General features: G+C 45.9%; 2 protein-coding genes across 3 annotated transcripts in view; both read right to left on the reverse strand.

The window, feature by feature from the left end:
• Positions 1–26,945: 26,945 nt before the first annotated feature.
• LOC130541009 (C-type lectin domain family 4 member G-like) lies at positions 26,946–38,278 on the reverse strand. Of its 2 annotated transcripts, none has more exons than XR_008955055.2 (3): positions 36,213–38,278; positions 29,662–29,765; positions 26,946–27,202 (listed from the first exon to the last, which is right to left on the reverse strand). XR_008955055.2 is itself a non-coding variant. In XM_057300642.1 (3 exons), the coding sequence occupies exons 1-3, from the start codon at positions 38,187–38,189 to the stop codon at positions 27,064–27,066; spliced, it is 330 nt and encodes a 109-aa protein (XP_057156625.1). In that variant the 5' UTR covers positions 38,190–38,278; the 3' UTR covers positions 26,946–27,063. The 2 variants fall into 2 exon arrangements, 1 of the variants encoding a protein (XP_057156625.1); XM_057300642.1 differs by having other exon boundaries at positions 38,103–38,278.
• A 16,080-nt stretch (positions 38,279–54,358) lies between these two features.
• The window catches only part of CYP4F2 (cytochrome P450 family 4 subfamily F member 2), a 20,336-nt gene continuing 2,605 nt past the window's right edge, over positions 54,359–72,089 (reverse strand). The window contains exons 3-12 of the mRNA XM_003813570.5: positions 69,632–69,685; positions 69,412–69,539; positions 67,416–67,537; positions 66,527–66,797; positions 62,499–62,565; positions 62,181–62,310; positions 56,136–56,269; positions 55,976–56,040; positions 55,718–55,800; positions 54,359–55,308 (exon numbers count right to left, since the gene is read on the reverse strand). Coding sequence (XP_003813618.1) covers positions 55,143–55,308; positions 55,718–55,800; positions 55,976–56,040; positions 56,136–56,269; positions 62,181–62,310; positions 62,499–62,565; positions 66,527–66,797; positions 67,416–67,537; positions 69,412–69,539; positions 69,632–69,685 — 1,220 coding nt within the window. The 3' untranslated portion in view covers positions 54,359–55,142. The remainder of the gene's footprint in view (positions 55,309–55,717; positions 55,801–55,975; positions 56,041–56,135; positions 56,270–62,180; positions 62,311–62,498; positions 62,566–66,526; positions 66,798–67,415; positions 67,538–69,411; positions 69,540–69,631; positions 69,686–72,089) is intronic.

Genomic DNA, 72,089 nt, shown 5'->3' on the forward strand with positions numbered 1-72,089 from the left:
AATTGGGCCAGGCGCGGTGGCTCATGCCTGTAATCCCAGCACTTCGGGAGGCTGAGGCAGGCGGATCACGAGGTCAAGACATCGAGACTATCCTGGCTAACACGGTGAAACCCCGTCTCTACTAAAAATACAAAAAAATTACCTGGGCGGGTGTCGGGCACCTGTAGTCCCAGCTACTCGGGAGGCTGAGGCAGGAGAATGGCATGAACCCTGGAGGCGGAGCTTGCAGTGAGCCAAGATCGCACCACCGCACTCCAGCCTGGGAGACAGAGCGAGACTCCGTCTCAAAAAAAAGAAAGAAAAAATTGGAGCAGATCTACAACTAATAAGGAGATTGATGGAGTAATCAAAACCCCTCAACTCACAAAAGCCCAGCACCATATAGTTTCAGCGATGAAACAGACCAAACACTTCAGGAAGATTAACAGCAATCCTCCTCAAACTCTTCCAAAAACTTTAGGAGGTAGGAACATATCCTAGTTTATTCCTTGAGGCCCCGAAATTGTGCTGACAATAAAGACAATGATACAATATTTGATTTGCAAATATCCCTTATGATTATTGACGCAACAATCCTCAAATAAATACTCCAAGGTACAGGAATCAAAACAGTGTGGTACTAGCCTAAAGACAGAGATATACATCACTGGAATAGATACAGAGGCCAAGAAAGATACCCATATATATATGGTAAAGTGATTTTTGACAAGAATGCTTAGATAATGCAATGGAAAAAGGCTTCTCTGTTTTAAAAAATGGTGCTGGGAAAACTGGATAGCCACATGTGAAAAAATAAAGTTGGACCCATAATTTATATAACATAGAAAAATGAAATAAAAATGGATTAAAGACTTAAAGGGACCAGCTCAAACCAAACAACTCTTAGAAGAAAGTGTTAAACAAAACTTATGAGAGGCCACTGTTTTGGACTGAGCTCCTGCACTAGGCCCCAGCAGACCAGAACAAACCAAAATGGAGTCACTCAGGCTAAGTACCACATAATCAAACTGAACCTTTAAGGAAGGAGGCAAATCCTCAAATGCACCAGTTTTTCCTGAGAGCAGGAGAGTCACAGCAACCAATAAAAAAAACAAAAATAAAACCCAGCCAACCTGAGCTGGCATGATATATAATAAGGACGCTTACAATAAAAGTAACCTAATGATTTTTTAAATTGTTCTGTTTTGTTGTTCCTCTTACAAGAATCACCTATTCCATTATACAAAGCAGGAGTTCTTATTCTATTTTATAGAATGGGATGCTTCTTCGGTTCAGGAATTGCGAATAAAAGCTAAGTAGATCTTTAAATTTGTTTTAATTTTTTTTAAACCTAAGGCAAATGTTTAACCCACCCTTAGCCAAAATACAAGGCCTTCTTTATTTCCCTCTGAAGAAGAGGCAGACCTTAGGATAAAGCTTTCTTCTGGCCTCTGTCAACTCCCTGCCAACCACCACCACCACCATCACCTTCTCTCTAATCTTGTTTGCTCCTCCCTGTGAAAGAATCATTCCTAACCTTTGAGGTGTTTCTTCTTTTTCTTTCTTTTTTTTTTTTTTTTTTGAGACTGAGTCTTGCTCTATCGCCCAGGCTGGAGGCAGTGACGTGATCTCAGCTCACTCCAACCTCTGCCCCCTCTGGGATTCAAGCAATTCTCCTGCCTCAGCCTCCTGAGTAGCTGGGATTACAGGTTTCTGCCACCACGCCCAGCTAATTTTTGTATTTTTAGTAGAGACAGAGTTTTGCCATGTTACTCAGGCTGGTCTTGAACTCCTGACTTCAAGTGATCTACCCGCCTTGGCCTCCCAAAGAGCCGGGATTACAGGCGTGAGCCATCACGCCCAGCTGAGATGCTTTTTCAAGAGTCGCCTTAACATGAAGTCACTGTGTGAGGGTTTCGGCTCTCGAGTCAAGATTATTCACTTACTTTTAAAAGAAAATACTCAGCGTTTGAAGAAACCAACAAAATCCCTCAAACTCAGTGTTCATATAGATAGGCAGGGAAGACAAATTGTAAGGCGCTTGTATTTTATATAGCTCAACAAGAGAAGCACAAGTATCTATCCCTTTCAAACAACAAAGATGTGTCATTTAATTATTATTTCCATGACAATACACAGTTGAATAAATCATTATATTTGAATGCTTCTTGGTGTTGCCAAGTCCTGACCCACAGGATTTTGTATTAATCTCTGAAGTCCAGGTACCAGGAAAGAGAAGAGTTATTCACCGTCACAAGTTCTCACTCTGGAAAGGAGAAGAATGGATGTTTTAATGAATCTTTGTAATTTACCAATTTAACTATGACACTTTATTGTGGAAATGTATTCATTTCGCTGCAGCCATAATGGAAGAGTGATTTTCCTTACTTTGCTGAGATTCTCAGCCCCAGTAGCCTTCTCAAGGCTAAGCCCTGGAATTCCATTTGAAATCACCCAAAAGAAAAGAACAAATATGAGAAATGTATCACACGCCATCTGGGTAAGACAAAATGTAAATTAAAAGCTCTATCGGATGATGGGTGGCTCATGCCTGTAATCCGAGCACTTTGGGAGGCCAGCCGGTGGATCATTTGAGGTCAGAAGTTCGAGACCAGCCTGGCAAACATGGTGAAACACCATCTCTACTAAAAATACAAAAATTAGCCAGGTGTGGTGGCAGGTGCCTGTAATCCCAGCTACTCCGGAGGCTGAGGCAGGAGAATCACTTGAACCTGGGAGGCGGAGGTTGCAGTGAGCCGAGATGGCACCACTGTACTCCAGGCTGGGCAACAGATCAAGACTCTGTCTCAAAAAAAAAAAAAAATTAATGGATGAAATATAAGGCTAGACATTTCTTTTCTTTTCTTTTCTTTTTTCTTTTTTTCTGAAATACACCTCTTTCTTGCCTCCTTGGATATATTCTATCTTGTCTATCAAACTCTACTAATAAAATCCATTTGATATTTAATTTTTTAAAAACTGAGGTTCAGGCCAGGTGCAGTGGCTGACACCTGTAATCCCAGCACTTTGGGAGTTTGAGGCAGGAAGATTGCTTGAGCCCGGGAGTTTGAGGTCAGCCTGGGCAATGTAGCGAGACCCTGACTCTATTATAAGTAAGTAAGTGAAAAAAAAAATTTTCAAGGTGACAAACCCAGGGAGGGGTAGGGCAAACTGGAATACCGGCAAGTCTGACTCAAGTGTCAGATCAGGTCATCCTATATAACCTCAGACATGCCCCAAACCCTATGCTGCTCACATATATACTCAGTGACCACCCTCCCAGAAGACACTGCATTGTGTGCGTTTCAGCTTTTTGCGTCACCTCAGTGAAGGTGGTTTTCCTGTCCTTAGCCATAGTTTTCTCCCTTCACTAGGCTAAGAGGATTCAAAGGACAGGGATCATTCCAGTCTTTTCCCTTCAATAGCAGCATCTGAGTGGCTGACCAGAGAGGTATTTCCAAGAAGTGAAAACTGGGCTTGGGGTGAGAAAAGCTAAATGTCCTAAAGGGTTTCCTTTTAGATGACGGAGGGAGATACCAGGAGACTCCTCCCTCCCAGGAGGTAGGGGGAGGGGGTGCACCCAGCGGCTCCCCTGAGAGGCCCCACAAGCACATCTCGGGCTGTCCTCTGGGAAGAAATGACCCAGGAGCTGATATTCATGACCCTCCAAGAGACCCGGCAGCTTGTGGGCATCTCAGATGAGCCCCAGGCAGTTCTGAAACCCAGGACCAGGAAAAGATAAGAGGGTGGGCTGAGGTCACATCACCCTGTAACGTTTCCAAAAGGGAACCGTCAGGCCTCTGAGCCGAAGCTCAGCCATTGTAACCCCTGTGACCTGCACATATATGTCCAGGTGGCCTACAGGAGCCAAGAAGTCTGGAGCAGCTGAAAAACAACAAGGAAGTGAAACAGCCAATTCCTGCCTTAACTAATTAACCCACCTTACGACATTCCACCATTATGACGTGTTCCTGCCCTGCCCCAACTGATCAATGGACCCTGTGACATTCTTCTGGACAATGAGTCCCATCATCTCTCCACCATGCACCTTGTGACTCCCTCCTCTGCTGACAACAGATAACCACCTTTAACTGTAACTTTCCACGGCCTACCCCAGCCCTATAAAGCTGCCCCTCTCCTATCTCCCTTCGCTGACTCTCTTTTCAGACTCAGCCCACTTGCACCCAAGTGAATTAACAGCCTTGTTGCTCACACAAAGTCTGTTTAGGTGGTCTTCTATATGGACATGCGTGACACTTGGTGCCAAAACCTGGGACAGGGGGACTCCTTCGTGAGACCGGCCCCCTGTCCTGGCCCTCACTCCGTGAAGAGATCCACCTGCGACCTCGGGTCCTCAGACCAGCCCAAGGAACATCTCACCAATTTCAAATCGGGTAAGTGGTCTCTTCACTCTTTTCTCCAGCCTCTCTCGCTACCCTCCAATCTCCCTCGCTACCCTCCAATCTCCCTGTCCAGTCTTTTTCTTCTCTAGTAGAGACAAAGGAGACACATTTTATCCATGGACCCAAAACTCCGGCGCTGGTCACAGACTCAGGAAGACAGTCTTCCCTTGGTGTCTAATCACTGCAGGGACGCCTGCCTAATTATTCACCCACATTCCACTGGTGTCTGATCACCGTGGGGATGCCTGCCTTGGTCATTCACCCACATTCCCATGGTGGCAAGTCATTTGCGGGGACGCCTGCTTTGGCTGCTCACCCCCACCCTTCTCCGTGTCTCTACTTTTCTCTTTAAACTTACCTCCTTCACTTTGGGCAATCTTCCACCCTCCATTCCTCCCTCTTCCCCCTTAGCCTGTGTACTTAAAAACTTCTCTTAAACTAACACCTGATATAAAACTCAAACGTCTTATTTTCTTCTGCAATACTGCTTGGCCGCAATATAAACTTGACAATGGTTCCAAATGGCCAGAAAACGGCACTTTTGATTTCTCCATCCTACAAGACCTAGATCATTTTTTGTCAGAAAATGGGCAAATGGTCTGAGGTGCCTTGCGTCCAGGCATTTTTTACACTTCGCTCCCTCCCAAGCCTCTGCTCCCAATGTGACTCATCCCAAATTTTTCTTCTTTCTCTCCCGTCCGTTCCTTCAGTCTCTACCCCAACCTCAGAGTCCCCTGAATCCCCCTTTTCTGCAGACCCCTCTGACCTCTCTCCCCCTCCCCAGGCCACTCCTTGGCAGGTTGAATCAAGTCCCAATTTTTCCTCAGCCTCCGCTCCCCCATCTTATAATTCTTCTATCACCTCCCCTCCTCAAACTTGGTCCGGCTTAGTTTCATTCCATGACTAGCTCTCCCCCACCTGCCCAACAATTTCCTCCTAGAGAGGTGGCTGGAGCTGAGGGCATAGTAAAGGTTCATATACCTTTTTCTCTATCAGACCTTTCCCAACCAGTCAGCGTCTGGGCTCTTTATCATCAGACCCCACTAAATATACACAGGAATTCCAATATTTGACTCAGTCCTACACTTTAACCTGCAGTGACCTAAATGTCATCCTGACCTCTACCCTCTCCCCAGATGAGCAGGAAAGAGTTTATACCCTAGCCCAATTTCACGCTAACACCTGCCGGCATCATGAGCCAGACCTCCAAGAAGGCATCAGGGCAGTTCCCTGAGAGGATCCCTGATGGGAATACCAGACAGGCTCCCCAGGTATAGCTAGGCGAGATTACATGGTCTCTTGCCTAGCTGAAGGGCTGAAAAAGGCAGCATACAAAGCTGTTAATTATGACAAGCTTTAAGAAGCCACCCAAGGTAAAGATGAAAATCCAGCCCAGTTCATGGCCTGTTTGGTGGCTACCCTTAGAAACTTTACAGCCCTAGACCTTGAAGGGCCAGAAGGCCATCTTATTCTCAATATGCATTTTATCACTCAGTCAGCTCCTGACATTACAAAAAAAGCTTCAAAAATTGGAATCTGGCCCTCAAACCCCACAACAGGAATTAATCAATCTCGCCTTCAAGGTGTTCAACAATAGAGAAGAGGCAGCCAAGCAGCAACGTATTTCAGAGCTGCAAGTGCTTGCCTCCGCTGTAAGACAAACCCCAGCCATGCCTTCGGCACACAAAAACTTCAGAGCAACCAAACCACAGCCTCTAGGCACTCCTTTAAAACCATCTCATGGACCTTACTTCAAGTGCCGCAAAACTGGCCACTGGGCCAAGGAATGCCTGCAGCCCGGGATTCCTCCTAAGCCTGTCCCACCTGTGCGGGACCCCACTGGAAATCGGACTGTCCAACTAATATCGCAGCCACTTCTAGGGTCCCTGGAGCTCTGGCTCAAAGCTCTCTGGCTGACTCCTTCCCAGATCTCCTCGGCTTAGTGGCTGAAGACTGATGCTGCCCGATCGCCTCAGAAGCCCCCTGGACCATCACAGATGCCGAGCTTCGGGTAACTCTTACGGTGGAGGGTAAGTCCATCCCCTTTTTAATCAATACGGGGGCTACCCACCCCACATTACCTTCTTTTCAAGGGCCTGTTTCCTTTGCCCCCATAACTGCTGTGGGTATTGACGGCCAAGCTTCTAAACCCCTTAAAGCTCCCCAACTCTGGTGCCAACTTGGACAACATTCTTTTATGCACTCCTTTTTAGTTATCCCCACCTGCCCAGTTCCCTTATTAGGCTGAGATATTTTAACCAAATTATCTGCTTCCCTGACTATTGCTGGGCTACAGCCACACCCCATTGCTGTCCTTTTCCCCAATTCAAGGCCTCTTTCGCATCCTCCCCTTGTATCTCCCCACCTTAATCCTCAAGTATAGGATACTTCTACTCTTTCTTTGGCAACTGACCATGCACTCCTTACCATTCCATTAAAACCTAATCACCCTTACCCTGCTCAATACCAGTATCCCAGCCTGCAGCAGGCTTTAAAGGGAACTGAAGCCTGTTATCACTTGCCTGTTACAACGTGGCCTTTTGAAGCCTACAAATTCTCCTTACAACTCCCCTATCCTACCCATCCAGAAACCAGACAAGTCCTAGAGGCTAGTTCAAGACCTTCACCTCATAAATCAGATTGTCCTTCCCATCCATCCTGTTGTGCCAAACCCTATACTCTCCTCTCCTCGATACCCCCTTCCACAACTCATTATTCTGTTATCACCTCAAAGATGCCTTCTTTACCATCCCCTTGCATCCCTCCTCCCAACCTCTTTTCACCTTTACTTGGACTGACCCTGACACCCACCAGTCCCAGCAATTCACCTGGATTGTCCTACCCCAAGGTTTCAGGGACAGCCCACACTACTTTGGTCAGGCCCTCTCTCATGACTTACTTTCTTCCTGCCCATCTGCCTCCCACCTTATTCAATATGTTGAAGACCTTCTTCTTTGCAGCCCTTCTTACCAATCTTCCCAGCAGGACACTATCCTATCCTACTTCTTCAATATCTCTACTCAAAGGGGTACTGAGTATCCCCCTCTAAAGCTCATATTTCCTCCCCTAGTGTTACATATCTCGACATAGTCCTCCATCAACATACACGCACTCTTCCTGCAGACTGTGTTCAGTTAATCTCCCAGACCCCATTCCCCACCACCAAACAACAACTCCTTTCCTTCTTAGGCATTGTTGGATACTTCCGACTCTGGGTACCAGGTTTTGCCATTCTAACCAAACTGCTTTACAAACTCACTAAAGGTAATTTAGCTGATCCCATAGACCGTAAGTCCTTTCCCCATGCTTCCTTTCATTCTCTCAAAAAGGCCCTAGAAACAGCTCCCACACTAGCACTCCCTGACTTGTCCCAACCTTTTTCCTTACACACAGCTGAAACACAAGGCTGTGCTGCTGGAGTTCTCACACAGGAGCCAGGCCCACGACCTATAGCCTTTCTATCCAAACAACTTGACCTCACAATTCTAGGCTGGCCCTCATGTCTACATGTGGTGGCAGCCGCCGCTTTAACACTTCCAGAGTCCCTCAAAATCACAGGCTATGCTCCACTTACCCTCTACAGTTCTCACAACCTTCAAGCATTAATATCCTCCTCACTCCTTTCACACTTATTGTCTGCCCCTCGACATCTCCAGCTCTATTCACTCTTTATTGAAACCCCAACAGTAACTACTGCCCACGGGCCCGATTTCAACCCAGCTTCTCACTTAGCACCCAACACAAGCCCTGGCCAACATGACTATATCTCCCTAATACACATAGCATCTTCCCCCTTTCCTCATATTTCTATTTTTCCAATCCCAAATCCAGACCACACTTGGTTTATTCATGGCAGTTCCTCTAAACCCAGTCAAATCTCGCCAGCTAAAGCTGGTTATGCTGTCGTGTCCCATACCTCTATTATTGAGGCTGCTGCACTTCCTCCCTCCACTACTTCCCAACAAGCCAAACTGATTGCTTTAACTTGTGCACTCTCTGTCGCCAAAGGAATGCACATTAAAATTTATATTGACTCCTAATACGCTTCCCACATCCTCCACAACCATGCTACCCTTTGGACTGAAAGAGGTTTTCTCACCACACAAGGCTCTTCCATTATCAATACCTCTCTAATAAAGGCCCTCCTTAATGCTGCTCTCTTGCTGGCCAAAGCTGGGGTCATTCATTGTAAAGGACACCAGAAACCAACTGATCTTATTGCTAAAGGAAATGCCTACGCCAACAGGACAGCAAAAGAAACAGCAAATGCCTCCACGCCTGCAAATATTCTAGCCCTCACCCCAAAAGGCCAGTACTTTTCTTTCTTCTCTATCACCCCCACCTACTCCTCTTCTAAAAAACCTGCTCTACCAGTCTTTTCCAACTCAGGGCAAGTGGTTCTTAGATCATGGAAAATTCGTTCTTCCTGCCTCACAAGCCCAGCCTACTCTCTCTTCCCTTCATGACCATTTCCATATAGGATATAAGCCTCTGGCTGGCCTCCTACAGCCCCTCATTTCCTTCCCATCATGGCAATCCATCCTTAAAACCATCACCTCTCAATACTCTGTCTGCCATGCCACGAACCCCCAAGGTTTTCTCCGGCCTCCTCCTTTTCCTACGCATCAGGCTCATGGATTTCCTCTGACACAAGATTGGCAAATTGACTTTATTCATATGCTGCGTGTCTGTAAATTTAAGTACCTCCTGGTTTGGGCCAATACCTTCACCGGATGGGTCGAGGCCTTTCCCACTAGCTCTGAAAAGGCTACTACAGTCATTTCTTCCCTTCTGACAGATATAATCCCCCAGTTTGGCCTCCCTACTTCCACAGTTTCTCAGGCTCTTGGTATTCAGTGGAAACTTCATACCCCCTACCGTCCTCAATCTTCAGGAAAGGTAGAACGGATGAATGGTCTTTTAAAAACACACCACATCAAGCTCAGCCTCCAACTTAAAAAGGACTGGACAGTACTTTTCCCACTTGCCCTCCTCAGAATTAGGGTCTGTCCTTGAGAAGCCACAGGGTACAACCCATTTGAATTTTATATGGATGCACCTTCTTACTCAGCCACAATCTTGTTCCAGACACCAGCCCCCTGGGCAACTATCTTCCAGTCCTCTAGCAGGCTAGACAGGAAATTTGCCAAGCTGCTAATCTTCTCTTGCCTACTCCAGATTCCCAGCCATATGAAGACACCCTAGCTGGACGATCAGTCCTTGTCAAAAGTCTGACCCCTCAAACTCTACAGCCTCAATGGACCAGACCCTACCCGGTCATTTATAGCACACCAACTGCCGTCCATCTGCAGGACCCTCTCCATTGGGTTCACCATTCCAGAATAAAGCCATGCCCATCAGCCAGCCAGCTTGATCTCTCCTCTTCCTCCTGGAAGCCACAAGATTAGGCCGAGAGCCGATCAGACAAACAACCTACAACCCTTAAGCTCCTGGCAGCGCCCAGTCAAGGCCATGCTTCCATGCAACACTCCTTCCAAACGGCCATCCCAGCATGCTTCCAAGCAGGCTTTATCCGTTCCTCTGGACCCTCATCTCTTAAGACTTGCCTCCTATAAAAAGGATTATATCTTGAGACCCTATCCTCTAAAATTTTTTCCACACCCAAAACAAAAAATCTCTGGGTCAAAAGTCTAAAACGCTTAAGCTGGCAACCATCAGATCCTTGCCCATGGTGTTCTCAAGCCTACTCTTATGAAATGGACAACAGTACACGCATACAGGGCCAGTTCCACATATTTGGCAACCAGACCAGCATCCAGGACAACACAAAGTATGTCGTTTGTTGTTAGAGGGCTTGGGACATTTCACTCTTTGCCAGCCTCAGCTTAATCCAGGAGACAAAGATTATTTTCCTTATTATCTCTCCTGCATAGGATCTGCAATCAGAACTATTGAACCTCTCCATTCAGACCGCCACTCACACCTATGGGAAAAGGGTAATATATCATCGGCTTAGCAACAGGGAATACTATTCGTATGACGGAAAATGGGGACAAAAGGCTTTGGTACATAAAACATTATTCCTTCCTTGGCCTAAAAACTCATCGCCACCTACATTAAAGCTAATATGCCTGATTACTGTTTTTAGAGAACTTATTTTATTAGGGCAGTTCCAAGCTCAAAAATACGCTAACTGGCACCTTGTTAGCTACATAAAAATGCACCCTAGACCCGAAACTTACTAGACTCATTATAAAATTTTCTTTAAGGTGTCCACGCAGTCCCTGGTCACACTTGAAGCAGTCCGGAGAAATATCAGCTCTACCCCAGTAATCCCCAGAAGGAACTTACACTTTTTTTTTATCTTTTCCTACAACTTCATATTTTATAAATAAAAAGACAAAAATGTCAGGCCTGTGAGCCGAAGCTTAGCCATTGTAACCCCTGTGACCTGCACATATCCGTCCAGGTGGCCTGCAGGAGCCAAGAAGTCTGGAGCAGCCAAAAAACCACAAAGAAGTGAAACAGCCAGTTCCCGCCTTAGCTAATTAACCCACCTTCCGACATTCCACCATTATGACTTGTCCACCATTATGACTTGTTCCTGCCCTGCCCCAACTGATCAATCAACCCTGTGACATTCTTCTCCTGGACGATGAGTCACATCATCTCTCCACCATGCACCTTGTGACCCCCTCCTCTGCTGAGGATAACCACCTTTAACTGTAACTTTCCACGCCTACCCAAGCCCTATAAAGCTGCCCCTCTCCTATCTCCCTTCGCTGACTCTCTTTTCGGACTCAGCCCACTTGCACCCAAGTGAATTAACAGCCTTGTTGCTCACACAAAGCCTGATTGGGTGTCTTCTATACGGACACGCGTGACAGGAACCTCAACCCAAAGGCAGTCTGATGAGGTGTCTAAGATAAAAGTAGCGGCACAAAGGCTTTTGTAAACAGAGGCGTTTCATGTGGTTTTCCTTTCCTTTCCTTATATGTGAAAAGGTGACAGAAAAGAAATCTTCCTAAAAGAGTCAGCCACTGCTCTGTGGAACGATGATCATTTAAATGCCACGTCGATTTGAAACGTACAACAAAGGGACTAACAGTTGAGAACTATGTGGATTGCAGTGGAGACGCTGGCGTTAGAGAATGCGGGGAGGGAAACGTTCATTACAGGATCTACGGCCAGCCCAAGGGCGAGCGAGGCTGGGGGACCGGGTCGCGGAGACCCGGCTTCGCACACCTTTTGGAAGACTCAGGGAGAAGCGGGGGCCGCCTTCGGGGGGAAAGGCGGGACTGGGGAGCCCACAGGCCATGGCTCCTCCCACAGGATCCCCAGGCCGGAGGCGGGATCCCCCCATGATCCTCCCGTGGCCCCCGCACAATCTGGGGAGATGCGGAGCTGCCCAGAGAGGGCTCTGGGGCGACAGTCACTGCGCAGGGACAGGACAGGACTCCCGGAGTCCCAGCTGCCGGCCCAGCCCCACCCTGCGGCCGAGAGGACCGAGGGCCGAGCCGCTCCAGGGGAACTCGGGTCCTAGACCCCGGAGTCGCAGCGGACAGGCCCGGGTCCCGCCACAGCCAGATCCGGCTGGTTCCACCAGCTCCTCCTCCGGTCTCGGGACGTCCGGCCCCGCACACTCAGCATTTCCGGCTTCCGGGTGTCCCGGCGTCCTCCCCTGGGCCTGCTCACGTCGCAGAGGGGCGGCGACGGGGATTAGCGGGGAGGAGGGCCTGCGCGAGCAGCAAAGACCCCAAACCCCAAAAAACAAAGAAACCGCCAGAAACTGAAGCTTCCACAGCCCGCCACGTCCGCCGGCTACGGCTACGCTCCTGATTGGATAGTTAGTACGGCCCCTAGTGCCCCTGATTGGATACCGCTTCAGGTCCCGCCCCCTGGGGTTAGAATGACAGGAGACCCGAGAAGACACTTGGCTGCGTGGAGCCCAAATGGGCGGTTCCTGGCAACTGGGCTTGTTGTCTTCCTCGTGTCAGGATGTAAAAAGAAAAGTAGAGGTTCTTCTTCAAAGACTTCCTTCTTCATCTAATTAAGAATAAATAGTGTTTGAAATGCTTGGTTTTTGGTGCCATAAAGAAATGGCACTTTAACATTAATTTATTTAGCAAGGCCATTTTTACTCCCTGCCGAAAGGGTACACTCGCCAGCAGTTTTGCCACGAGCGTACACCGAGCAAAGGAGACAGGGTCATTTATAACCTGAGGTGTCCACCCTACTGCTGTGTCCAGTTTCCATTGGCTGGAACGGGACCTCACATTCTGTGTTTGTCCCGATTGGCTAGCAACTTAGAACGTTTTAAAAGAGGCAAAGGTGGAGGAGAACAGAGGAAGAAGGAAGTAACTTGTGGATGCTGAGAAAGGTAAAAACACCTTCAAATAAGGAAGAGGAAGAGGCTATGACTTAATGCTTGCTTGGACCAGTATAAGCATGCCAGGGCAAATATTTAGGCTAAATTGTGGGAGCTAAGAACATAAAGTATATTGATTCCTTTATTATGGCTAGCAGATATTTAAGAATGTTAGCACAGGTCTTTGAATAAATTTTGCTTTTAAGAGAAGTTACTATTTATTCCTAATCGAATGGGAAGGAAAGCTTTTGAAGAGGAACCTCTACTTTACTTTTTACAAACAATAACTTGTTTTAGAAGCAAAATTTATCTAAGACTTGTACTAATATTCTTAAATATTTGCTAGCTGTAATAAAGAAATCGATGTACTTTATGTTCCTAGCTTTTACATTTTAGCTTAAATATTTGCTTTGGCATGCGTATACCAGTCTAACCAAGTATTAGGTCGTAGCTTGTTCTTTATTTGAAGGTGTTTTTACTTTTCTTAGCGTTCTACAAGTTACTTCTTTCTTTTGTTTTCTTCTGCTTTTGCCTTTTTAAAAAAAGTTCTAAGTTGCTAGCTGATCGGGATAAATACAGAGTGTGAGGTCTTGTTCCAGCTAATGGTAACTGGACACAGCAGTAGGGTAGACGCGTCAAGTTATAAATGACCTTGTCTCTTTTGTTCAGTGTACTGTCGTGGCAAAAACTGCTAGCAAGTGTATCTTTTCTGCGGAAAGTAAGAAACTGGCCTTGCTGAAGAAATTAAATTCATGTTCAAGTGCTATTCTTTACAGCGCCCGACAACAAGCATTTCAAACAAGGACCTCTGGGGATTGGGGGTGGGGGTGGGGTGACATTTGCAAGTGGGCGCTGGCATTCATCAGTACTCACTGGGCCCTTCCTCTTTCTTCCTCCTGGACTAGGGGAAATTCCACACAGTGTTGTCCATCAAGAAAAATGCCCAGACAAGGCTTAATCATTTTAGGAGGTTTATTTGCCAAAGTTAAGGACGTGCACCCCTGACACAGCCTCAGGAAGTTCTGACATGTGCCCAAGGTGGTCAGGGAACAGTTTGGTTTTATACATTTTAGGGAGACATGAGACATCAATCAATATATATAAGGAGTATTTGGTTCTATCCAGAAAGATGGGGACAATTCGAAGCAGGGAGGGGGCTTCCAGGTCACGGAGAGGCAAGTGGTTGCCTTCTCCTGAGTTTCCAATATGCCTTTCCAAAGGAGGCAATCAGAATATGCGTCTATCTCAGTGAGCTGGAGGGATGACTTCGAATAGAATGGAAGGTTGTCCTGAGCAGTTCCCAGCTTGAATTTTCCCTTTAGCTCAGTGATTTTGGGGGCCCAGTGGAGCCAAGGATCCCGTGGCGTCAGAGCAGGAGGGGAGGCCAGGCCAGGCAAGACTGGAACAGGAGGGAGGACCTTTGGGATGAGGCTGTTGGCAACAAAAGTAAGGGTTTCTCATACCTTATCATTCAATCTATTCCTTTTCATACAAGAAGATAAAGACACAGCAGCAAGAACAATTATTAAATGCATGAAAAAAACAGAGTTATATGACAGCAATATTCCATAAAGGAATCAAAACACAAAAAGGCAAAAAATGAGCTTGTTCAGATAAGCAGGGTGCCACACCCACAGTTCAAAAAGAAAATCGCCTTCAAGGGGTTAAACTTATTCCCAAGCTTGAGAGCCAGGTTCTGCTGAAGTGGAGACCCAGGGTGGACCAGACCAGGGGTGACGAGGCAGGGAAACCTAAGGATTTAACTCCGTCAGCCTACCATGTTCTCTTGCCCCATTCTCACAGTGTGGAAATGCTTCCCTCCTTCAATGCCTTGGTTTTCGCCAACAGAAAATTCTCACAAGGAGTTGTTACAGGAGAGGGGTCCTGATCCAGACCCCAAGAGAGGGTTCTTGGATCTCACACAAGAAAAAATTCAGGGCAAGTCCCTAAGCTGAAAGCAAGTTTATTTAAAAAGTAGAGGAATAAGGGCTGGGCATGGTGGCTCATGCCTGTAATCCCAGCACTTAGGGAGGCCAAGGCGGACAGATCACCTGAGGTCAGGAGTTCAAGACCAGCCTGACTAACATCTAGTGAAACTCTGTCTCTACTAAAAATACAAAAATTAGCTTGGCATAGGGGTGCACACCTGTAATCCCAGCTACTTGGGAAGCTGAGGCAGGAGAATCGCTTGAATCCAGGAGGATGAAGTTGCAGTGAGCCGAGATAGCGCCACTGCATTCCAGTCTGGGTGACAGAGTGAGACTCTGTCTCTCAAAAAAAAAAAAAAAAAAGAGTAAAGGAAAAAAAGAATGGCTACTCCATAGACAGAGCAGTCCCAAGGGCTGCTGGTGGCCCATTTTTATGGTTATTTCTTGATGATATGCTAAACAAGCGGTAGATTATTCATGCCTCCCCTTTTTAGACCATATATGGTAACTTCCTGACGTTGCTATGGCATTTGTAAACTGTCATGGGGCTGGTGGGAGTGTAGCAGTGGGGACCACCAGAGGCCACTCTCGTCGCCATCTTGGTTTTGGTGGGTTTTGGCCAGCTTCTTTACTGCAACCTGTTTTATCAGCAAGCTCTTTATGACCTGTATCTTGTGCCAACGTCCTATCTCATCCAATGACTTAGAATGCCTTAACCACCTGGGAATGCAGCCCAGTAGGTCTCAGCCTCATTTTACCCAGCTCCTATTCAAGAAGGAGTTGCTCTGGTTCACATGCCTCCGACAGACTCAGTTTAAGATTCAGACCTGAATAAACTGTCAAATTCAAAAACTGTTGTTACTGGAAAGGTGTCTCCATCCAAACCCCAAGAGAGGGTTCTTGGACCTCGTGCAAGAAAGAATTCAGAGCAAGTCCATAAAGTGAAAGCAAGTTTATTAAGAAAGCAAAAGGATGGGCCGGGCCCAGTGGCTCACGCCTGTAAATCCCAGCACTTTGGGAGGCAGAGGCGGGCAGATCACAAGGTCAAGAGATCGAGACCAGCCTGGCCAACATGGTGAAACCCCATCTGTACTAAAAATACAAAAATTAGCTGGGTATGGTGGTGCACGCCTGTAATCCCAGCTACTCGGGAGGCTGAGGCTGGAGATTGCTTAAACCCAGGAGGTAGAGGTTTCAGTGAGCCAAGATCGTGCCACTGCACTCCAGCCTAGAGACAGAGCGACACTCTGTCTCAAAAAAAAAAAAAAAAAGAAAGCAAAAGGATGAAACAGTGGCTACTTCATAGGCAGAGCAGCCCGAGAGCTGCTAGTTGGCTATTTTTATAGTTATTTCTTGATTATATGCTAACCAAGGGGTGGATTATTCATGAGTTTTCTGGGGAAATAGGTGGGCAATTCCCAGAATAAGTGTTCCTCCCCTTTTTAGACCACATAGGGTATCTTCCTGACGTTGCCATGGCATTTGTAATCTGTCATGGTGCTGGTGGGAGTGTCTTTTAGCATGCTAATGCATTATAATTAATGCATAATGAGCAGTGAGGCCAACCAGAGGTCACTTTGGTCACCATCTTGGTTTTAGTGGGTTTTGGCTGGCAGCTTTTTTTTTTTTTTTTTTTTGAGATGGAGTCTCGCTCTGTCGCCCAGGCTGGAGTGCAGTGGCACCATCTCAGTTCACTGCAACCTCCACCTCCCGGGTTCAAGCGATTCTCCTGCCTCAGCCTCCTCAGTAGCTGAGACTACAGGCACGCGCCACCACACCCAGCTAACTTCTGTATTTTTAGTAGTGATAGGGTTTGGCCATTTTGGCCAGTCTGATCTCAAACTCCTGACCTCAGGGATCTTACTGCCTCAGCCTCCCAAAGTGCTGGGATTACAGGCATGAGCCACCGCACCCGGCCAAAACAAGTATAACTAATTTATACACTCTATTACTTGATGTGTTTTTTAACCCTCTGGATGCTGCTATCATTTTTCTTTCTTTCTTTTTTTTTTTTTGAGACATAGGCTCGCTCTGTCACCCAGGCTGGAGTGCAGTGATGTTATCGCGGCTCACTGCAACCTCCGCCTCCCAAGTTCAAGGTATTCTCACGCCTCAGCCTCCCGAGTAGCTGGGATTATAGGCGCCCGCCACCACGCCTAGCTAATTTTTGTATTTTTAGTAGAGACGGGGTTTCACCATATTGGACAGGCTGGTATTGAACTCCTGACCTCAAGTGATCCACCCGCCTGGGCCTCCCAAAGTGCTGGGATTACAGGCGTGAGACACCGTGCGTGGCCAGAGAAAAGTATTTTGTTGCTGCTTCTGGGTGCCCAGAGAAATGAGACACGGGGCTGGGTTCACAGGAAACGAGGTGAGTTGTGAGACAGGGGCTGGGGTGGGGACACTAAGGTCGCAGTTCAGCTGCATCTTGCGGCCCTACTTGGTGGGGGCGCTGTGACCCTGGACCAGCAGCTTGGCCTCTCTGGACCTCATTTCCCATTTTGTAAAGTGGGCCTGGATTATTCCAGTAAGAGACACACTATGTGTGAGGATGCTGGCCCAGAGTAGGTGCTTGGTTGGGATGAACGCTCCTTCGTCTTTCCCCATTTCATTTTTCTCTTGAACTGTGCACATTATTCCTTCATTCGTCCCACAAATATTTGTTGAGCGCCTGCTATGTAGCCAGCAGTGTGTGGCAAATAAGCAAAAAGTCCCTTTGAACCTCAGCCTTGTGGCTCCACTCAGCTTTTCTCCCAGGCAGGACCCTTGCATTTCTGAATCTCTCCACTGGGCTTCACCCAGGGATGACCAAAAAATATGAGTTCCAGAAGATACATTCCCCAAACGTGCATCAGCCCTTCCTTTGCACCAGAACCTGTGCTCACAGCTGCAAAGAGGCGTGGATGAGACCCATCCCTCCCTCAAGAAACATCTTCTCCATCTACTTCCCTTCACTGCACCCTGCCCTTGAGTCAGGGACTATGATACGATTTTCCTCATTTATTCAATCTGATCCCAAATACATTTATCTGATCCCAAACACATGAAATCTGGCAGATGCTCATTTTTAAATTGACAGAGAAAATATGCATATGGGCCAAGGGCAGTGGTTCACACCTGTAATCCCAGCACTTTGGGAGGCCCAGGCAGGCAGATCACTTGAGGCCAGGAGTTCGAGATCAGCCTGGGCAACATGGCGAAACCCCATCTCTACTAAAAATACAAAAATTAGCCAGGCACGGTGGTGCACGCCTCCTAGCTACTTGGGAGGCTGAGGCACGAGAATCACTTGAATCCAGGAGGCTGAGGTTGCAATGAGCCAAAATCACGCCACTGCACTCCAGCCTGGGTGACAGAGCGACACTCTGTTTCTAAATGAATGAATGAATGAATAAATAAAATATCCATGTGGCTAGCCAGTTAACCCAGTGCCATTTATCGAATATGTCAACTTAAAAAAGAGTATCTGTCAGATTTCATGTGTTTGGGATCAGATACATGAAATAAGTGTATTTTATTGGAAATAAAAATATATTTATTTATTTATTTGTATATATTTATGCTGCACAACACAACATTTGGATATATGTATACGTAGTGGAATGGCTCCATCAAGCCAGTTAATATATGCATTACCTCACACATTTATCATTTCTTTTGGTGGTGAGAATGCTTAAAATCTACTCTCAATAATTTTCAAATATACAATAGATTGTTATAACTATAGTCACCGTCATGTACACTAGATCTCTTGGTCCTCCTGCCTAACTGAAATTGTGTGTGCTTTGATCAACATCAAAAAGATGAACGATAACAAGTGTTGGCAAGAAAGTGAAGAGATCATGTTAAAACCCTCAACAAATAAGGCATTAAAGGAACATACCTGAAAATAATAAGAGCCATCTATGGTCAACCCACAGCCAACATCATACTGAATGAGCAAAAGCTGGAAGTATTCCCTTTGAGAACCAGAATAAGACAAGGATACCCACTCTTATCACTCCTATTCGACATAGTACTAAAAGTCCTAGCCAGAGCAATCAGGCAAGAGAAAGAAATAAAAGACATCCAAATAGGAAAAGAGGAAGTCAAACTATCTCTGTTTGCAGATGATACGATTTTATACTTAGAAAACTCCATAGTCTCTGCCCAAAAGCTCCTCAATCTGATAAACAACTGGTAAAGTTTCAGAATAAAAACCAATGTGCAAAAACTCAGTAGGATTTCTATAAACCAGCAATGTCCAAGCTGAGTGCCAAATCAAAAACACCATCTCATTCACAATAGCCACACAAAAAAATTAAATACTGAGGAATACAGCTAACAGGGAAGGTGAAATATCTGCCTGTGGTCCCAGCTACTTAGGAGGCTGAGGCAGGAGGATCACTTGAGCCTGGAAAGTGAAGGCTGCAGTGAGCTGTGATTGCGCCACCGCACTCCAGGCTGGGAATGGACTGAGAGCTTGTCTTTTTTTTTTTTTTGATCTAGAGTTTCGCTCTTGTTGCCAAGGCTGGAGTGCAATGGTGTGATCTCAGCTCACTGCAACCTCCACCTACCGAGTTCAAGTGATTTTCCTGCCTCAGCCTCTCGAGTAGCTGGGGTTACAGGCACACACAACCACACCTGGCTAGTTTTTTGCATTTTTAGTAGAAACGGAGTCTCACCATGTTGGCCAGGCTGGTCTCGAACTCCTGACCTCAGGTGATCCACCTGCCTCAGCCTCCCAAAGTGCCAGGATTACTCGTGAGCCACCGCACCCAGCCTCTAAATTAAAAAAAAAAAAAAAAAAAAAAAAAGTTATAAAAGGTCCAGGCACAGTGGTTCACACCCATAGTCCCAGCCCTTTGGGAGGCCAAGATGGGAGGATCACTTGAGTTCAGGAGTTCAAGACCAGCCTGGGCAACATGGTAAGACCCCAACTTTACAAAAAACTTTTTTTCAATTAAAAAAATAAAAACATCTTGCTAAAGAGGTCTCCTCTTTCTGAGATAAATGGCTGCTTGACAGTAAATAGAGGCAGGAAACCTCATGTTTGATCTGCTGCTTGATAACAGGAAGACATCAAAACCACCACACTAGCTGCTTAAGATGATACAAATGACCATCCTCAGTACATAAAGACTGTGCATGAAATAACTTCTCTCCAGCTTAGAGGAAGTTCAGCCCCAGCTACCACACATTTAACAGATCTTCCCAGAACATCTGAGCTCATCACTGAGCCAGGAGCTGGGGTGACCGCAGTGGCCAGGGCAGACATGATACCTGCTCTTGTGGACTTTACACTGGACGGAGAAGGCAGAGGATGAATTATTGGCTGAGTTTTAGAAAAGAGCATGAGGTGTGTGAGGAAGAGATGGCAGTGGCTATGGGGGCTGAACAACCTCATCCTCAGAAATCAGGGCAGGTGGTTGGGACTTCAGGGAGGAGATGGCATTTCAGCCAAGACATTCTGCTCCAGGAGCAGAGGGAGAGGAAAGGGTGCACCAGGCAGAGGGAAGAGCATGTTCCAAGGACCCGAGGTGGGAAGATGATTGCCCATCCAAGGAAAAGAAGAAAGACAATATGGGCCGGGTGTGATGGCTCATGCCTGTAATCCCAGCACTTTGGGAGGCCAAGATGGGTGGATCACTTGAGGTCAGGAGTTCAAGACCAGCCTGGCCAACATGATGAAATTCTGTCTCTATTAAAAATAGGAAAATTAGCCAGGCATGTTGATGCACACCTGTAATCCCAGCTACTCAGGAGGCTGAGGCAGGAGAATTGCTTGAACCCAGGAGGCAGAGGTTGCAGTGAGCTGAGAACGTGCCACTGCACTCCAGCCTGGGCGACAGAGTGAGACTCCATCTCAAGAAGAAGAAGAAGAAAGAGAAGGAGAAGGAAAAGGAGAAGAAGAAGGAGAAGCAGAAGGAGAAGAAGAGGAAGAAGAGAGAGAAGGAAGAAGGAGGAGGATGAGAAGGAGAAGGAGAAGAAAGCCAGTATGGGCCGGGCACGGTTGCTCACACCCGTAATCCCAGCACTTTGGGAGGCTGAGGCGGGTGGAACACTTGAGCCCAGGGGTTCGAGACCAGCCTGGCCAACATGGTGAAACTCCGTCTCCACTGAAAGTAGGACAATTAGCCCGGTGTGGTGATGCATGCCTGTAATCCCAGCTACTCAGGAGGCTGAGGCAGGAGAATCGCTTGAACCCAGGAGGTGGAGGTTGCAGTGATCTGAGATCATGCCACCGCACTCCAACCTAGGCAATAGAGCAAGACTCCATCTCAAAAAAAAAAAAGAAAAGAAAAGAGAAAGAAAAAAAGAAGAAGAGGAAGAAAGAAATACAGACAGACAATATGACAGGGGCCTTGGACAGCAAGGAGTGGGGAGTGGCTCATGGAGCCAAAACAGACAGTCAGGGGTCTGATTTCAAAGGGTCCCAACAGCCCCAAGATTACACTCATCTACATGGGCGATACTGTCTGTCCATGATAAACACAGAAGGAACAGTGGGTTCAAATGAGGTCAGTCACACCTGGAAAATGAATTTCAAATAAACTCAGGAATAGCCATTCACATTTCAGAAGGATTTTGCAACTCACAAATCTCCATAGCATTGGAATGAGAGAGTCATTTGCTTGTTTTCTCAGCAAGTATTTATTGAGCACCTATTAGATGCTGGGTGGTGGGACACAATGATGAGCGAGTCCAAAGTGGTCCTGCCTCCTCAGGTGGCCAGTCTAGTGGAAGGAACAAGGGATATGTCTATTAAGTAACTTATATGACATAATGCAGTTAGCATTACAATAGAAGTAGAAGCCTCGGCCCCTCTCAGAGCTCTGGAAACCTTCCCCTCCATCTACTCCGGCAGCATGGGAAGTTCACGGGGGCCACAGTTGGCACCAAGTGTTTTCCACTCTTTGCTTCTGAGGGCCAAGATGCCATGGTGCTTTATGTAGCATTTAACTGTGTGGAGCTCTGGGACTCTTGTGTCTTGGGGGAAGAAAGGACCACTTTTTTTTTTCTTTTGACAGAATCTTGCTCTGTCTTGCCCAGGCTGGAGTGCAGCGGCATGATCTTGGCTCACTGCAGCCTCCGCCTCCTAGGTGCAAGTGATTCTCCTACCTCAGCCTCTTGAGTAGCTGGGATTACAGGCGCCTGCCACCACACCCAACTAATTTTTGTATTTTTAGTAGAGATGGGGTTTCACCATGTTAGCCAGGCTGGTCTTGAACTCCTGACTTCAGGTGATCCACCCGCCTCGGCCTCCCAATGTGCTGGGATTACAGGCATGAGCCACTGCGCCCAGCTGAAGGACCACTTCTAATTCCTACCTATGTCTCTTGCTGCTAATTAAACATCTAAGTTTAGAGGCTAAGGGGGATACTACCTGGGGACCATTCCTCCGGACTGGAGTGAGCCTGTGTTTCTGTCTTCATCTTAGCCCCGAGCTACGGATCAAACCTCATCTGCCTGCAGCTCTGTGGTTGATCCTGAGGGACTCCTTCATTTGCACAAATGAAGTGTAGATAAGAATTGTGTGTCAACTTTTAATGAGCCCTCAAGGGTCATTGAAAAATCCCATGGCTTGTTCACTGATGAAACTTAGAATTGGCTTCCCAGGGATTGTTATGACAATAGAGTTTGGTAGATCGTGCCGGCAGGTGTTCCATTGGGCTGTTTGATGCCACTCAAGGCTCTAGCCAAGCGCATCTCTGATGTGTCCTCCAGGAAGGGTGTCCAGGGGCTTTGACCGATGAGCACGGGGAGTTTTGGAGGAGGGCTGGAGGTGGCGGGTTCAGATGAATTCTACTAATTGCTTGGTATGTGGACCCCATGACATCACTTCAACTGAATTCTCTGGGAGTTTGTTTTTTTTGTTTGTTTTTTGTTTTTTTTTTTTTGAGATGGAGTCTCGCTCTGTCACCCAGGTTGGAATGCAGTGGCACAATCTCGGTTCACTGCAACCACTGCCTCCAGGGTTCAAGTGATTCTTCTGCCTCAGCCTCCTTAGTAGCTGCGATTACAGGCACCTGCTACCACACCCAGCTAATTTTTGTATTTTTAGTAGAGATGGCATTTTGCCATGTTGGCCAGGCTGGTCTTGAACTCCTGAACTTAAGTGATCCTCCCACCTTGGCCTCCCAAAGTGCTGGGATTACAGGCATGAACCACTGCGCCCAGCCATTGTTTTCTTTGTTTCAGCAGAGATCCACTGGCCGTATGAATTGTTGATTTCTCTTTGGGTTCTTAAACACAGATTAACAGGCAGAGGGTGACTTGTATAATAGTCTAAGTGGCTTCATGCCTCAGGACCCTGGCTCACATCAGATAAACTTGACTCGAATCCTGGCCTACCTATTTCCTGGTTGTGTGACCTTAGTGAAGTGAATTGACCTCTCTGAACCTCTGTCTGCAAATGGGGAGGCCAATAATAATAGCACCTGCCCCACAGCATGATGCCTGTAAATGTATTGGCATTTCATAAATCCTCAATACGTGCTAGATAGTATGATTGTGTCACCCAGTAGAGTCTTGTAGGGATCTGGGTACAATTGATGGAGTCAGCTCATGGCTTTACTTACCTCACCCCCATGCCTTTAAAACTCATCTATTCATGCCTGTATTAAGGATTTATTCAACACTTTTTGTGTTCCAGGCTGTAGGAACCAAACCTTGTCGGCCTGCAGCTCAAACAAGAGAACAAGCAAGATGAGATCCTCTGCCCTCCTGGTGTTTTTTTTGTTCTCGTGGGGAGAAAGTGTATTAAAATATGAGTTACTGCATCAGACATATAAAATAATAATTTCAAGAAAATGGATCTGTGATTGTAAATATTGGGTCAAATTTAGCATCAGAGTAAACAAATAAATGGATATTATGTCACAATCAGGGCAGACTGTAATTAAATGACTTTCTAGGGTGCGGCTGCATCCCCATGAAGCTCAGACCCCATTGTTGCCTTTTTATTTTATTTTATTTATTTTTGAGACAGAGCCTGTTGCCCAGGCTGGAGTGCAATGGCGTGATCTCAGCTCACTGCAGCCTCTGCCTCCTGGGTTCAAGCGATTCTCCTGCCTCAGCCTCCCGAGTAGTTGGGATTACAGGCACCTGCCATCACGCCTGGCTAATTTTTTGTATTTTTAGTAGAGATGGGGTTTTACCACGTTGGTCAGGCTGGTCTCAAACTCTTGGCCTCAGCCTCCCAAAGAGCTGAGATTACAGGCGTGAGCTGCCACTCCCAATCTGGTCTTGATTTCTCTTTTTTTAAGGACACTAATCCCACTGAGCGACCCTACTTTCTTGGCTTAATCTTAACCTAATTACATTCCAAAGGCCCCATATCCAAGTATTATCACATGGGGGGTTAGGGCTTCAACACATGAATTTTTGGGGATACACACATTCAGCTCATAACCCTGATCTGAAGCGAAGTTTCTGAACCAGGAGCAAGAAACTACTCTTAGTTTCTGATAGCTTGTCTCCATGACCCTGGAAGAAAAATCAAACATTATGTTTCTCTTCTCTGCAGCAAGGATGCAGGCATCTATCTCATTCCCACACAGTTCCAGGTTCAGTTCCCTTGCAGTCCTAAGGTTCAGGGCAGTGAGAGCAAGAACCAGACCAGGTTCCTATTTGACCTAATTCCTTTTTTTTTTTTCTTCTTTTTTTGAGACAAGGTCTACTCCGTCACCCAGGCTGGGGTGCAGTGTTATGGTACGATCAAGGCTCACTGCAGCCTCAAAGTCCTGGCCTCAAGCAACCCTCCTGCCTCTGCCTCCTGAGTACCTGGGAGTACAGGTGAGTGCCACCATGCCTGGATAACTTTAGTATTTTATTTTATATTTTATTTTATTTATAGAGATGGGGTTTCACCATGTTTCCCAGGCTGGTCTTGAACTCCTGGGCTCAAGCGACCTGCCCGCCTCGGCTTTTCAAAGTCCTGGGATTACAGGCATGAGCCACTGACCATGGCCTAATCCAAAATGATATTTGTTGGGGAAGAAGTGTTCCTACGGATCATGACCTTGTTATGCCATGACTGTTCGGCTGTGAGTGATATTCCTGTAAATATGTGAGTTTGAGCCAGGTTCAAGGAACGATCACGCCTAATTCTTTTTTTATTCTTTCAATAAATATTTATTGAGCAAGGATTCTGATGGGTTTGAACGGGGCCTGGATGCAGCAACAGGACTGGGAGGATCACATCCCTTAGCCAGTTCCTCACATTGATCCACCATTGCCTCACAGACTTTGGTCTTTTACTGCCTTAATAATTTTCACTAAGAACCATCTGCACTATGATGTGTTTCTCTCAATGGACTCACTCTTTTTTTTTTTTTTTTTTTTTGAGACAAGGTGTTTGTTGCCCAGGCTGGAGTGCAATGGCACAATCTCAGTTCACTGCAACCTCTACCTTTGGGTTCAAGTGATCCTCCTGCCTCAGCCTCCTGAGTAGCTGGAATTACAGGCACATGCCACCATGCCAAGCTAATTTTTGTATTTTTAGTAGAGATGGGGTTTCACCATGTTGGCCAGGCTGGTCTCAAACTCCTGGCCTCAAGCGATTCACCTGCTTTGGCCTCCCAAAGTGCTGGGATTACAGGCATGAGCCACTGCACCTGGCCAAAGCTGCCACTTTTAAACCATCAGATCTCGTGAGAACTCACTCACTATCATGAGAACAGCATGGGGGAAACCACCCCCATGAGCCAATCACCTCCCACCAGGTCCCTCCCTCCATGAGTGGGGATTACAGTTCGAGATGAGATTTGGGTGGGGACAGACAGCCAAACTATATCAGGACCTGAGGGGCTCAGCTATCTTTTTCCTGAAAGCTTCAGGCTAATTGCATCAGAAGAAAGCCTCTGATCTGGGTGTTTAGTGAAATGGAACTTGGTCCCCTGTGTTGGTCAACCTAGGTTTGGAATGCTGCAGTAACAAGTAGTGACCTTGAAATTTTAGCAACCATAAACCAAAACTAAAATTCTAAGGCCTCCCAACCACCTGAAAGGACTCCTCCTTTCTCGGCCAAGGGTATTCCAAAGTTAACCTGAAAAACCTGGACCTAGTTCAGGCCATGATGGGAAGAGAAGGTAGAAGTAGAAGGGGCCAGACATGCCTCATTACAGCCTCCTCCCTTTTGGTATTCAGGAAAAGCTGACCAGCATAAACGTCAATGCAGACCTTAAGTCTGATAAGAAACATTTACCATCTATTCTCTCTGAGGCCTGCTACCTGGAGACTTCATCTACATAATAAAACCTTGGTCTCCACAACCCTGTATCATAACCCAGACATTCCTTTCTATTGATAATAACTCTTTCAACGAATTGCCAATCAGAATTTTTTTTTTTTTTTTGAGACACAGTCTTCCTCTGTCACCCAGGCTAGAATGCAACGTTACAATCTTGGCCCACTGCAACCTCTGCCTCCCAGGTTCAAGTGATTCTTCTGCCTCAGCCTCTGAGTAGCTGGGATTACAGGTGCCCACCACCACGCCCAGTTAATTTTTTAGTATTTTTAGTACAGATGGGATTTCACCAGGTTTGCCAGGCTGGTCTCAAACTCCTGACCTCAGGTGATCCACCTGACTCAGCCTCCCAAAGTGCAGGGATTACAGGCATGAGTCACCGCACCTGGCCTGCCAATCAGAAAATTTTTAAATCTACTTATGACCGGGAAGCCCCTACTCTGCCAACCCTGCACCGCTGCCCAGCTTCAAGTCGTCCCACACTTCCAGATTCAACTAATGTAAATCTTACATGTATTATGTCTCCCTAAAATGTATAAAGCCAAGCTGTACCCTAACCACCTTGGGCACATGTTGTCAGTACCTCCTGAGGCTGTTTCAGGGGTACATCCTTAACCTGGGCAAAATAAACTTTCTAAATTGATTGAGACCTGTCTCAGATACTTTCGGATTCACACAACTGACAACCACAAAGCTTCATTTCTTGGCTACATTTATATCCATAGTGCGTCCACAGAAGCTCTGTTCTGCAGGGTCTTCTTCCTTGCAGGACCAAGCGTGAAAAAGTGGCCTCTCTCTGGGATGGGCTGTTCTTGTAGCAAGGGAAAAGCAAAGATAATATAACCACATAAGGCTCTTAAGGCTCCTGCTCAGTGGTGGTACATGCCAATTCCCATTCCATCTCATTACCCCAAGCAGGAGCATGGCCAAGCCTGGCTTTAATGGGAGTGGGAACTACAATCCCCTTGCAGGGATAGACGGACCCAACATTGCTCCTGGGGCGTTTCTTCCACTCAGCAGAAATCAGAAAAGGACATGAAAAGTGAGCAAGCCTTGTGCCAAGAAAGACTCTAGGCTTTGGAGAAACGTCCTTTATTGTTGCCTCTGGGGATTCAGAGCCCAGAGAGGGCAGAGATGGAGGTTGGGGATGCACAACAAGAGGTTTACATCAATCTTATGGGGTAGGGGCCTAGGTTAGCAGCTCTGCCTCTTCTCACAGATGTAAACAGGAGACTCTGATTTGCAAGAGGAGTTGCTCCAGTGTCCCTGGTAAAGCATCATCACACAGGCTTGGGTGGTTCCATTATCATCCAATTTCCCGGAGTCCAAGTTTCTGTGAAGAGATGCCCACCACATCCCTTTCTGATGGGACCAGAGCCTGAAGCCCCAACTCCTGCCCTCTGTGAGTCAGGATCTGCCACCTGAAGCTCAAGAGGCCCCCAGTGGGAGCCACTTATTGAGCCCATTGTATGGTAACCATCTGGTCAACCCCTTCCCATTTTTTTTTCCAAGTGGAGCTGAGATAGGAGTAGCAACAAGGCCACAGTCTTCAGAAAAGCTGAAAGTCTTCCAGCTCCTGGGCCACCATCCGACTGCCCCATCTCTCTGGGCTTCTCCCCTTCTCCAAGGTCCATTCCGCTTGAAACCAGACAGACCCCATTCAAATTCCAGCTCTGCCACTTGTATCTGTTTGACTACGGTCTTAATGTCTATGAGCTGCCGTTTCCTGTTTTGCAAAATAGAAATTCATTCTGAGGATATGATGACCAGTGCACATAAGGTATACAGAAAGTGCTCAGATTGCAGATCAATCTGCCAATGAGACAACTTCTGCCCTAAGCCTGGCCCCGTGCAGAGCAGCTTGCCAGTCAGGGAAGGTGATGCAGGAAGTAGGAAATGTCGCAGAAAAAGGCATACAGTGTGAGGATGCAAGACAATGCCAGGAGGTATAGTGAATTAAAGTGTCCTCTCCAAAAATATATGCCACGTCCAACCCCCTAATACCTGTGCATGTGACCTTACTTGGAAAGGGGGTCTTTACAGCTGTAATTAAATGAAAGGTCTCAAGATGAGATCATCCTGGGTTTGTCAGGTGGGCCCTAAATCCAATGATGAGTATCCTTATAACAGACAGAAAAAAGGAGACACAGAGGCAAGGAGAAGGCCGTGAGAAGACAGAGGCAGACAGTGGAGTGATGCCGCCACAAGCCAAGGAATGTCTGGAGCCACCAGAAGCTGGAAAACACAGGGAAAGATTCTTCCTTAGACCCTTTGGAAGGGTCATGGCCCTACCAACATTTTGACTAGAAACCTCTGGCCTCCAGAACAGTGAAAGAACACATTTCTGTTGTTTTAAGCCACCCAGTTTGCAGTACTTTGCTATGGCAGCCATGGGAAAGTCATACAGTTGGCAAATGCTACATTGTTTCACTCCTTCTGAATAGGCTTAGTGCTCATTAGCACATTCAAGGCTCTGAAAAGTCCTGCAACAAAGAAAGCAGTTTGACAACAGGTGCTGGCAAGGTTGCAGAGAAACAGGAATGCTTTTATGCTGTTGGTGGGAATGTAAATTAATTCAACCATTGTGGAATTCCTCAAAGATCTAGAACCAGAAATATCATTTGACCCAGCAATCCCATTACTGGGTATATGCCCAGAGGAATATAAATCATTCTGTTACAAAGATACATGCACGCCTGTGTTCATTGCAGCACTATTTAAGACATGGAATTAACCCAAATGACCATCCATGATAGACTGGATAAAGAAAATGTGGTACATATACACCATGGAATACTATACAATCATAAAAAGGAACGAGATCGTGTCCTTTACAGGGATACAGATGGAGCTGGAAGCCATTATTTTCAGTGAACTAATGCAGGAACAGAAAACCAAACACAGCGTGTTCTCACTTATAAGTGGGAGCCGAACAATGAGAACACATGGACACAGGGAGGGGAACAACACACACTGAGGCCTGTCAGGAGGTGGGGTTGGGGGAGGGAGAGCATTAGGAAAAATAGCTAATGCATGCTGGGTTTAATATCTAGGTGATGAGTTGATAGGTGCAGCAAACAATCATAGCACACATTTACCTATGTAACCAACCTGCATATCCTGCACATGTACCCCAGAAATTAAAATTAAAATTAAATTTAAAAAAGATTATGACTCTCTGTGAAGGCTCAGATGATTGTTAGCACTTTTTAGCAATAAAGTATATTTAAATTAAAAAAAAAAAGAGTTTGACATTGAACCCATAATTTCTCAAGCACCAAACTGGGAACACTCTTGTCAAGTAACAAAATAACAATAACTAGGGTAATAGAAAGGATGTCGGCTGGGCACGGTGGTTCACGCCTGTAATCCCAGCACTTCGGGAGGCCGAGGCGGGCAAATCACCTGAGGTCAGCAGTTTGAGACCAGTCTGGCCAACATGATGAAACCCCGTCTCTACTAAAAATACAAAAAATTAGCTGGGTGTGGTGGTGGGTGCCTGTAATTCCAGCTACTCAGAAAGCTGAGGCAGGAGAATCGCTTGAACCCATGAGGCAGAGGTGGCAGTGAGCCAAGATCACACCACTGCACTCCAGCCTGGGCAACAAGAGTGAAACTCCATCTCAAAAAAAAACAAAAAACAGAAAGGATATCAGGCAGTTTGGGAGCTACCACGGGTACTTCATTGTGAATGAATGAAAGAGAAACACCTACAGTGGTCATAACTTACTGTCTGAAAGCCATGCCCGCCTCTTAGGGGAGACTATCTTGGGTGTCAAAGGAGATACTCACATGTAGGTGGGGGCTGAGCCATCCATCCACCTGTGGGCACTTCCTTGGCCATCTTTGAAGAGGCCTATCCAGGATGTCGCCTGGTTAGTTGATGTCAGGAAGTCCTGGAGGGAAGAAGTTACATTTGGGAGGTGGAATTCCTTGGAAGCTGAAAGGATGGAGGCAGGGGTGGCCAGAGGGTGAGAGGAGTAAGATGCAGAGATCACAGTTAGATGGGCAGGCAGACAGAGGCAGGCAGGGAATTCACTGCCCTTGAATCTTGACTTTGAATCCCAGATCTACTACGTATTAGGTTGGTGCAAACGTTATCATGGTTTTACCACTATAGAAAACAGTGTGGAGATTCCTTAAAGAACTAAAAATAGGGCCGGATGTGGTGGCTCACGCCTGTAATCCCAGCACTTTGAGAGGCCAAGGCGGGCGGATCACCTGAGGTCAGGAGTTGGAGACCAGCCTGACCAACATGGAGAAATCCCATCTCTACTAAAAATACAAAATTAGCTGGGCATGGTGGCACATGCCTGTAATCTCAGCTACTCGGGAAGCTGCAGCAGGAGAATTGCTTGAAGCTGGGAGGTGAAGGTTGCGGTGAGCCGAGATCACACCATTGTACTCCAGCCCGGGCACCAAGAGCAAAACTCTGTCTCAAAAAGAAAAGAAAAGAAAAGAAAAAAAAGAACTAAAAATAGAACTACCATCTGATCCACCAATCCCACTACTGGATATCTACGCAGAGGAAAAGAAGTCATTATACGAAAAAGATATTTGCACAAGCACTTTTATAGCAGCACAACTCACTATTGCAAAAATATGGAACCAGCCCAAACGCCCATCAATCAATGAGTGGATAAAGAGACTGTGAGATAGATATATACTGTGAGATAGATATATACTGTGAGATATATATATACATATATACACACATATATACATATATACACATATGTATACTGTGAGATTATACATATATACATATGTGTATATATACATATGTGTATATGGTCAGGAGATCGAGACCATTCTTGCCAACATAGTGAAACCTCGTCTCTACTAAAAATACAAAACTTAGCTGGGCATGGTAGCACGTGCCTGTAGTCCCAGCTACTTGGGAGGCTGAGGCAGGAGAATCGCTTGAACCTGGGAGATGGAGGTTGCAGTGAGCTGAGATTGCGCCACTGCACTCCAGCCTGGCGACAGAGCGAGACTTCATCTTAAAAAAAAAAAAAATCTCTGATGATGCCACAAGAGGATGTGGAGGAAGGGATGTTTGTGTTGGGCTTTTGAGGGATGAATAAGAGTTCTCCATGCAGATGGCAAAGGAAAGGACTCTCCAGAGAGTGACCCACAGGAATCAGAGCTTCGAGACAAGACTACAGTGCACAGGGTCCGTTCCCTGAATGACGGAGCAGTGAGATTGGGTTGGGGCAAGAGAAGGCAGATCTTCAAGATCCCACTAAGAGTACTGTACATGATCCCAAAGGGGATAAGGATAGGAATCCCAAAATTCTTGTAGAATCCTTCCTCCACCTCCACTAAGGCCTTACCTTTCCGTTTCCCACCTGTTCTGCTCAGCTGTTGATGATAACCAAGTGAGCTTGGTTCTGGGCACAAGAATCATTGGCCTGGGGCCAGGTGAGTTTGTCTGAAAAGAAGCTGTAACAGGAGCCCTGGAAGGCCTTCCAGCTCTTGGGGCAGGGCAGGCAGGAGGATTCTGTGAGGATGGAGCCATTAGCAAATTTAGTGTATCCAGCTTTCCACCCAGTTGCCCACCCACTCGCTTCTGGCCACATTCCTAATGGCTTCCACTTGAATACACCCAACAATGGGGAACTCACTACCTAGACAGTTGGTGCTTGACATTACTGAAACATATCAGAAGGACATACTAAAATGCCATAAATATCCTACTGGGTGTGTTGGCTCACGCCTGTAATCCAAACACTTTGGGAAGCCAAGGCAGGTGGATCACTTGGGGTCAGGAGTTTGAGACCAACCTGGCCAACATGGTGAAACCCCATCTCTACCAAAAAAATACAAAAATTAGCTGGGCATGTTGGCACGCACCTAGTCCCGGCTACTTGGGAGGCTGAGGTGGGAGAATTGCTTGAATCCAGGAGTTGGAGATTGCAGTAAGCCAGGATGGCATCACTGCATTCCACCCTGGGTGACAGAGTGAAGCCCTGTCTCAAAAAAAAAAAAAAAAAAAAAAAGCCATAAATATCCTATTAAGTGGAAAAGGCAACTCTAGGAATAATGTGCCAGGCGCGGTTGGCTCACGCCTGTAATCCCAGCACATTGGGAGGCCGGGGCGGGTGGATCACTTGAGGTCAGGAGTTCAAGACCAGCCTGTCCAACATGGTGAAACCCCATCTCTACTAAAAATACAAAAATTGGCTGGGTGTGGTGGCGGGTGCCCATAATACCAGCTACTCAGGACCCTGAGGCAGGAGATTGCTTGAACACAGGAGGCAGAGGTTGCAGTGAGCTGAGATCACACCATTGCACTCCAGCCTGAGAGAATGTGAATAATATACTACCTTTAAATAAAATAGAAAAGCATATGTTTGACATTCCTTGTTTTCTTAAAGAAACTCTATGGCTGGGCACAGTGGCTCACGCCTGTAATCCCAACACTTTGGGAGGTCGAGGCAGGTAGATCACGAGGTCAGGAGATCGAGACCATCCTGGCTAACATGGTGAAACCCCGTCTGTACTAAAAATACAAAAAAAAAAAAAATTACCCGGGCGTGGTCGTAGGCACCTGTAGTCCCAGCTACTTGGGAGGCTGAGGCAGAGAACTGCTTGAACCCGGGAGGCAGAGCTTGCAGTGAGCCGAGATTGCGCCACTGCACCCCAGCCTGGGCAACAGAGCGAGTCTCCGTCTCAAAAAAAAAAAAAAGAAACTGTAAAGCAGTGGTCCCCAGTCAGGGGCGATTTTGTCCCCAGCGGACATCTGGCAATGTCTGAAGGCATTTTTATTCACCACAACTAGGGGAGAGGTACCACTGGCATGGAGAAGCCAGGGGTGCACCAGGGGTGCTGCTAAACACCCTGCAATGTACAGGACAGCCCCTTACTGCAAAGAATGATTCATCCCCACATGTCAATCGTATTGAGTTTGAGAAAGGCTGCCCTAAAGGAATAAAGCCCAGCTAATTCCAGTAGTTCTTGGGAGTTTGTGTTGGGGCTTAGGTGGGGAACATGGCAATGAGGTTTCAGGAGTGGGAGGGAAAATTCTCACTGATTTTATCTATATCCATCTACAGAACACATACACCATCAATCATTACTTGTGGGTTCCATATTTACAAATCCACCTACTCACTGAAATGTATTTGTAACCCCAGAGCAGATACTTATGTCATTTTGGGGGTCATTTGTGCAGATAAGCAGAGTAGTGAAAAGTTTGAGTCTGAGATAGAAGAAAAGAACTCTCTGCTGTCTTGTTTCAGCTTTCCTGCTGTAAACAAGTGTCCTTTTCATGGACTATTGAATGCCATGTTTTTCACATTTTTGTGCTTTTCTTTCTTTCTTTCTTTTTTTTTTTTTTTTTTTGAGACGGAGTCTCATTCTGTCGCCCAGGCAGGAGTGCAGTGGTGCGACCTCAGCTCACTGCAACCTCTGCCTCCGGGGTTCAAGTGATTCTCCAGCCTCAGCCTCCCGAGTGGCTGGGACTACAGGCGCACGCCACCGCGTCCGGCTAATTTTTGTATTTTTAGTAGAGATGGGGTTTCACCATGTTGGCCAGGCTGGTCTCGAACTCCTGACCTTGTGCTTTTTGTCGATGACTGTTGTTGAAAATGGCCCTGGCATAATGCTGAAGCACTGTCTAGTGTTCCTAAATGCAAGAAGGCTGTGATGTGCCTCGTGGAGAAAATATGTGTATTAGAGCAGCTTCATTCAGGCTTGAGCTATAGTGCTGTTGACCATAATTCAAAATCAATGAATTAACAATACATATAACATGTATTTAAACAGAGCCTGTAATCCAGCACTTTGAGAGGCCAAGTTGGGTGGATCACTTGAGGCCAGGAGTTCAAGACCAGCCTGGGCAATACGGCGAAACACCGTCTCTACTAAAAATACAAAAATTAGCCGGGCATGGTGGTGCATGCCTGTATTCCCAGCTGCTTGGGAGGCTGAGGCAGGAGAATCACTTGAACCTCGGAGGCAGGGGTTGCAGTGAGCCAAGATCGTGCTGGTGCACTGCAGCCTGGGTGGCAGAGGGAGACTCTGTCTCAAAAAAAAAAATGTATTTAAACAGAAACACACACAAACAAGGCTACGTAATGATCAGTTGACAAAATGTTGTGATGAGAGTCTCGCTGGAACCTAACTGTGTATTTTCTCCTGGGACCTGTGGTTCTGGATTCATGAAATCAGTTCTCTCTGGACTTCATAGTGTGTAGCAATGGTGGATACTAAGACTCAATGGCATATACAGCATGTCTCATCCTGTCATTCAAAAGTTCTATTTACATTCTGTTAAGTGAAATAAGCTAGGCACAGAAAGATAAATCCTGCATGATCTCACTTATCCGTGGAATCTAAAAAATCTAATTCATAGAAGCAGAGAGTACAACCGTGGTTACCAGGGAATGGGGGACGGGGGGTGGGATAAGGAGATGTTGGTCAAAGGATGCAGAGTTTCCATCAGACAGGAGAAGTAAGTTTGGTTGTGATCCACTGCACAGCATGGTGACCATAGTTAATAATAATGTCATCTCTATTCCAAAATTCCTCAAAGAGTAGATTTTATTTTTTCTTTTTTTCTTTCTTTCTTTCTTTCTTTCCTTCCTTCCTTCTTTCTTTCTTGCTTTTTGTTTTGTTTGTTTGTTTGAGACAGAGTTTCACTCCTGTTGCCCAGGCTGGAATGCAACGACACAATCTTGGCTCGCTGCAACCTCTGCCTACGGGGTTCAAGGGATTCTTCTGCCTCAGCCTCCCAAGTACCTAGGATTACAGGCTCCCATCACTACGCCCGGCTAATTTTTTGTATTTAGTAGAGACGGGGTTTCACCATGTTGGCCAGGCTGGTCTCGAACTCCTGACCTCAGGTGATCCACCCGTCTCGGCCTCCCAGAGTGCTGGGATTATAGGCACGAGGCACCACGCCCAGCCAAGAGTAGATTTTAACTGTTCTCACCACATACACACAAAAGAATATGTGGGTGAGGTGATAGGTTCATTAGCTTGATTTGCTGATAGATATGTTCATTAGCTTGTGGAATGATTATTCCACAATGTATGCATTTTAAATTTTTATTTTTATTTTTATTTTTTTGAGACAGAGTCTTTCTCTGTCACCCAGGCTGCAGTGCAGTTGCCCGATCTCAGCTCACTGAAGCCTGTGCATCCTGGGTTCAAGCAATTCTTGGCCTCCCAAGAAACTGGGATTACAGGCATAGGCCATCACGCCTGGCTAATTTTTGTATTTTTAGTAGAGACAGGGTCTCACCATGGTGCCGAGGCTGGTCTCAAACTCCTGGCCTCAAGTGATCCACCTGCCTTCCTTGGCCTCCCAAAGTGCTGGGATTACAGGTGTGAGTCACTGTGCCTGGCCCACAATGTGTACCTTTATCAAAACCTCACATTATACCCCATGGATCTATACAATTATCCATTGAAATTTTATAAAACATTTCATTTAATTAAATGTTCATTTAAATTTAAATTAAACTTGCATTAAAGTCAATTAAATATTTTTTAAAGTTTTATTAATTTTTTGATATCGACTTAATTTTTTTTAGTTTTGGGAAGGAAAAGAATTCTACTTAAAATATGTAGCACAAAGGTACCACCTACAACGGAATGTGATCCAATAGGGTTGTGTGGAACCCAGGCATCTGCATTTTAGCAAACTCGCTGCATTCATCTGACAGGCTGCAGAGGACCCACCGTATTTTGCAGCACGCTGATGTGGTGATTTAAAGTGGAGGCTCCGGTCAGAGGTAGATTTACAGCAGACACCTGTAATCCCAGCACTTTTGGAGGCCAAAGTGGGAGGATCGCTTGAGCCCAGGAATGTGAGACAAGGCTGGGCAACATAGTCCAGGAGAAGAGGAGGGGAGGGAAGGGGAGGGGGAGGGGGAAGGGAGGAGGAGGGAGAGGGGAGGGAGAGGGGGAGGGGGAGGGGAAGAAGAAGGGGAGGGGAAGGTGGAAGGGAGGGGAGGGAAAAAGAAAAGAGGAGGCTCTGAATCCTGACAATGACTCTTGAGAATGACACTGCTCATTTCCCCCCGATTCTGCAGCTGAGGGAACTGAGGCTGAGAGCGGTTAAAGGGGCTGTCCCCGCGGTTGCACACAGCCACACCTGCAGAGCAAGTCTCACTGTCCTCAAAGCCTTACTTTTCTGGTATCCCTTCACTATCCGTTGGTCTGACCATGTCACCTCAACTTTCTCCATGTTCTGCTAGCACTAAAAAAGACCCAAGAATCCCCCGGGCATTGGGCTGCCTTTCCGAGATCCCTGCTACAGGAAGCCCCCGTCACCAGTGCCGAAAGGAGCAGAGTCCCCGCCCTTCCCCCACCTCCCCTGCCTCACTCCTCACCATTGCGTGCCTGGACAACCTTTATTTGCCTGAACATTTCACCCCAAATGAAGTCTCGGTCATGTCCGGTGTCTGCCAGCCCCAGTGTCACTGAGAGACCCAAAGAGAACGCGCTGGTAAAGGTCTTGGCAGAGTTGAGGGTGGCGGGATGTGATTAAAGTTCGGGGGGCGGGGCATCTCCTTGGACACCCACTCACTTTTTCATCCCGCACATCCTTCGTCATCCTCAAGACTGGGGAGAGACGCCAGCAGCGTGTTCTAGACGCTCCCCTCACTCAAAGAACCTCCCTGGGGTTTCTCTCTGTTCCCTCAACTCCCAGAGTCCAAGACTTTCTTCCAGCCCCAGGGCAAGGTACTTTGGAACTCTGAAATGTTCCACTCATTTTGCGGATGAGAAAACCCAGGCCCAGGGACATAAAGTTTCTTGTCTAAAAGCAACCAGCTAGTGAGTAGTAAGGAGGGAATTTCATTCCAGTGTGTCTGGACTGTTTAGGGAATGCAGGCAGCCTGGAGGTTCTAATCCCAGCTCAGGGCTGGGCTTGGGGGAGGTACTCACCAATGACTCAAACTTGCTCACTAATGATTCTGCTCCTTCAGTTCATACACACCCCCGCATGCCTCCCTCTGAGGCTGGTGAGGAGGTCAGCTCCCTCCTGTGTCACCATGGTCATCCCCAGGGACACGACCAGCAGCCCCTCCGGCTCCACCCCTATCCCAGCGTTTCCGAATCCGACCCACCCTACAGGTTGGGAGCCCTCATGGCTCCTGTCCCGGGGCCACCCGGTCCCCCTGATTCAGCCGCCTTACCTCTGGACAGAAGCACACTGAGGAGAACAACCAGGAGAAGCAGGATCAGAGACACCACCGGGCAGAGTTACTTCCAGGTCTTTTTTTATTTTTTATTTTATTTTATTTTATTTTTTTCCGAGACGGAATCTTGCTCTGTCGCCCAGGCTGGAGTGCAGTGGCGCGATCTCCGCTCTCTGCAAGCTTTGCCTCCTGGGTTCACACCTTTCTCCTGCCTCAGCCTCCCGAGTAGCTGGGACTACAGGCGCCCGCCACCGCGCCCGGCTAATTTTTTGTATTTTTAGTAGAGATGGGGTTTCACCATGTTAGCCAGGATGGTCTCGATCTCCTGACCTCGTGATCCACCCGTCTCGGCCTCCCAAAGTGCTGGGATTACAGGCGTGAGCCACCGCGCCCGGCATTTCCAGGTCTTGTCATGGGGCTTCTGTGCCCGTTGCCCTGGGTGGAAACCAGGTCAGCTTCCCCTCCCTTCAGGGATACCCACTCTTTTCCTTAGATGCCCGAGTCTCCTCTCAGGCTGCAGGGAAATCGCTGAATCCCCCGTGCTCTTCTGGGACCCCTGCTGAATGCATCGGATGTTGAGGACTCAGAAAAGACTAGAAAAAGAAGCCTGTCCCTCTGGGATGTGGAGTAATGACGAGGAAGCCTCAGAAAGATGGGAACTCCATGTCCTCTCTTTCTCCTGCCTATGGTTAGAGTGCAGGGGCAACCCAGCACCCAGCTCTTTTTTTTTTTTTTTTTTTTTGAGATGGAGTCTCGCACTGTCACCTGGCCTGGAGTGCAGTGGCACGATCTCAGCTCACTGCAACCTCCGCCTCCAGGGTTCAAGAGATTTTCCTGCCTCAGCCTCCCAAGTAGCTGGGATTACAGGCGCCCGCCACCACACCCAGCTAATTTTTTTGTATTTTTTAGTAGAGATGGGTTTTCGCCATGGTGGCCAGGCTGGTCTTGAACTCCTGACCTTGTGATTCGCCTACCTCGGCCTCCCAAAGTGCTGGGATTATAAGTGTGAGCCTCCGCGCCCGGCCCACCAAGCTCTTAATTGCACATAAAAGGGTTTCTGGTCCCAGCTTCTTGACTCACCAGTTTCCCCCAGCCTGGGGGAAGTTTGGGCCCCAATGCTGATAATTCTTTGGGGTCCTTGCTGCTAGCATCCCTGCCTTCAATCATGACCGCAGCTCACTCTGTTCTGAGATGCTCCTACTCTACATGCTTATTTCTGGGAAACTCCACCCAGCCCTTGGAAGGAAACGCTCCCCTTCAACTCTCTTACACTGCTCCTCCTTCCTGGCTTACAGTGTGGCCCGAGATCCTGAGATATCTGGTCATCTGTTAACACAGCCAGAAAGAGGACCTGGGTCTCTGAGCTCAGGAGGCAGTGGGCACCAAGTCTCCTCTGCAAAGCTGATTTCTGTCCAAGGTGATTAAAACACACAGCAACAGAGAACGGAATCTCACCCTGTACTGACACCCCCACCGCCACTCTCTGCTTCTCACAGCTTAGCGTGAAAAGTGCTCTTGGCTTCTCACGATGAAGTGGTGGACATTTCAACCTAGGAAATGATTTGTGTGACTCTTTTCTTGGACACCGAGGACAATGACATTTCCCAACAGCTTTCATTCATCTCCCCAGCTAGGTAGCTACTTGTAGTTTTAAGACATACATGTGGCCAACAAGCATATGAAAAAAAAAATCTTTACATCACCGATCACTAGAGAAATGCAAATCAAAGCCATAATGAGATTCCATCTCACATCAGTCAGAATGGCTATTACTACAAAGCCAAAAAAATAACAGATGCTGGGGGCAGGGGGTTGCAGAGAAAATGGAATGCTTATACACTGTTGGTGGGGGGGTGTAAATTAGTTCAACCATGGTGAAAAGCAGTGTGGCGACTCCTCAAAGAGCTAAAAACAGAGCTACCATTTGACCCAGCAACCTGATTATTGAGTATTTATCCAAAGGAATATAAATCATTCTACCATAAAGACACACACATGAGAATATTTATCATAGCACTATTCACAATAGCAAAGACATGGAATCAACCTAAATGCCCATCAATGATAGACTGGATAAAGAAAATGTTGTACAGATACACCGTGGAATACTATGCAGCCATGCAAAAGAACAAGATCATGTCCTTTGTAGGAACATGGATGGAGCTGGGGTCCATTATCTTAAGCAAACTAACGTAGGAACAGAAAACCAAATACCACATGTTCTCACTTATATGTGGGAGCTAAATGATTTGAACACACGGACACATAGAGGGGAACAACACACGCTGGGGCCTATTGGAGGCTGGAGGGTAGGAGGAGTGAGCGGATCAGGAAAAATAACTAATGAGTACTAGGCCTAATACCTGGGTGACAAAAATAATCTGTAGAACAAACCCCCGTGACACAGGTTTACCTGTATAACAAACCTGCACATGTACCCCTGAACGTAAAATGATATTTTAAAAAAATGAATACAGGCCAGGTGCGGTGGCTCCTACTTGTAATCCCAGCACTTTGGGAGGCCGAGGCAGACAGATCACCTGAGGTCAGGAGTTCAAGACCAGTCTGGCCAACATGGTGAAACCCTGTCTCTACTAAAAATACAAAAATTGGCTGGGCGTGAGGGTGGGTCCCTGTAGTCCCAGCTACTCGGGAGGCTGAGGCAGGAGAATCACTTGAACCTGGGAGGTGGAGGTTGCAGTGAGCTGAGATCGTACCACTACACTCCAGCCTGGGCGACAGAGCAAGACTCCGTCTCAAAAATAAAAGGTTTTAAAAAATGAATACAATGAAACAAATAAGAAAGGAGGAACTAACATATATTGACTGCCTTTATGTGTCAAACATCATGATATGCCATTTACACATCTTATTTCATCTTCTCACAAACTGTCTAAGATACAGCGGTTCAACACAGGATAGGCTGCAGGCTCAGCACTTAAATCACAAGCTAACAAGAGGCACAGTTAGGATTTGAATCAGCCCTTTCTAACACCAAAACTTTTTTCCTCTGTTATTCTCTGCTGTTTCAAATATCTATACTATATGTTTGAAAGAAGGGAAAGAAAAATTACCTAGCCAGTTGCTATAAGTCAAATCATGTCCCCTCAAAAATTCATACGTTGAGGCCGGGTGCAGTGGCTCACGCCTATAATCCCAGCACTTTGGGAGGCTGAGGTGAGTGGATCACTTGTGGTCAGAAGTTTGAGACCAGCCTGGCCAACAAGGTAAAACTTTGTCTCTACCAAAAACATAAAAATTAGCTGGGTGTGGTGATATGCCTGTAATCCCAGCTACTCAGGAGACTGAGGCACGAGAATCACTTGAACCTCGGAGGCAGAGGCTGCAGTGAGCTGAGATTACCCCCACTGTACTCCAGCCTGGGTGACAGAGCAAGACTTCATCCAAAAAAAACAAAAAAAAATCATATGTTGAACTCTTGACTCCTGGTATCTCAAAATGTGAGCTTATTGGGAAACAGAGTCATTGCAGATGTAATTAGTTAAATTAAGATGAGGTCTTGCTGAAATGGGGTGAACCCCTAATCCAATATAACAGTTGTCCTTCTTTTTCCCCACTCTGTCTCCCAGGCTGGGGTGCAGTGGTGCGATCTCAGCTCACTGCAGCCTCCACCTCCTGGGTTCAAGCAATTCTCCTGCCTCAGCCTCCAGAGTAGCTGGGATTACAGGCATGCGCCACTACACCAGTCTAATTTTTGTATTTTTAGTGGAGACGGGGTTTCACCATGTTGGCCAGGCTGGTCTCAAACTCCTGGCCACAAGTGATCTGCCCGCCTTGGCCTCCTAAAGTGCTGGGATTACAGGTGTGAGCCACCACACCCGGCCGTCCTTATTTTAAAAAGGGAAATCTAGAGACAAACACAGATACACGTAGGAAGAACACCACGTGGACATGAAGGCAGAGATGGGGTGATGCTTCCAAAAGCCAACAAACTCCAAAAATGGCCAGAAAACCACCAGAAGCTAAGAGAGAAGCATGGGACACATTCTCCCTCAGCCTCAGAAGAAACTAACCCTGCCGGTCCCTTGATCTAGGATTTCTGGTCTCCAGGACCGTGAGACAACCATTTCCTGTTGTTTAACCCGCTCATTTCATGGTACTTTGTTACAGAACCCCAGGGAACTAACACACCACCTATTTTGCCTATTGTTTTGCAATCCTTTGCCACATGCAGGTATGTTTTACACTATTATGGCCATAATAGTATAGGTCATAAGAGTTCCCCATGCTTCTAGGTTCCTAACAGTTTTTGAAACAGGAAAAATGTGCTCACACTCATTAGTAGTCACAGAAATGCAAATGAGATGACCAGGAGATATTATTCCATGCACACCACATTGGGGAAAATTAAGAAGACTCACTAAGTATTGGTGAAGATATGGAGCAACCAGGGCATTCATACACTGCTTGTGTGAGTATAAATTGGAGCAATTGGTCTGGAAGCAGTTCAGCTCTGTACAGTTGAGTTGAGGGCACACACACCCTTGCAGGTCCACTCCTAGGTGTATGTCTAAGAGGATTGTGTGCTTATTTGCACCAGGAGGCATGTATAACAATGTTCATCACAATTTTTTGTAATAGACAAAATGAAGAATAAGCCAAATACCCACTTGGGTACAATGAGGAATAAACGGTGTTATATCCAAACAATGGAGAAGCATACATCAATGAAAATGAGCTCACTAAAACTACATACGAGCACTTGGAGGAATCTTCCACATTTTATAATGTTGAGCGACAAACAAATGAAAAAGACATGAAATGCTACATAAACAGTGTCTATTCATAAGTCAAAAAAAATTGTTCAGGCCAAGTGTGGTGACACATACCTGTAGTCCTAGCAATTTGGGATGCTGAGGCAGGAGGATCACTTGGGGCCAGGAGTTCAAGGTTGTGGTGAGTTAGAATTGCACAACTGCACTCCAGCCTGGGTGACAGAAGGAGACCCTATCTTTAAAAAAAGAGAAAAAAAGTGTTCAAAGCAGTTCTTGCAATTTACTCTTAAAAGAATCAGCAATGGGCCGGGTGCAGTGGCTCACGCCTGTAATCCCAGCACTTTGGGAGGCCAAGGCGGGCAGATCACAAGGTCAGGAGATCAAGACCATCCTGGCCAACATGGTGAAACCCCGTCTCCACTAAAAATACAAAAATCAGCTGCGTGTGATGGCGGGTGCCTGTAGTCCCAGCTACTCTGGAGGCTGAGGCAGGAGAATTGCTTGGACCTGGGAGGCGGAGATTGCGGTGAGCCAAGATCGTGCCGTTGCACTCCAGCCTGGGTGACAGAGCAAGACTCTGTTACACACACATGCACACACACACACAAAAGAATCAGCAATGAAGAGTATGAAATAGATACATAGGTAGGTAGGTAGATAGATGATAGGTAGATAGATAGATAGATAGATAGATAGACAGATACCTCAATAATACAAACGTGGCAGAGTGTTAGCAAAGAGTGAATCTAGTTGAAGGGCATACCAGTTCATTGTACTATTTCATGGGTCTCAATTTTTTTTATTGTTTCAACCTTTATTTTAGATTCAGGAGGTACAAGTGCAGGTTTGGGGTATGGATGCCATCACCCAGGGAGTGAAAATAGTACTCAATAGGTAGTTTTTCGACCTATGCCCTCCTCTTTCCCTCCCTGCTTAAGTAGTCCCCAGGGTCTACTGTTTCATCTTTATGTCCATGTGTACTCAGTGTTTAGGTGAGAAGATGCGGTATTTGGTTTTCTGTTCCTTCATTAATTCGCTTAGGATAATGGTTTCCAGCTCCATCTATGTTGCCGCAAAGGACATGATTTCATTCTTTTTCATGGCTGCATAGTATTCCGTGATGTATATGTACCACATTTAAACAGGTGGCACGCACCTGTAGTCCCAGCTACTCAGGAGGCTGAGGCAGGAGAATCGCTTGAACCCAGGAGGCAGAGGTTGCAGTGAGCCAAGATCGCACCATTGCACTCCAGCCTGGGTGACAGAGCAAGACTGCATCTCAAAAAAAAAAAAAAAAATCCAATCCACTGTTGATGGGCACCTAGGCTGATTCCACGTCTTTGCTATTGTGAATAGTGCTGCAGTAAACATACAAGTGCATGTGTCTACCTAGTAGAATAACGTATTTTCTTTTGGGTAGATACTCACTAATAGGATTGCTGGGTCAAATGGTAGCTCTGTTTTAAGTTCTTTGAGAAATCTCCAAACTGCTTTCCACAGTGGCTAGACCAATTTACGTTCTCACCAGCAGTGTTCCCTTCTCTCTGCAGTTTTACCAGTATCTGTTTTGTTTTGGTTTTTTTTTCACTTTTTAGTAACAGGCATTCTGACGGGTGTGAGATGGTATCTTATTGTGGTTTTGACTTGCGTTTGTCTGATGATTAACGAAGAGGAACATTTTTTCATTTGTTTGTTGGCTGCTTCCCTATTCAATAAATGTTCGTGGGATAACTGGCTAACCATGTGCAGAAGAATGAACCGGGACCCTGACCTTTCACCATGTACAAAAATTAACTCGAGATGAATTACAGATTTAAATGTAAGACCTCAAAGTATTAAAATCTTAGAAGAAAACCTAAGAAACATCCTTCTTGGCATCAGCCTTGGCAAATAATTTTTGGCAAATCCCAAAAACCAATTACAACAAAAACAACAGAGTGAGACTCTTTCTCATATTTATATTGAGTATCATGGTCTTCTAAATAATTCCAATGTATAGAAATATAATGCCCTAATCCTGATATTTGTTGTTTTAGGTCACTACGTTTTGGTGGGGGGCTGACTTGTTTCATAGTAATAGACAACTATTACACAGGCTTAAGCGCTTAATAAATATCTTTTTTTTTTTTGAGACAGAGTCTCACTCTGTCACCCAGGCTGGAGTGCAGTGGTATGATCTCAGCTCACTGCAACCTCCACCTCCTGGGTTCAAGCAAAGCTCCTGCCTCAGCCTCCCTAGTAAAGTAGCTGGGACTACAGGCATGCACCACCATACCCGGCTAATTTTTGTATTTTTAGTAGAGACGAGGTTTCACCATGTTGGTCAGGCTGGTCTTGAACTCCCAACCTCAAGCGATCCCCCGGCTTCAGCCTCCCAAAGTACTGGGATTACAGGTGTGAGTCCTTTTTTTTTTTTTTTTCTTAAGATACAGGGTCTCACTCTGTTGCCCAAGATGGAGTGCAGTGGTGCCTGGCCTTAATAAGTACCTTTTGAAAGCACAAATGAAGTATACAATTGGAGTTTATCATACAGAAGCACAGTCCGACTGGGACCCAACTGTGTCAGCGTCACTCCCAGATACCTTGCCTATCAGCACTTCCTTATGACAACCACGTTAAAAGCATATGTTACCTGTTCATGAAATAAATCGCAATTAAAGGACAACTGCTCAAGTTCTAGCCAACTTCTTGGGGGTGAGTCTGGGGAGAAGTTTAGAAGCAATATTTCTGACAAATAAATGGCGATATCGTGTGGTACTAGTGTTGATCGTGTTTGTCATTTATTCAGAAATGTTTACTGAACCGGCTGGGGGTGATGGCTCATACCTATAATCCCAGCAGTTTGGGAGGCTGAGACGGGCAGATCACTTGAGACCAAGAGTTTGAGACTAGCCTGGCCAACATGGCGAAACCCCGTCTCTACTAAAAATACAAAAACTAGCTAGGCGTGGTGGCACACACCTGTAATCCTAGCTACTCGGGAGGCTTAGGCACGAGAATCTCTTGAGCCCGGGAGGCAGAGGTTGCAGAGAGCCAAGACTGCACCACCGTACTCCAGCCTGGGCGACAGAGTGAGATGAAAAGAAAGGAAGAGAGAGAGAGAAAGAGAGAGACAGAGAGAGAGAGAAAGAAGAAAGAAGGAAAGAAAGAGAGAGAAGAAAGAAAGAAAGAAAGAAAGAGAGAGAGAGAGAAAGAAAGAAAGAAAGAAAGGAAGGAAGGAAGGAAGGAAGGAAGAAAGAAAGGGAAAGGAAAGGAAAGGAAGGAAAAAAGAAAGAGCAAAAACAAAAAGAGGGGAGTGGAGGGGGATCATGCCACTGCACTCCAACCTGTTGACAGAGTGAGACTCCATCTAAAAAAATAATGCTATTTTATATTTTATTTTTTGAGATAGTCTCACTCTGTTGCCCAGGCTGGAGTGCAGTGGCGCAATCTTGGCTCACTGCAACCTCCACCAACCAGGTTCAAGTGATTATCTTGCCTCAGCCTCCCATGGAGCTGAGACTACAGGCGTGCGCCACCACGCCTGGCTACATATTTTGTATTTTTAGTAGAGATGGGGTTTTGCCATGTTGGCCAGGCTGGCCTCGAACTCATGGCCTCAAGTGATCCACCCACCTCGGCTTCCCAAAGTGCTGGGATTGCAGGTGTGAGCCACCGTGTCCAGCCTAAAAATGCTGTTTTAAACACTGGGAAGCACAGGAAAAGATGCTCAACATTATTGGTCATTAGAGAGGGGAAGGAAGTGAGGGGAGGGGAGAGAAGGGGAAATATTTACTGAATTATGTCTAGGCTCTCTTCAAGCAGGTGTCTTAGATGGGTCTCCAGAAGCAGATTGAGATAAAGAGCCTGGTGTTGGGCCTATTGTTAAGTGTGAGCCTTAATCAGAGAGGGGGTGCAGTTCACTGGGAACCTCTAGAGGACAGTGTAGGAAATGCACTGAGTTATTCCAGGAAAAGGGCTGGAGGGTGGGGGGTTGAAGGATTCATCTGCCAGTTCCCATCAGTCCTTGGTTAAGAACCAATCCATGAGAGGTTAATTTCCCAACACTTCTGGGCTTGTCTGAAAGGCAGAGTGAGATCCAGCTACAGGAAGCTCTGCAGCAAAGAGACGTTGGCAGTTGGAAGACAGGATAGTAAATATTGCAACAGCAATATGCAAAGAGTTACAGGCAGAGCTCTAACAGAATCTACTATAATTGAATAAACAGAACAAGAACAGACAGGACAAAACAGATCTCTCTGCCTTATGGAACTTGCAGCTCGATGAAGAAGACAAACGATAAAGGATTGCGTACCCTATCTGCTTTCAATAAACTAGGAAACAAACACTCTCTCAGAGCAATAAAATGCTATGACAAAAACGGATCATGGGATAAAAATTATCTGGGATGGGGGGCTCTTTAGATAAAGGAGGAAGAGCCTGGATGGGAAGGTGCCATTTCAGCCAATCCCGGAATCAGATGAGACTCAGTCACAAAAGAGCTGGGAGAAAAGCATTCCAAGCACAGGGAACCGCAAATCCAAAGAATGTGGGACAAGAACAGACTGAGTCTATTAGGGAATCAGAATTGAGCCCAGGGTGGCCAAGTGCAGCGAGGGAGGGAGAGAAGCTGGGAAGGAGGTTTGAGGGGTCTGCAGGGATCAGTGGTGCCGAGTCCCTTATGCTAAGAGATAAATGTTTGTAGCAGGATCTTACTGGGAGACATTAACTGAGGTTTCCTTCATCTCCCATCCCCTTGCACTTCCAGGTGCCCCCATCACTTTCAGAAAAAAAAGAAGCGCCTCCTATATGCACAGCAGAGAGGGCAGGCAGAGCTCATGCAATGAGCACACGTTAGAATTCTTGGCCAGGCACAGTGGCTCACGCCTGTAATCCCAACACTTTGGGAGGCCGAGGCAGGCAGATCACGAGGTCAGAAGTTCGAGACCAGCCTGACCAACATGGCAAAACCCTGTCTCTACTAATAATACAAAAATTAGCTGGGCGTAGTGGCACGCGCTTGTAATCCCAGCTACTCCAGAGGCTGAGGCAGGAGAATGGCTTGAACCCAGGAGGCGGAGGTTGCAGTGAGCCGAGATTGTGCCACTGTACTCCAGCCTGGGTGACAGAGCGAGACTCTGTCTCAAAACAAAAAACAAAACAAAGAAACAAAAAGAATTCTTGCCGGATAGGCGTGGTGGCTCATGCCTGTAATCCCAGAACTTTGGGAGGCTAAGGCAGGCAGATCACTTGAAGCCAGGAGTTTGAGACCAGCCTGGACAACGTGGTGAAACCCCATCTCTACTGAAAATACAAAAATCAGCCATGCATGGTGGTGTGCACCTGTAATCTCAGCTACTTAGGAGGCTGAGGCAGGAGAATCATTTGAATCTGGGAGGCAGAGGTCACAGTGAACTGAGATCACACCACTGCACTCTAGCCTGGGTGACAGAGTGAGACTCTGTCTCAAAAAAAAAAAAAAAAATTGTTGCCATTGATTTCCAAGATACACAAATAACAGTCTCAAAAGACCTTTTGAGATCTGCAAGAGCCAGGCTTTCTGAGGCAGGAAGTAATAATGGCCACGTTTATAGTGCATTTTTTATAAAGTAGCACAGCTCTGAGCCCCTTATATTTAGTCCCTGGGATGAGTCTGATTTAAGTGCTGTTGTCTCCATTATATGGTTGGGAAACCAAAGCACAGAGAAGGGAATTAACTTGCCCCAGTCACACAGCAGAGCTGAGGCTTGTGGCCAAGCAGTCTGGCTCCAGATCCCATGCCTTTGGGTGATGTTTGCATCCAGTGGTCTGGCTTTGAATCTCTAGAGCCAAACGGGATGACCCTGACCCTGACCCCACCCCATAATGGGCCAGGGAGGCCTGTGCTGGGAATGGAGGAGGAACTTAGAGGTGAAAGGATGGGGATGCACCTTCCCCCCGACACTCTTATGAGAGCACCTGGCACACAGTTGGGAGGGAGGGGTGCTCAGGTAGCATCTGCTGGACAGGCTGCCTGTGCAGCATCAGGGACCCAGAAGAGAAAGGGACTCAGAGCCTCAATATTGCCCCTTAAATCCATCCTAAAACCTGGTCCCTCTCCTGCTCAAGCACCTCCCATAGCTCCTTATTGCCCACATGATAAAGTCCATTGTTGGGCTCTGAACCTGCGATCCATGTGGTCAGCCAGAGAAGCAGTCAGGGTCTTGGCCTCAGAGACCCTGCCCCACTTCCACCCACACACACCCTGGATCCTTGCAGCCCCTGCTGGCTTTAGATGAGACTCAGGCAGAGGTGACAAACATTTTATTCCTGGGAATCTGCAAAGGTGGGTGGGTGGGGTTAGGGTGGATCCCTGCAGGCCTCAGCTCAGTGGCTCCACCAGCAGCTAAAGTCCGCCCTCCGCATGCATGATCAGCTCTGGCTTCCTGCCGGGCTCCATGTGGTGCCGCAGGAAGCGGAAGCCCAGCAGCGTGAGCGCCAGGACCACCTTCATCTCGGCCACGGCGAACACCTGCCCCATGCAGATCCTGCGGGCGGATAAGAGGACTCTGACTGTGCCCAAGACCCGCATCCTGGCCCCATCCTGGCACCATCCCCCGAACCAGGCACAGCTCTGAGAGGATTACTGTCTGCAAAATAGAAAAGCAATGCTGCAAAATGAAATAAATATACATTAGATATATAGCCTAAGTTATGTCACATTCATTTCTCTTTGCCTTTAGAGTTCATAGTAAAATTTTTTATTCCAAAATGATGAATATTCCCATAAAAAAGACAAGTAAGCAAAAGTAAGAAATAGAAGTTATCCACAACCCATGTCAAAATAATCACTGTAAATATTCTCTCACACTTCCAGGTTTTTAAATTTATATGTAATCTTTTTATCTGGGAAAATGCTTATTAATATCTAAATTTATTACATTTACATGCAATATTTTTGTTTAAAAATGCTATTTTAGGCCGGGTGTGGTGGCTCATGCCTGTAATCCCAGCACTTTGGGAGGCTGAGGCAGGTGGATCACAAGGTCAAGAGATGGAGACCATCCTGGCCAACATGGTGAAACCCCGTCTCTACAAAAAATACAAAAATTAGCTGGGTGTGGTGGCACACTCCTGTAGTCCCAGCTACTCGGAAGGCTGAGGCAGGAGAATCGCTTGAACCCAGGAGGCAGAGGTTGCAGTGAGCTGAGATCATGCCACTGTACTCCAACCTGGCCACAGAGTGAGACTCTATCTAAAACAAAAAATGCTATTTTATATTTTATTTTATCTTATTTTATTTTTTGAGATAGTCTCACTCTGTTGCCCAGGCTGGAATGCAGTGGCACAATCTTGGCTCACTGCAACCTCCACTACCCAGGTTCAAGTGATTCTCCTGCCTCAGCCTCCCAACCAGCTGAGACTACAGGCATGCACCACCACGCCTGGCTACATATTTTGTATTTTTAGTAGAGTCAGGGTTTCGCCATGTTGGCCAGGCTGGTCTCAAACTCGTGGCCTCAAGTGATCCACCCACCTCGGCTTCCCAAAGTGCTGGGATTACAGGTGTGAGCCACTGCGTTCAGCCTGAAAGTGCTGTTTTAAACACTGGGGAGCACAGGAAAAGATGCTCAACATTATTGGTCATTAGAGAGAAGCAAATCAGAACCACAGTGTGATGCTTCTTCACAGCTCCTAGGATGGCTGGAATCTAAACATGGGAAAATAACAAACATCAGCTAGTATGAAAGTGAGGCTAAGAGAAGAACTGTTTTAAGATTGAGGAAATATAGCATTATATGTATTCCAACAGGAATGATCAAACAGAGTGCAGGATACACGGTCAATAAACAAAACTCAATTATATTTCTACTTCCCACATATTTCACTGTTACAGATAAGAACTCTTTGGCCGGGCATGGTGGCTCGCACCTGTAATCCCAGCACTTTGGGAAGCCGAGGCTGGCGGATCACTTGAGCCCAAGAGTTCAAGACCAGCCTGGCCAACATGGTGAAACCCCATCTCTACTAAAAATGCAAAAATTAGCTGGGCATGGTGGCACGCCCCTGTAATCCCAGCTACTCAGGAGGCTGAGGCATGGGAATTGCTTGAACCTGGGAGGTGGAGGTTGCAGTGAGCCAAGATTGCACCACTGCATTCTAGCCTGGGCGACAGAGCGAGAATCTGTCTTAAAAAAAAAAACACCAAAACAACAACAACAAAAACAAACAAACAAAAACCTGTTTGCCTAACCCGTATATCCCAGGGATACAGAAATATTTCAACCCCCGGGACATAGGGATTAGGCAAAGAGTTCTTAAATATAATGGCGTAAAAGTAATCCATAAAAAACAAAATTGATAAAGGGTACTTCATAAACATTAAAACCTTTCACTCTATAAAAGAAACTTCAGGGCTGGGCTCGGTGGCTCACACCTGTAATCCCAGCACTGTGGGAGACTGAGGCAGGTGTGTTAGATATGAGTTCTAAATTTCTTTTCAAAGAATCAATATGTCAGGATGTTCAATTCTTTGCCTTCTACTTTTAAATTTAACTTCCTCATAAAGCAACCTTTTCGGATTACCTGTTCCACCCTGACTCATTCCTATTACCTACTCCACCGTGACTCATTCTGATTACCTGCTCTGTCATAACCATTTTTCCCGCCAAACCACTCATCCCGCCACTCTCTTTAAATTAGCTAATCGGAATTAGTTTAGCCTGTGTGGTCTAACCCTAGCCAATAGGGGAACAACACAGCAGCAGGGGCCACGTGCATCAAGGATAAGAACCCCTTCCCCTCCCTTGTCCAAGTGTGAGCTCACCATTGCTCCATCTGTAAGGGTGCACCCTTCTATAGAAGTACCTTTCCTTGCTGAGAATTAAAAAGAAAATTTTATATTCGAGTGATATTTCTTTTGCGGCACCGAAACTTTACTTATAACAGGTGGATCACCTGAGGTCAGGAGTTCGAGATCAGCCTGGTCAACAACGTGAAACTCCGTCTATACTAAAAATACAAAAATTAGCGGGGCATGGTGGCAGGCACCTGTAGTCCCAAGGCTGAGACAGGAGAATTGCTTGAACCCAGGAGATGGAGATTGCAGTGAGCCAAGATGGCGCCACTGCACTCCAGCTGGGGTGACAGAGTGAGACTCTGTCTTAAAAAGGAAAAAGAAAAAAAAAAACAGATAATGAAAAGGCCAGCCGCAGACTAGGGGAAAATACTTGCAAATCACACATCTGACAAAAGACTTGTTTGCAAAATATAATCTATAAAGAACTCTCAAAATCCAAAAATAAGAAAGCAAACAACCCAAGGAAAATTAATGGACAAAAGATTAGAACAGACACTTTACCAAAGAAAATACAGGAGTGGGCCAGAAGGCATATGAAAAGATGGAGAAATGCAGATTAAAATCTCTGTGACATACCGCAGCATACCCACAAGGAAGACTGGAAAAAAAAAAAAACTGACACCATCAAGTACAGGTGAGTATTTGGAGGAACTAGAATTCTCATACCAATATGGGAGCTAGAAAGAAATTATTGTGGCAGATAGTGAGGATAAGACAGTTATCAGTAAGGTTTCCTTTTCATAAAAAGCAGCCCCCAAGTCATTTCTTTTCTAACAAAAAGCAGCCTGAAATATCAAGCTGCAAGCACAGATAAGCAAGCTGGAAGTTTGCATGGGTAAATGCCGGCAGCTGTGCCAATAGAAAAGGGACATCTGGAAGCCAGGTGTATTCAACGTGGAGGTTCCCTCTTCCCTTTTCTTTGTCGCCATGTGTGTAGTGAAAAGCAGGCAACAGGTAGAAAAAGCACCAGCCAGGTAGAGACCCCTATCTGTAAAATAAAAGATTAGGGTGGGATAGCCAGCTTCCTCCCATGCTATGCAAACAGCACACCTGGTCTGACCAATCTTTCATGCCCTATGTAAATCAGGCACTGCCTCCTCAAGCTTGTCTATAAAACCCCGTGCATTTCACCACAAAACCAGAAGACCCATTCAGGAGCCCCTCTTTCTCTGCAGAAGAGAGAGCTTTTCTCTTTTCTCTTGCCTATTAAACCTCTACTCTTTTTTTTATTTTTATTTTTTGAGATGGAGTTTTGCTCTTGTTGCCCAGGCTGGAGTGCAATGGCACGATCTCAGCTCGCTGTAACCTCTGCCTCCAGGGTTCAAGTGATCCTCCTGCCTCAGCCTCCCGAGTAGCACACTACAGGTGTGCGCCACCACACCTGGCTAATTTTTTGTATTTTTAGTAGAGACAGGGTTTCACCATGTTGGTCAGGCTGGTCTCGAACTCCTGACCTCAGGTAATCCACCTGCCCCAGCCTCCCAAAGTGCTGGATTACAGGCATGAGCCACTGCGCTCAGCCTAAACCTCAATTGTTAAGCTTATTTCTTGTGTGTCTGTGTCCTTGATTTCCTTGATGTGAGATGATGAACATTGGGTATTTACCCCAGACAATGACGCCACTTCAATACATTCCTGATAGGAATTAAAAATGACATGGACCTTTTGCAAACAGTTTGATAGTTTCTCATCATGGTAAACATACACTGATAATATGCCCCAGTCATCCCATTCTAACAGCAATGGGAATTTAGTTTCCCTGAAGAACCTCTGTACAAATATCCATAACAGTTTTATTCATAATATCCAAAAACCAGAAACAATCCACTTGCCCTTCAGCCACTGAACAAAGAGTGTCCTATCCATGCCCAGAAATTCTACCCAGCAATAAGAGGAAACAAGGTTTTGATACAGACAACATGGGAGACTCTCAGATGCTTTATACTAAGTGAAAGCAGCAAGACTCCTAGGCTCCCAATGGCATAACCCCATTCACACAACTATAGGAAGAAAGCAAATCTATGGGAAGACAGAAAACAGCAGTGGTTTTCAGGGGTCAGGAGTGGAAGGAGGTTTTTGACCACCAAGGGTGGCTGTGGCAGTGGTGGTTACATGACTCTAGCCATTTGTCAAAACTCTGAACTATCTCACGCCTGTAATCCCAGCACTTTGGGAGGCTGAGGGGGCAGATCACCTGAGGTCAGGAGTTTGAGACCAGCCTGGCCAACATGGCAAAACCCCATCTCTATTAAAAATACAAAAATTAGCTGGGTGTGGTGGTGCGCACCTGTAATTCCAGTTACTTGGGAGGCTGAGGCGGGAGAACCGCTTGAACCCAGGAGGTGGAGGTTGCAGTGAGCTGAGATTGCACCACTGTACTCCAGCCTGGGTGACAGAGTGAGACTCTGTCTCGAAAAACAAACTGAACTAAGCACCAAAGAAAACAAATTCTGAAAACTTAATGTGATTTTAAGATGAGCCATGAAAATACAGGAGTGGCAAGTAAGCACACTCATTGTAATGTAGGCATGCTAATATGTAATTAGGGTGACTAATTACATATATTGTTTGGCTAAATATACTATGAAAGGATGCACTAGGTGTGAAAGTATTTACCTTTATACACATGAAGAAACTGGGCAGATGAAGGGCATATGTAGCACCATTACTTCTCACTGGGTATTTTATTTTTTACACGAGTGAATGTACTTCTGGTCAACAATATTATATTTAAAAACTTGGGGCTGGGTGCAGTGGCTCACGCCTGTAACCCCAGCACTTTGGGAGGCCAGGGCAGGTGGATCATCTGAGGTCAGGAGTTCAAGACCAGCCTGGCCAACATGGTGTAACCCCGTCTCTACTAAAAATACAAAAAATTAGCTGGGTGCGGTAGAGCGTACCTGTAATTTCAGCTACTCGGGAGGCTGAGGCAGGAGAATCGCTGGAACCCAGAAGGCAGAGGTTTCAGTGAGCCAAGATTGTGCCACTGCACTCCAGCCTGGGCGACATAGTGAGACTCCATCTCAAAAAAAAAAAAAAAATCGGGACTGGGAGGAGGGGCTCACACCTTTAATACCATCACTTTGGCCAGGAGTTTGAGGTTGCAGTGAGCTATGATTGTGCCACTGCACTCTAGCCTGAGAGACTGAGGGAGACTCTGTCTCAAAAAGACAAAATGAATTAAAAAAAAAAAAAAGAAAAAGAAACAAAAAACAAAACAAAGCAAATGTAGGCACCACCTGTCAAAGAGTCTCATCTACTCAGTCTAGAGTCTGTAGGGGTTCCCAGGTGATCTGATGTGCCTAGGGCTGAGACTCGCTTTGAAAATCATGTCCTTGATACGATAAGGCATGACCTCTGATGCCCAAGTGCTCAGATTCACCCCCGACTCCACCCTTCACTGAGTGACCTTGAACAAGTGAGTTCATCTACAATCTGTAAGATCGATGTGAGGATGAAATCAGCATTTACCTGGGGGAGCTGAAAAGTCACCTCCTCCCTTCTCAGTGATCTACTTCTGTTAATACGACCAAAATATTCAGTGTCTGTGGAATTTCCAGATCATAACTGTTCTATGAAAGGTGTCTAACCACACCTGTATCTTACATGAATATTTGTGCATCTATTGCTGTGAAAATGAGATCTCTACCCCAAAAGTTACTTGATGAAGAATAACTCAATTTGTTACTAATAGTCAATGTATATGAAGCTAATTCTTACAAAGTAAGACAAAACACTTTTATTTTCTAATATGATGTCTTTTTTTAAATTAAGACTGATTTGAACACTTAACACACACATTTTGAGGACCACAAAATAATGTTTCCTAAGATGATTTAATGTCATGGAAAGATGCTCACAGCACATTATTATATGAACAACCTGGACAGAAAAAAAAATGTATGTGAGATAAAATAGCAAAATTTTTTGATTGAGGTAGAATTCACATACCACGAAATTCACCATTTCAAAGTGTCCAATTCAATAGCATTTAGTGCACTCACAGTGTCGTGCTACCTTCGTCACTATCTAGGTCCGGAACATTTTCACCATCCCGGGAGGAAACCCCATCCTGATTAGCAGTCGCTCCTCAGTCCCACCTCCGCACAGCTGCTGAAAGCCACCAATCCGCTATGCATCTCTTCAGATTGGCCTGTTCTGGAAATTTCGTATAAAAGGACCGTACACTATGTGACCTTTTGCATCTGATGTCTTTCATTCAGTATCATGCATTCAAGGTTCATCCACAGTGTAGTAGGGATCACTGCTTCATTCCTTTTTATGGCTGTGTAATACTCCATTGTATGGATGGACCACATTTTGTTTATCCTTTCATCTGGTAATATATACCTTGGGGTTGTTTTCATCGTTTGGCTACTGTGAATAGGGCTGCCATGAACATTCACGCACAAGCGTCTTTCTGTTTGAACACTTGTCTCAATTATTTTGAGTAGATATCTAGGATGGAATACAGGACTGTGGAACAGGGTCTTAGGGTAATTCTAGGCTTCACTTTTGATGAATCAGGGGTCGTTTTAGTGGGGTCAGAGTGGGTCTCTGCAGAACTCAGCTCAGGGGCTCCACCCGCAGCCAAAGTCCGCCCTCTGCGCGCAGGACCAGCTCCGGCTTCCTGCGGGGCTCGGTGTGGTCAGGCAGGACGCGGAAGCGCAGCAGCGTGAGCGCCAGGACCACCTTCATCTCCGCCATCGCGAACGTCTGCCCGATGCAGTTCCTAGGGGAGGGAGGTGGGAACTCTGACTGCAACCAAGAACCCCATCCTGGCCCCATCAAGCCGGTAACCTGGCCTGGGACACCCAACCCCACCTAGAGCAGTTTGAGGAATAGAGAAGGGGGTATCCGTGCCTGGATCCCCATGCGGGCTTGCATATCCTGCAAGCCTAGCCCAGATCCAGCCCCCAGCCTAGACCAAGGTGGGGTAGGAGGGGGCTCTGAGCACACCACAGACCCTTCTAGGACCAAGCCAACCGTACTCTATGGACCTTTTCCTATAAACTCCAGAGGAGGTGAGGGAAGGAGAGCTGGAACTCGGACCATCTACAATGTCCCCCTTTTCCCCACTGTCATGTCCAGACCCCTGCACCCATCAACCCGTTCCCACCTCAGACACAGGCCGCCCTTACCTGGGCCCTGCCGAGAAGGGAATAAAAGCCAGAGGTGACCTCTCCTTGATGTTCTCTGGGTCAAAGCGAAAGGGGTCGTAGACCTGGAGGTGAGACCAAGAAGGGTTGTTGGGTGGGGTCTCCCAGTCCGCCAGCCTTGGAGAGACAGACAGTTGTGTGTGTCTTCGAGGGAGGTGATGTTGGATACTCCTGATCAAAACCCTGCCCCCTCCTCTAGGAGCCTTGGAATGGACAAAAACAGAGAGAGGGGCCCCGCACCTCAGGGTCCGGCCACACAGCTGGGTTGTGATGGGTTCCGAAAACACTGATGAGGCAGATAATGCCTGTGGGAGAGAAGGGAGCAGTCAGGACAAGGCCTCCTTCACTGAGGGGCCCCTCTTCCTACCCAGGAGACTCCTCCCCGTGAGGCTGTGAGCACCTTTGGGGATGACCCGGCCGTCTGGGAGCACAATGTCCTGGGTGACATGGCGGGAGATGACCGGGACTGGGGGATGCAGCCGCAGGCTCTCCTTCATGCACATGGTCAGGAAGGGCAAATGGGCCAGGTCGTCCCTAAGGAAACACCCCAGCCCCAATCCTTATCAAGGGAGCAAAGACACAATTCTCCAGCTTCTCTCTGTTTGCAAGTGAGACCTTTTCTCCCCGCAATAAAATAAACTTTTAACAAGAATTGTTACAAAGTCGCAAGAATAAAAATAGTGTGGCACTGTGGCAAAAATGAGAAAACAGACCCATGGAACATGAGGGAGAGCTCAGAAAAAGACATGAGAATAAGTGAAAACTTAACATTTGATAAAGACAGCCCCTGCCCAAACCAAAATCCTGGGAAACTGATGGATTTTACAGTTGTAAAAGAAAAAAGTGGACCAATTTAACTTCACAGAAGTTGAATATGCTCAAGATGGTAGTTTTTGCAGATAAAGGATAGTAATGAAAAGTACCCTCCAAAAGTTGAAAGGCAATATTTTGCAACCCAAGACAGAAAAAAAAAAATCAATTTTGGCCGGGCGTGGTGGCTCACGCCTGTAATCCCAGCACTTTGGGAGGCTAAGGCAGGTGGATCACAACATGAGGAGATCGAGACCATCCTAGCTAACACAGTGAAACCCCGTCTCTACTAAAAATACAAAAACTTAGCGGGGTATGGTGGAGGGCGCCTGTAGTCCCAGCTACTCGGGAGGCTGAGGCGAGAGAATGGCTTGAACCTGGGAGGTGGAGGTTGCAGTGAGCTGAGATCACACCACTGCACTCCAGCCTGGGTGATAGAGACTGCATCTCAAAAAAAAAAATCAATTTTAATACACATTCTTAAAAGTAAATATTTTTAAAGAATCCAAAGAAAAAGAGCAAAAAAATAAAGGAACCACTTCCATAAAAAGAAACAAACATCAACATGTGAAAGAGATGTTCAACCTCACTCTTATTTAAAACAATGTCCATCAAAAGAAGAAATATGAAGATTGGCATAGATTTTAAAATTTAATAATACATTAGTAGTATTGGTAAAGTTATGGGAAAACTTGTGCCATCAAACTCAGCTAATAGGAAAGGATTTGCAATGATAATTAAAATTGTACAATGCAAATGTTCTTTGATTCAGCAATTGCACTTCAGGGAATTTGTCCTGCAGAGATGCTTATACATGCAAGGAATGGTCACTGTGCACACATGCTGACTGCCTCATGTCCACTTTTAGCAAAAGGCTGGAAACAAGCCACATACACATTGATGGGAAGATGTTTAGATAAACAGCCACACGATGGAATACTATACAGCTACACAAAAGGAAGAAATAGGGATCACTAGTCTCATCACATTCTGCAGGCTGGAAGGTAAATCAGTACAGACACTGTGGAAGGCAAATTGGAAATATCTACTATAACTGAAAATGTTTATGTGCATTCAACATAGGAATGAGCTGAATAAATAAGGAATAAAATATTTAGCACTCAGAAAAAAATAGCATTAAGACACACTGTTGAGTGAAAACAAGTTACAAATATATACATATGTGCACATAAAAAGGGCAAAAAGTATATGAATATTTATGAAATTAATGATTCAGAGAGAGATGATAGATTGATAGATGACAGATAATAGATAAGAGATATAGAGAGAGAGAATAGATAGATACATACATAGATGATAGAAACAGAGATACATAGATGATATATAGATAGTAGATAGGTATATAGATACATAGATGATGGATGGATAGATAGATAGATAGATAGATAACAAATCTATGGCTCTGGAGACACCTTTGGAGAATGAGAAAGGATTAGGTGGGGTGGCAGGATTGTCAAGGAAAACGCTAGTCTTATCTGTAATATCTCATTTGGTGCAAGAAGAATCTGTTCTTATCACTGGTTTTGTAATTTAATGCTCATTTTCCATGTGGTGTGTATATACAATGGAATACCATTCAGCCTTAAAAAAAAAAAAAACTTATTTTATTTGCCACAACGTGAAAGAACCTGGAGGAACTTATGCTAAGTGAAGTAAGCTAGGCTCAGAAACACAAACACACATGATCTTACTTATCTTGGGACCTAAAATAGTCAAGCTCATAGAAACAGGAGTGGAGGCCGGGCGCGGTGGCTCACGCCTGTAATCCCAGCACTTTGGGAGGCCAAGGGTGGCAGATCACAAGGTCAGGAGTTCAAGACCAGCCTGTCCAATATGGTGAAACCCCGTCTCTAATAAAAATACAAAAAAATTAGCCAGGCATGGTGGCGGGAGCCTGTAATCCCAGCTACTCAGGAGGCTGAGGCAGGAGAATCACTTGAACCTGGGAGGCAGAGGTCGCAGTAAGTTGAGATCGTGCCACTGCACTCCAGCCTGGGTGACAGAGCGAGACTCCATCTCAAAAATGAAAAAAAAAAAAAAAGAAAGAAAAGAAAAGAAATAGAAGCAGAATGATGGTTACCAGAGGCCAGGGCTGAGGGAGGGATAGAGAAGGGTGAGATGTTGGTCAAAGGATAGAAGCTTCAGTTAGACAAGAGGAATAGTTTTTGAGATCTACTGCACAGCATGGTGATTTAGTGAACAATGTATTAATTGAAATTGCTAAGAGAGTAAATTTCAAATGTTCTCAACATAAAAATGATAAATATGTGAAGTGATGGATTTGTTCATTACCTTGATTTAATAATTTCAGGTTGTATACATACATCATAACATCACATTGTACCTCTAATATATATAATTAAAATTTATCAATGAAAGAACAATTTAAAAACAAACTCATTTTTGAAAACTCATATTTTAAGAAAAATAGATCTCAGAGATAATGTCCAGAACTGAGTCTATTTTGTATAGTTTTCTTTACAAAGAAAAACACAGTATGTGTTCATATAAATAAAAATCACAGTGTGAATTCATATAAATGTGGGCATTGGGATAGCCATTTTCCGGAAGAATACACAGAAAACTGTTGACCATAGTCACTGCTAAGGTGGAGCTTAATAAGGAAGCTCATTCTTATCATAAAATTTTTTGGACCCTTTCTTTTAACCACATCCATAATTTTGCTTGAAATCTGGATTTTATACTCCAGGACATGGGTCCAGGCAAAGATTTTCTGTGTAAGACCTCAAAAGCACAGGCAATAGACAAATGAGATTACATCAAGGTAAAAAGCTTCTGCACAGCAAAGGAAACAGTCAACAAAGTGAAGAATCAACTTACAGAATGGCAGAAAATATTCGCAAATTACTCATCTGACAAGCGATTAATAACCAGAATATATTATATAAGGAGCTCAAACAACTCAATAGGGGAAAAAGAACTCAAATCATCTTATTTAAAAATGATCAAAAGATCTGAATAGACATTTCTTAAAATAAGACATACAAATGGCCAACAGATAGATGGAAAAATGCTCAATGTCACTAATCATCAGAGAAATGCAAATCAAAACCACAATGAGATATCATCTCATCCCAGTTAAAATGGCTTTTATCAAAAAGACAGGCAACGATAGACGCTGGTGAGGATATGGAGAAAGGGGAACTCTCACACACTGTTGGCAGGAATATAAATTAGTGCAGCCACTGCAGAGAACAGCACAGAGGTTCCTCAAGAAACTAAAACAAGAACTAACATATAACCCAGAAATTCCACTACTGAAAAGAAAGAGAAGAAATTTCTATCCCAAAGAAAGAAAATAAATCTGTTGAAGAGATATCTATACTTCCGTATTTATTGCAGCACTATTCAAAACAGCCAAAATATGGAATCAACCTAAGTGCCCATCAACTGAATGGATAAAGAAAATGTGGCGGCCGGGTGCGGTGGCTCATGCCTGTAATCCCAGCACTTTGGGAGGCCGAGGCAGGCAGATCGTGAGGTCAGGAGTTCGAGACCAGCCTGGCCAATATGGTGAAACCCCAGCCCTATTAAAAATACAAAAATTAGCCAGGCGTGGTGGTGTGCACCCGTAGTCCCAGCTACTTGGGAGGCTGAGGCAGAAGAATAGCTTGAACCCGGGAGGCAGAGGTTGCAGTGAGCCAAGATCGTGCCACCGCACTCCAGCCTGGGCGACAGAACAAGACTCTGTCTCAAAGAAAGAAAGAAAGAAAGGAAAGAAGAAAGAGAGAAAGAGAGAGAGGGAGGGAGGGAGGAAGGAAGGAAGGAAGGAAGGAAGGAAGGAAGGAAGGAAGGAAGGAAGGAAGGAAATGTGGCATGTATACACAATAGAATACTATGCACCATTAAAAACACTGGAATTTTGTCATTTGCGGCAACATGGATGGAACTGGAGGTCACTGTGGTAAGTAAATAAGCCAAAAACAGAAAGACAAATATCGCATGTTCTCACTCACATGTGGGAGCTGAAAAAGTGGATCTAATGAAAGTAGAAGGTAGATTGGTAGAAGGGAGGGAGGGGTGAGGAGACGTTGATTAACGGGCATAAATAAGAGGTTTGATAGGAGAAATAAAACCTAGCACTTGATAGATCAGTGGGTTCACTATAGTTTACGATATGTACTGTATATTCCTAAATAGTTAGCTTATGTTAGTTATGTTTCTAGCATAAAGAAAAGACTAAATATTTCAGGCGACAGATATCTCAAGTACACTGATTTGATCTTTACCAATTATATGAATGTATTAGATTATCATGTGTATTTCAAATCTATGTGCATCTATTTATGCAGCAATAAAAAATTGTTAAAAATGCAGAAAAATTATTGGTTTTAAAAGCAGAAAAATGTTTCTCCTCCTCACTGGACTGCTGTGCTGGGCAAAGGTGTGGACGAGAGGACACTGAATCCAAGACATCCGTCCATTCCAAAGCTTCCTCTCCTTCCTCCAGCCCCTGGCCTGGCTCTGGTCTCAGAATGTCCCCACTGTGCCCTCATTTTACAGCTGGTCCTCTCCAGTATGCCCTCCCACACTAGCCCTAGAAAGATCTTCCTGGTACCCAGATGTGACCTGTCCCTACACTGCTCAAACACTTCCCATGGCTCCCTATTGCCATTGGGCTAAAACTGAAGCCATTAACATTTTCCCCAAGGCTTCCACAGCCAGCCCCTGCTACCATCTCCGGTTTTATCATCTCATTACAACTCAGTCTCTCCCTCTCTCTCCCCTTCTCCTCCTTTCTGTCCTGACCCTGCTCTCTCTCTCTCTCCTTCTCTCTCTCTCCCTCGCTCTCCTCTCTCTCTTCCTCCCTCTCTCTTCCTCCCGCAAAGACCCCAGGCAGTCTTCTTGACCTAGAGCACTGCCCCCCAACTGTACCCAATTATCTACTGATCATCATTTAGGCTCTCAACTGAGACACTTTCTATACCCCCTAGTCCTGCTTTTCTTACTGTAAATCCCATCCCTGCCCACGTGGGCTGGGAGTGTCCTGCCCAGGGACAGTTCCGCCACCAGGCTGGGAGCACCTGGAAAACAGATCCCTGGATTGGTTCCTTCCCAGGTCTCCACAGCACAGAAAGATGCTGTGCACAGATGTGGGGGTGAGAATGTAGTGTGGGAGTGTTTGCTGAATAAGGATGGACGGATGAACGGTGCAAGTGTTCTGGACAAGAATGGATGAATTTTACCCCCAGGTCTCCCTTATAAATCCCTGGACTCGACTGGAGAGTAGGAATTAGGGAACAGAAGAGCAAACATTCAAGAAGTGAAGATGTTTTAAAAAAAATGATATTTCTGGGAGAAAAGGAAGAGAGTGGGGGGGAAGTTCATTTGCTGAACACGTGCTAAGTGGCGTTATCTGTCCTCACATATCATCACCAACTCTCTCAGAAGCCCAGGTCTTTCTGTCCTAAGAGCCTATAACCTTTCCTCAGACAGTCAGGATGGGTACTAAGTCCTGCCTGTGGTCCTCTGCTCCTATTCCCACTAGGCAATAGTGGCAGAATCAACAAAAACAGCTTTTCCTCCCCTCCCTACCTGGGGAGCAGAGCCAATGAGAAGGTCTCAGGAAGAGGCCACAAGCACCTGCACTCACCATTCAATCTCTTTAGGCTCACGGTCCTTCAGAAGTTCTTGCACCTCCTGCCGGCAGCGCTCCTGGTATTCCGGGTGCTTTGCAAGGTGGTACAGGACCCAGGAGAGACCACTGGCCGTGGTGTCATGGCCTGGGGGGCAGCAAGGCAGGCTTGGGTCTCTGGGCTGCTTCAGCACCCGAAGGTAGACAGCACCCATGCGTTGAGGGCCTCAGGGAGGATGGGGGAAGGGGGATGGGAAGGTTGTGGGGGTCCACCCACCCTGTTCCTGGAAGGGAGAGATCCCGGTCCCCTCTCTAGCCCCACACTGGGGCCCTCACCCTCAAACATAAAGGTGTCAGCTTCTGCTCTTATGTCCTCATCAGATAACTTCTTCCCATCTTCATCCTGGAGAGAAGGCAGTAACCGCCCCCAACCCCCACCCCCATAAAAAGTCACACTAGCTCTAAGGGCTCTTGAGTCTAATCTGAGACAGTCTCTGAAGATTCATCCTTTTTCCAGAAATCCAAGTCCATCTTGCACTCCTAGACCCCTCTTGGTCACCATGGCCAGAGCCCTCACCTCATGGCCTTCCTCTCTGGCTTCCTTGCCTCCTCTTGGGTTCCTACTGGGAAGACTCAATGACCCATGAATATTTTAATGAAAAGTTTCTGAGAAAAAGTTACGGGCAACCTGAGTTACAGGAGAATTAAATGGCAATTTCCCTTGGAAATTAGAGATTAAGTATTGCTTCAAAGATTTGCCCACATTCTAGAGTGATAAATCTAGAGAATCTTATCCCCCTGGAGACGTTTGGGTTGTAAGCCTAAGGACTATGGCATCTCACTGAAGAGGATTTGTTTATGCTCCAGAACAAAGCACACCATCTCTCACAAAGCTAGCATTCTCACTCAATCTCTCTCTCTGTCTCTCTCTCTCTGTCTCTCTCATTCTCTTTCTTGGGAAGAAATAGAAAATGTGCCAAGACTCATAATGTAGGGCCCCTCTCTTAGGGTGCAAACTCTGCTGCACATACAAGTGAAAACATTGCCCTTGGAGAAATTTGACTTGAGGATGAAGAGCCAGTGCCACAATCCCACTCTGGCTGACAGTATTGCTGTGAGCAAGACATGGGCTGCTCTGATCTAGAGGTTTAATGCATCTGTCACAATAGACCTACACATAGACAAAGACAAAGACACAGACACAAACACACATAGACAAAGTCATAGACTTAGAAACTGACACAGACACACAAATACACATAAACATTGACATAACACAGATATAGACACAGACACACACACACATAAAGTCACAGACTTAGAAACACAAACACACAAATACAAATAAACATAGACATAGACACAGATATAGACACAGGCACACACATATAGACTAAGTCACAGACTTAGAAACACAGACACACAAATACATGTAAACATAGACATAGACACAGATATAGACACAGACATACACACACATACACAAAATCACAGACTTAAGAAACACAGACACACATAAACATAGACATAGACACAGACACACGCACACATAGACAAAGTCACAGACTTAGAAACACAGATACGCAAATACACATAAACATAGACATAGACACAGATATAGACACAGACACACACACATAGACAAAGTCACAGACTTAGAAACACAGACACACAAATACACGTAAACCTAGACATAGACACAGATATAGACACAGACACACACACGCATAGACTAAGTCACAGACTTAGAAACATGGACACACAAATACACATAAACATAGACATAGACACAGATACAGACACAGACACACACATATAGACTAAGTCATAGACTTAGAAACACAGACACACAAATACACGTAAACATAGACATAGACACAGATATAGACACAGACATACACACACATAGACAAAATCACAGACTTAGAAACACAGACACAGATAAACATAGACATAGACACGGATACACACACAAATAGACAAAGTCACAGACTTAGAAACACAGACACGCAAATACACATAAACATAGACATAGACACAGATATAGACACAGACACACACACACATAGACAAAGTCACAGACTTAGAAACACAGACACACAAATACACATAAACCTAGACATAGACACAGATATAGACACAGACACACACACACATAGACAAAGTCACAGACTTAGAAACACAGACACACAAATACACGTAAACATAGACATAGACACAGATATAGACACAGACACACACACACATAGACTGTCACAGACTTAGAAACATGGACACACAAATACACATAAACACAGACATAGACACAGACACAAACACACATAGATGAAGTCACAGATTTAGAAACACAGACACACAAATACACATAAACAAACATAGACATAGACACACACACATAGACAAAGTCGCAGACTTAGAAACACAGGCACACAAATACAAATACACATAAACATAGACACAGATAGACACAGACGCACACACATAGATGAAGTCACAGACTTAGAAACACAGACACACAAATACACATAAACATAGACATAGACACAGACACACACGCACATAGACAAAGTCACAAACTTAGAAACACAGACACACAAGTAAACATAAACATAGACATAGACACAGATATAGATACAGACGCACACACATAGATGAAGTCACAGACTTAGAAACACAGACACACAAATACAAATACACATAGACATAGACACAGACACACATGCACATAGACAAAGTCACAGACTTAGAAACACAGACACACAAGTACACATAAACATAGACATAGACACAGATATAGACACAGACACACATGCACATAGACAAAGTCACAGACTTAGAAACACAGACACGCAAATACACATAAACCTAGACATAGACACAGATATAGACACAGACACACACACACATAGACAAAGTCACAGACTTAGAAACACAGACACACAAATACACGTAAACATAGACATAGACACAGATATAGACACAGACACACACACACATAGACTGTCCCAGACTTAGAAACATGGACACACAAATACACATAAACACAGACATAGACACAGACACAAACACACATAGATGAAGTCACAGATTTAGAAACACAGACACACAAATACACATAAACAAACATAGACATAGACACACACACATAGACAAAGTCGCAGACTTAGAAACACAGGCACACAAATACAAATACACATAAACATAGACACAGATAGACACAGACGCACACACATAGATGAAGTCACAGACTTAGAAACACAGACACACAAATACACATAAACATAGACATAGACACAGACACACACGCACATAGACAAAGTCACAAACTTAGAAACACAGACACACAAGTACACATAAACATAGACATAGACACAGATATAGATACAGACGCACACACATAGATGAAGTCACAGACTTAGAAACACAGACACACAAATACAAATACACATAGACATAGACACAGACACACACGCACATAGACAAAGTCACAGACTTAGAAACACAGACACACAAGTACACATAAACATAGACATAGACACAGATATAGACACAGACGCACACATACATAGACTAAGTCACAGACTTAGAAACACAGACACAAAAATACACATAAACATAGACATGACACACACTCAGACACAACTACTGATAGACATAAACATAGACATAGACAGAAACAGACACAAGCACAGGCACAGACAAAGATATAGACATAGCATTGACATAGACATAGCCATAAACGAAGACATAGTCATAGACACAGACAAAAAACATGGACATAGACATACACTGAGACAAAGACACAAACACAGAAAAAAGACAAAGGCATAGACGCAGACACAGATATACACATACACATAGACATGGATGAAAATATAGACAGAGACAAAGACATAAACAGAGACATAGAAAAGACAGGACAAAGGCGTAGACATAGACAAAGATGAAGACACAGATAAAAAGACATACAGATATGGCCAATTACAAAGACAAAGACATACACATAGTCACAGTCATAGAGACACAAACTCAAACAGAGACAAAGATATAGAAAGACATAGGCAAAAACATAAACATAGACTAGACATAGATATAGATGTAGATGTATGGAGTTAAATGTGGACAATTAACTCATTAGCTTGTCAATAGAGCAAACTCTCAGACTTGTCAGTTTCAAGCCTAGCAGCTCCCTGCTAGGTGCACTCCACAGTCATCTCTAAAACCTATCTCTGACCTGTCCCTCCCTTCCTCAATCACCTTCCATGGCTCCCTAGTGCCCTCTTAATCAAGTTCAAATTCTTTCATCTGACATTTCACATGAAGCTCCCTTCTACTTCTTGAATTCAGATCCCAGAGAGGCCCACCTTGCTCAGCAGGAGTACATCAATGAAGTCCAAAGTCTTGGATTTGGCCTTGGCTTGGAGGAAGTCATCAACACCCTGGCTAGGGAGAGTGCGGCGCCGCTCCTGGATGACGGCATCTGTGAAGTCGTGCACCAGGCGGCAGGCCCTGCGGAAACGCTGCCCATCAGGGGTGAGATAATACAGGAAGTCAATATGCAGGAGGATCTCATGGTGTCTTTTTGATACAAGGGCACTGAGCTCCAAGATGGCGGCAATATATTCACTGGGTTTCCTGCAGGATAAGGGCAGAAAGGGAGGCAACAATTTAATATACCTGAAGCCCCAGGATCACCTCCCACCAGCAGCCAGGATCTACCTCCTATCAGTAAACAGAGTATCCAGGAACAGATGACCCCACAGATACAGGGTGGGGATCAGCATGAGATTGATTCTCCAAGCTCTCTTCTCTCCCTGCATCCCATCTCTGTGAGATGCCTCCATGCCGCTAGGCACCCAGAGCATAGCTTGCACATTATTCTCCTATTCTCTCTTTCCCTCCCAGTATACAGTCCTGACCCGTCTCCTTGAAACTGTCCACAAAGCTCAGACTTTATCCTCCTGCAACTGGTCCATGGTCTAGCTTTCACCCTAGCCTCTTTGCATCAGTGTTAACTCCATTTAGTGCTACATTAGTCAGTCCCCTACAGAGCTCTGACCACACCCACCAGTTCAAACCCCTTCAATGGCTCCCTGGAAACCTCAAGATAAAGTTCATACCAGTCCTTCAATGATCAGGTATAACAAAACTCCTCCAGGAAGGTTTGTCTGATTTCCCTGCTTAGTCCTCCCTCTCCCACCTACCCACTTTGGGTCCACAGCCCAAGATCCCAGATCCTGGGCAAGAACTTACTCCTGACAATGGCTGTCAAAGCTGAAGACACATTTCTGTAGACTGTCCAAGGTCATGAGGCTGATGTGCTCAAACATATCCAAACAGGCACTACCCTCTGAGGCCAGGAGCTGCCACTTGGCCTAGCCAGAGAAGGGGACAGAGATGGGGCAGGCTCCTTGATCCCTTGAGCACCTCTCCAACCCCAACTGCCAAGATGGGCTCCCCAGAATAAGCCTCTTCATCTTCTCCCCAGGGACCCCTCCCCAGGGAGGACCAGGTTATGGTGCAAACAAAAGCTGTTACTATTAAGAGATGAAGACCCAAGATTGGGAGTTAGGAGAACTAGGTTCAAGTTCCAGCTCTGTCCCCTGTGCTCTGTGTGCCATTAGTCAACTCATTACCCTCCCCTATATCCTGCCTGTCAAATCTTCAGAAACAGTTAAGATGATGTGCTTTGGAGCCATATAATTCACATTAGAAACTCTGCTCCACCTCGCCATGCTCACTTATTAGCTGGGTGAACTTGGGTTAGTTCCCTAATCTCTCAGACCTGCAGTTTCATCATCTACCATGGGGCAAAAATACATAATCTCTCCTTCGCAGAGCTGTTAAAATCAAATTAGACAATACATACTCGTATCATGGAATGGGCACATGGCATTGTTTCTGGCATATGGTATGTGATCAATAAATGTTGGATTTCCCCATCTGCATTGTTATAAATTGATTTCAAAAATATCCCTGTTTTGGGGGAGGTAGTCCTTCGTTGAGTCCTGAGCATTCTTTCTGGGCATGTCATGAATGCAAGACACTGATGTCGTTAACATGGAAAATTTCTTAGAGTTGTGTTTGCGAAGAAAAACTTTGAGGGATAAGGTAAAGACTCCCTCTAGACATGTTGCTTTTGCTTTCTATAAAAGCAGATTCCCTAAGCTTAAAGCTCCTCTTCTGTAATGCAATATATGATGTCAGCAGGCACTTATAGAAGCCTGCCTGTGTCAGCCCATGGGATTTGGGAAGCTTGGAGGGAAAAAAGGCAATCTAACAAGAAACACATGCTGCTGTCTGTGTCATGAGTAGTAAACTATCCTTTGTCTCTGACCCAGGAATCTCTTGTCCTTCTGGAAGAATTTATGAAACAGTAACAAGCTAACTTATCAATTTGCAAGTTAAAAAAAAATCCTAGATACTTCGCAAAACCTTTGCCACAATTCTTCCCTTCCTGCCATATCCACACCCTTTGCAATGTGATTTTTCAGCAACTCCCATTAATAGACAGAGCCTATTTTATCCCCCTGCCTTTGATTCTGTGTTGGACTTTTGGCTTTCGATGTCAAAATACACTGTGGTGAAAATGATGAGTTAATAACTAACGAAGCTAAGCCTTGTCTTACTCCTTGGAACCCTGCCTGCATTGTGAACCATGGGGCGCCTTCTGGAAGGAGGCAATCATAGGGAGGAACATCCAGGGGTCCCAGATGAGGCCAAACCTAGACACGTGAGAGAACCCAAACATGTCCCAGCCAAAACCCAAACATGTGGCAGAATTCAGTCAACACCTGCAAGGCTGCCTACCTGACCCCCAGCTGCTCATGTACCATGAGTGGTCCCTTCCATATACAGAAGAACCTGCCAACTGTCCCACAGACTTATTAGCAAACATAAACACTTATTGGTTTAAACCAATGAGTTTTCAGGTGGTTTCTTATCAGCAACAGCTACTATGAAATTGTTGTCATGACCCTCTTGTGTTTACAGGGCTTTGGTGATGGAAACATAGAAACAGACACCTTCTGGGCACCTGCTATGCACCAGAGACGTGACTCCATTACATTACTCTGACCATCTTTTAAGTAGGGATTATTATCCCCATTTTACAGACGAGGAAACCAAGGCTCAGTGAGAAAGAGCAATGGCCCAATGGCAACCAGCAGAGCCAAAACTCCAGACTAGATCTGTCTGTTGTCCTTTCACCCCAAGGCTGCAGGTGGGACCTTGGCTTCAAATAACTCACGTGCATGATGTTCACACTCTCATTGAAAATCTTCATATAGGGCTTCAGGATGTTGAAATGGAAGGCAGGCGTCAGCATCCGACGGTGGCGGCTCCACTTGTCACCAGCACTCAGCAGGAGCCCATCCCCTAGCAGGGCAGCCAAGGGCCATGGGCAAGGACCTCTCCCTCCCCTGGCCCCCCAGCGTTTTTCCCAACCCTGTTCACCTGCAGATACTCACCCAGCCAGGGCTCCAGGAAGCTGTAGAAGAACTTGTCCTTTGGTGCAATGGCAGCTGACATAAATGAGGACAATCAGGGGCCATGGAGGCAGGTGAAGGAGGAACTTTGGGGGTGGGGGGAGGCTCCCAGCAAGAGGTTTGCACTTCTCCCACTCTGAGCCCCACATAGCAGGAAGAGGGCCAAGGGCAGAGGAAGAAGGGAGGATGGGGAGGGGAGGGAAGACCAGACCAGGCTACAGCAGCACAGTACAGCAATGACACTGCCTAACATGGCGTGTAGGAGCTATGTCAGGGCTCCAGCATGCCTTGACACGCCTCCTACATGATCCAACATGTTCCGCAACCCCTGAGCACAGCTCAGCACTCTACAGAATGCTTCACAAGGACCTAGGACAACCTGTCTGTCCCAGCACTCTCTGACATCTTCTGATATGGCATCTTCTGACATGGACCTGGACATGAGACATGACCCTGACATGTGTTCACATGTCCTGACATGGCCACAAAATACATGACAATTCCTAACATGAGATGGTGTGCTCTAACATGCACATGAGATGGTCTAACATGATCTTAAAAGCGTGTTCCACATACAGGCTCTGGGTTGAATATAAATATGGTAACTTTAATGTCACAGACATAGCCAACATGTGACCCAGACTGTTCCTCAGGCATGACCCAAATATACTATAACACATGCCTCAGACAAGACTCAAATAATGTCTCAGACAGTTCACGTAGGGACCCTGGGTCCCAGACCTCACACAACCCCCAGACCTCACACAACGCCCAGATGTTTGGACCAGCAGGAGAAAACGGCAGTGTCAAACAGCACCTGAGACAAGAACCAAACAGGCCCTCACATGCCCCAAATGTCCTTGGCCACAGATAAGCCCCAAACTTGACCAGCTCTACATGACCCCAGTTGGAATTATATACCAGATGTAACCAGGTATAACATATTTCAGGTGTAACCAGGACCCAGGTGTAAATATACAAGGCAGACCTGGCCATATAACAGCCATTGTAGAGACACGCCCCAGACATGAGCAAACAGGAACAGAGGTTAGACAGGTGGAAGTCCAGGGGCGATGGAGGCAATGGCATCTCCACCACAGCCCCTCCTGTCTGCACATCGGTCACGTGTTCAGCTGGAGGCAGCACAGCAACCCCAGCTGTGGGCAAAGCTTGGCCAGTGCAATGTCTACCTGGAGCAAAGAGCACAGGCTTGATGTAGGTGGGGTGGAAGATGCGGACGATTGCCTGCCAGGGCCCCACCCACCAGCAGCCCATATCCCCAAAGGTGCACGCCAGGCTTTGTGCGTATAGGAGACCTTCTTCTGAGCTGTGAATCTGGAGAAAAACACACAGGACCCAATTCATGCTCTCCTAGGCTGTGAGAGAGAAGGATCTGCAGGGAAGAGGTCGAAGCCTGAGAATTTCAAGCAGCATCTCATCCTCCTGTCAGTGCTGAGCACCCCCTGCCTCCTCACATCCTCCATGCAGGACTCTCCAGTCCTTCAGTTACACAGACAGAAAAGGTCTTTCCCCATGTGGATCCACACACCATGTTCCCTGGGCTCTCATTCATCCCATTTTCCAGATGAAGAGCCTGAGGCTCTGAACAATAAAGTCACTTGCCCACAGTCCCAGACCACGGCAAGCCTGAGGCCTAAGACTAGGTCTGTCTGCACCCATGGCCTGAATCCTTAACCAACAAACTTCTTTGTGCCCCCAAAACAGTAGCTCTGGAAGACCCAGGCCTACCAAGACTGGGCAATCAGAGACACAGGGATTGGGTGAAAAATTGGTCCTGTGATCCAGGCCAGGAGAAGTAAATCATGGGCCATTTCTGGGAACTCTAGGGGAAAGGTGGCCTTTCCCATGAGAACTGAGCTTCTGGGACTCATCGTTGACATCATGAGGAAAAGGCCACCTTGATAGGAAAAGCGATGTGGAGAAAGCTAAAGCCAAGAGAGAAAGACAGATTTCCAGTGACCTTGTGTGAGACCTGGATCCAGCTATGCCTGAAGGCCACCCTCCCTGGACTTTAAAGTCAATAGATTATCTTTCTTTGCTTAGACCACACCAGGTTGGGTTTCCACCACTCACAACTGAAAGAGACTTCAATAACCAGAGACAGCTGGGTACCAGCCCAGAGTCACACAGCATTTTGAGGTCAGAGCCATGGTCTCTGCAGGATGCTGCCCATTCCCCCTGCTCAGCCTCGCCCGTCCAACGATGGGAAGCACAGGGGTCAAGGAAAGGGTCCCAAGCTGGGGTGGAGTCTCCTCTTGGAGATCCCCGGGACCTGCAGCAGGAGAGCAACGAACTTAGGGCAGACAAGCTATAGGATGGGATAAAGGGAATTGACCCACCAGAGGTGGACATCATGGAAATAGCAGCCCAGATCCCCCACCAGCCACAAGTCCTCCTCATTGTTCTAGGCTTTGGGACA

This window comes from Pan paniscus, chromosome 20 (assembly GCF_029289425.2).
Source record: "Pan paniscus chromosome 20, NHGRI_mPanPan1-v2.0_pri, whole genome shotgun sequence".
Taxonomy (NCBI): Eukaryota; Metazoa; Chordata; class Mammalia; order Primates; family Hominidae; genus Pan; species Pan paniscus.

What these genes read in the sequence shown, in the direction of transcription:
- LOC130541009 (XM_057300642.1), bottom strand. Translation starts at nt 38,189, where the DNA reads ATGATTGAAGGCAGGGATGCTAGCAGCAAGGACCCCAAAGAATTATCA. An exon ending in CCCCAGGCTGGGGGAAACTG is followed by an intron (nt 29,766 to 38,102) that starts GTGAGTCAAGAA and finishes TCTTCCCTCCAG; the next exon opens with GACTTCCTGACATCAACTAA. An exon ending in GGCTCAGCCCCCACCTACAT is followed by an intron (nt 27,203 to 29,661) that starts GTGAGTATCTCC and finishes ATCTCTTCACAG; the next exon opens with AAACTTGGACTCCGGGAAAT.